The following is a 72,089-nucleotide window of genomic DNA, read 5'->3' as shown; positions in this document are numbered from 1 at the left end:
ATTTTTAAGGCCAGCATTACCATGATACCGAAGTCAGATAAGGACACTACATCCTTGATGAATATAGAAGCAAGAATTCTCAACCAAATACTAGCAAACCAATCAAATCACATTAAAGTGATTATACACAATGGTTACTGAGATTTATCCTTGGTATGCAAGGATGCTTCAACATATGCAAATCAATAAATGTGATACACCACATTAATATAATGAAAGATTAAAATCATATGATCATTTCAGTAGATGCAGAAAGAGAAATTGGCAAAATACAACATTCTTTCATGATAAAAACTCTCAACAAAGTGGGTATAGAGAGAAAGTACCTTAAAATTATAAAGGCTATATATAACAAGTCCATAGCTAACATACTCCACAGTGATATGTTGAAAATTTTTCTTCTAAAATTGAGAATAAGATAAGGGTGCCCATTTTAACCACTCCTATCCAACATAGTACTGGAAGTCCTAGTCAGAGAAATTAGGCATGAAAAAGAAAGAAAATATGTCAAAGTTGGAAAGTAAGAAGTAAAATTGCTGTTTGAAGATGAATATATATAAAGCTCCACTAAAAAAAACTGTTAGAACTAATCAACAAATTCAAACTGCTGAACTCAAAATTAACATACAGAAATCAGTTGCATTTCTATACACTAACAACAAAATGTCTGAAAAAGAAATAAAAAGAACAATCCCATTTATAATAGCATCAAAACCAATAAAATACTTAGGAATAAATTTAACCAAGAAAGTGAAAGATATGCACAGTGAAAAGTATAATATTTTGATGAGAGAAATTGAAGAAGACAAAAATAAATAGAAAATTATCCCATGTTCATGTGTCAGAACAGTTAATGTTGTTAAAATATCTATACTACCCAGAGCCATCAATGTAATACCTATCAAAATTCCAAAGGCATTTTTCACAGAAATAGAAAAAATCCTAAAATGTGTATGGAATCACAAATCATCCCAGATAATCAAAGCAATCTTGAAGAAGAACAAAGCTGGAGGCGTCACACCTCCTGATTGCAAACCATATTAGAAAGCTATAGCAATGAAAACAGTATGATGCTGGCATAAAAACAGACACATAGACTAATGGAACATAATGGGGTGCCCAGAAATAAATCCTCGCATATACAATCATCTAATATTGGCAAAAAAGGCAAGAATACTCAATGGAGAAAAGATATTCTCTTCAAAAGAAAAAGACTCTTCAAAAAGAAAACTAGATAATCACATGTAAAATAATGAAACTGAAATTCTATTTTATACCACTCATAAAACTTAACTCAAAGTGCAATAAAGATGTAAACATGAGACCTGAAACCATAAAATTTCTAGAAGAAAACAGACGCTTTGACATTGGTCTTGGCAATGATTTTTTGGCTATTCACCAAAAGCACCAGCAACAAATGCAAGAATAAACAGGTGGGACTACATCATACTAAAAAGCTCTTCCCAGCAAAAGAAACAATTAACAAAATGAAAAGGCAAACAGTTGAATGGGAGAAAATATTTTCAAACCATCCATCTGATACGAGCTTAATATCCAAACTATAAAGGGAACTCATACAACTCAATAGCAAAGATACAATCTGATTTAAAAATGAGCGAAGGACCTGAATGGTCATTTTTCCAAAGAAGATATCTAAATGGCCAAGAAGTACATGAAAAGGTGCTCAAGATCACTAATCATCAGGGAAATGCAAATCAAAACAACAATGAGTACCATGCTTTTAAATTTTTATTTATTTATTTATTTTTCTACAGCAGGTTCTTATTAGTTATCTATTTTATGCATATTAGTATATATATGTCAATCCCAATCTCCCAATTCATCCCACCAACATCCCCCCTACTTTACCCGCTTGGTGTCCATATGCTTGTTCTCTACATCTGTGTCTCTATTTCTGCCTTGCAAACCAGTTAATCTGTACCATTTTTCTAGATTCCACATATATGCGTTAATATACGATATTTGTTTTTCTCTTTCTGACTTACTTCATAATGTATGACAGTTTCTAGGTCCATCCACGTCTCTACAAATGGCCCAATTTCATTCCTTTTTATGGCTGAGTAATATTCCATTGTATATATGTACCACATCTTCTTTTTTTTTTTTTTTTTTTTTTTTTTAATTTTATTTATTTATGGCTGTGTTGGGTCTTTGTTTCTGTGCGAGGGCTTTCTCTAGTTGTGGCAAGTGTGGGCCACTCCTCATCACAGTGCACGGGCCTCTCACTATCGCGGCCTCTCTTGTTGCGGAGCACAGGCTCCAGATGTGCAGGCTCAGCAATTGTGGCTCACGGGCCCAGTTGCTCTGTGGCATGTGGGATCTTCCCAGACCAGGGCTCGAACCCGTGTCCCCTGCACTGGCAGGCAGATTCTCAACCACTGCGCCACCAGGGAAGCCCCACATCTTCTTTATCCACTCGTCTGTCAATGGGCATTTAGGTTCATTCCATGACCTGGCTATTGTAAATAGTGCTGCAATGAACATTGGGGTGCATGTGTCTTTTTGAATTATGGATTTCTCTGGGTATATGCCCAATAGTGGGATTGCTGGGTTATATGGTAATTCTATTTTTCGTTTTTTAAGGAACTTCCATACTGTTCTCCATAGTGGCTGTATCAATTTACATTTCCACCAATAGTACAAGAGGGTTCCCTTTTCTCCACACCCTCTCCAGCATTTGTTATTTGTAGATTTTCTGATGATGCCCATTCTAACCAGTGTGAGTTGATACCTCATAGTTTTGATTTGCATTTCCCTAATAATTCGTGATGCTGAGCAGCTTTTTATGTGCCTCTTGGCCAACTGTATGTCTTCTTTGGAGAAATGTCTATTTAGGTCTTCTGCCCATTTTTTGATTGGGTTTTTTTTTTTTAATGTTGAGCTGCATGAGCTGTTTGTATGTTTTGGATACTTTGTCCATTGATTTGTTTGCAAATGTTTGCTCCCATTCTGAGGGTTGTCTTTTTGTCTTGATTATAGTTTCCTTTGCTGTGCAAAAGCTTTTACATTTCATTAGGTCCCATTTGTTTATTTTTGTTTTTACTTCTATTACTCTAGGAGATGGGTCAAAAAAGATCTTGCTGTGATTCATGTCAAAGAGTGTTCTTCCTATGTTTTCCTCTAAGAGTTTTATAGTGTCCAGTCTTACATTTAGGTCTTTAATCCATTTTGAGTTTATTTTTGTGTATGGTGTTAAGGAGTATTCTAATTTCATTCTTTTACATGTAGCTGTCCAGTTTTCCCAGCACCACTTATTGGAGAGACTGACTTTTCTCCATTTTTTTCTTTAGATTTCATATATATGTGTTAGCATATGGTATTTGTTATGGCACTGATGAACCTAGTGGCAGGGCAGGAATAACAATGCAGACATAGAGAATGGACTTGAGGACACGGTGGGGGAGGGGGAAGCTGGGGTGGAGTGAGAATAGCATCAACATATATACACTACCAAATGTAAAATAGTTAGCTAGTGGGAAGCAGCAGCATAGCACAAGGAGCTCAGCCCGGTGCTTTGTGACCAGCTAGAGGGGTGGTATAGGGAGGGCGGGAGGGAGGCTCCAGAGGGAGGGGATATGGGGATGTATGTATGCATATGGCTGATTCACTTTGTTGTACAACAGAAACTAACACAGTGTTGTAAAGCAATTATACTCCAATAAAGATCTATTAAAAACAAGGAAAACACAATGAGACAAATATCATGTGATATTGCTTATATGTGGAATCTAAAAAATGGTACAAATGAACATATTTACAAAACATAAACAGAGTCACAGATGTAGAAAACAAACTTATGGTTATCAAGGAGGAAAGGGTGGTGTGAGGGATAAATTGGGAGATTGAGATTGACATATATACACTACTATATATAAAATAGATAACTAATAAGAATCTACTGTATAGCACAGAGAACCCTACTCAATACACTGTAATGACCTATATGGGCATAGAATCTAAAAAAGAGTGAATGTATGTATATGTATAACTGATTCACTTTTCTGTACAGCAGAAACTAACAGAACATTGTAAATCAACTATACTCTAATAAAAAATAATTTTAAAAAACACAATGAGATATCACCTCACACCTGTCAGAATGGCTATCATAAAAAAGAGATAACAAGGGGCTTCCCTGGTGGCACAGTGGTTGAGAGTCCACCTGCTGATGCAGGGGACACGGTTTCGTGCCCCGGTCCGGGAAGATCCCACATGCCGTGGAGCAGCTGGGCCCGTGAGCCATGGCCGCTGAGCCTGCGTGTCCAGAGCCTGTGCTCTGCAACGGGAGAGGGCACAACAGTGAGAGGCCCGCGTACCGCAAAAAAAAAAAAAAAAAAAGAGATAACAAGTATTAGCCAGGATGTGAAGAAAAAGGAATTCTTGTGCACTTTTGGGGGGAATGTAAATTGGTGCGGTCACTATGGAAAACAGTGTGGCAGCTCCTCAAAAACTTAAATGGGGAGATGTTATTCAAAGGCTACAAACTTGCAGTTATAAGATAAATAATTTTGCAGATGTACAGCATGGTGACTATAGTTAAGGAGATTGTATCAGAGACTGGAAATGTGCTAAGAGAGTAGACCTTAAATGTTCTCACCACAAAAAATAAAATGGTAATTATATGAAGTGATGAAAGTGTTAACTAACCCTACTGTGGTAATCATTTCACAAGATATGTTTGTATTACATCATCCCATTGTACACCTTAAACTTAATGTTATATGTCAAGTGTGTCTCAATAAAGCTGGAAAAAAAGTACTATAAATTGTATGGCTTATAACAACAGAAATTTATTTCTCATAGTTCTAAGGGTTGAAAGTCCTAGATCAAGGCTCCTACACGTTCAGTGTCTGGTGAGAGCCCACTTCCTCGTTCATAGATGGCTGTCTTTTCACTGTAACCTCAGTTGGTTGGAAAGGTGAGAGAACTCTTTTAAAAGAGAAGTAGGCCTTTTATATAAGGACACTAATCCCATTTATGAGTGTTCCACTTCATGACCTAATCACCTCCCTAAGGACCCACCTCCAAATACCATCACATTGGCAGTTAACATTTCAACATATGAATTTGCGGGGGGTGGAGGTGGGGGTAGGATGTAAACGGTCTGTCCTTTGCAGGTTTGAAGTGTTATCTCTCTGTGGTTTTGATTTGCATTTCTTCATGTTCTTATTGGCCATTTGTGTACTTCTTTGGAGATATGTCTATTCAAGCCTTTTGTCCATTTTTAAGTTCAATTGCTTGTTTGATGTTGCTGAGGTGTAAGATTTTTGTTTTTATGTTCTGGGTATTAATCCCTTATCAAGTGTATGATTTGCAAACATTTTCTTCTATTTTTTGGTTAAATATTGATGAAGTCAAATTAATTTTTTTCTTTCTGCCCATGCTTTTGGTTTCATAGTCAAGAAACTCATTGTCATATCCAATGCCATGAATATTTTCCCCTATGTATTCTTCTTAGACTTTCCCAGTTTTAGCTTTGAAATGTAAGGCCTTTGCCCTTTTAAAATGAATAAAAGAAAGGGAAAATATGCTATTAGGTGTACAACCTGTATTTTAAAGCATAATCTTTAGGAATTGCTCAATTGCATTACACTTACTTCTCTATTGGTTTTCTTATTTATCTATTTACCAAAATTTCTATTTATTCATGTAATATTTTGTCTGTTCCCATGAGTAATTTGAAGTGACTATATTACTACTATTTTTATTTCCTAGCACTTATCAAATACTATTATAACTATCCTATAAGTGCTTATCCCCCTAGTTCCTGGGAAATTATCATTGTTGAATATTGCTTTTGCAGGCATATTCTGCTTCCTTCTCTCATCACTGCTGAGAATGCTCAAAATATGTCAGGACTTGCCAGAAGCACCCTTTTGCTAGCATGTTTACCACAAGTTTATCAGAAATATATAGAATTATTTTAAAACACATGTAATAAACAATGTCACTAAACAGCATATCAAGGCTGAAATTTTGTACGCAGTTCTTATTTTTTTTTTTTTTGCGGTACACGGGCCTCTCACTGTTGTGGCCTCTCCTGCCGCGGAGCACAGGCTCCAGACGCGCAGGCCCAGCGGCCATGGCTCCCGGGTCCAGCCGCTCCACGGCATGTGGGATCTTCCCAGACGGGGGCACGAACCCGTGTCCCCTGCATTGGTAGGCGGACTCTCAACCACTGTGCCACCAGGGAAGCCCTGTACACCGATTTTTGAAGGTTATTCATCTCTCTCGAAATAGCTAAGATGAAGTGTCATTTCTGCCTCTGCATCTGAGAACATTATAGTATTTTTAATAAGTAACACAAGCACAAAGTTAAATAACCAGATAGGGGCTTCCCTGGTGGCGCTGTGGTTGAGAGTCCGCCTGCCGATACAGGGGACACGGGTTCGTGTCCCGGTCTGGGAGGATCCCACATGCCGCGGAGCGGCTGGGCCCGTGAGCCATGGCCACTGAGCCTGCGCGTCTGGAGCCTATGCTCCGCAACGAGAGAGGCCACAACAGTAAGAGGTCCACGTACCACAAAAAAAAAAAAAAAAAAGAAAGAAAGAAAAACAACCAAATAGGAAAGGCTATAATGAAAATTAAGAGCTTCCAGATAGGCCCCTCCCACTTCTACTCTTGCTCCCCAGATGCCACAATACTTTTAACCATTTTGGTTTTTAGCTCTTTAGAATTTACCTCCATGGGTTTAAATTATATGCATTAACCTCTACATTGTGTTTCGTTTTGTTGACTTTCTCTTATTCTAGATGAGGCTATAAGCTTACTTGTACCATCCCAATATCTACCTTCCATCTAAATTCCCAGTACAATTATATTAATATTGTTAATTTGAATTGAGATAAAAAGCCTTTGTTCCTATGAAGACTTTAAAGGAGTTATGGAGTCTTGCATGTGTGAGAAAAGGAAAGTGGGAATGATCCTTTTCTGGTCTGACAAAAAATCTTATAAATATTTATACTTTTATGAATATGAAATCATAATTAAAATACTTTTACTATGACAAAAAATTATCAAGAAATACATTGACTGCTTCCAAGGAAAGTTTATTATTAGCAGCTTCCTATTTATTTTGAGCCTAGTCAGGTTCTGCTAATATTCCTTTAACTAAATTCCAAAACTTTTCTTGATGGATTTGTATTTTGCAGGACATAATAGTCATGTGTCTATATTCCACATAACAGTCCCCTCCCACTTTAGGAGTCTCATGTTGCCAAAGAATAGGATAAAAGTGAAATTGACTCTACTGTATAGTGCCCTACAACTCAGTAGGCTACTTTATAATAATGTATTGATTAAGCACAGGGGACCATGGAGTCAGACAGATCTGGCTTAGAACCCTAGATCCACCATGTACTAGCAAGTTAGGTAATTGACCTGTGGCCTCAGTTTCTTCAACTAGAAAATAGGAACAAGTGCCTATTTCATAGCATTGTTGTGTTACACAAAAGAAAGAGACAATTTATTATCGCATGATAATGTGTGGAAATGGCTAGGGTGCATAATTTATGTCCAGCTTGCCATTGCCACTCCCACAGAGTTATAATGTGCCGCCACTTGTTGTATTGGCAAAATAAAATGAGTTACTCAAACATCAAAATGCATTTAACTCAAAGCCAACTGTAATCTTTATGGCAGTGAGATACAGTAAAGTTACAAACAAACCAGAACTGGTTCTCTTAAACAGAGGTCACAAAACTGATGACCTAAATGAATAAAGAGGGTCTGGTGTGGACTACGGACAATTGGAGAGCACAGACTCTGTCTAAATTAAATATCACCTATTCAACGACTGCCACTTGTGGCAATATAGTTTTTCCCATGCAAGGAGGCAGAGTAACAGTTGATAAATCCTCTGAATTTGCAAGAGTAGTTAGAAATCTAAATTTTAATACAAAATCTCCTGATTAACTGTTGACAACTAATTCAGTTTAAAAAAACAAAACACTGTCTGGGCCAAGCACAACCCATCTCTGGGCTGGAGGTAGTTCATGGGCTTCCAGGATGCCACCTCTATAAAACAACTCCTTGCATATCAGAATATAATTATCTTTAGTAATCAGAGCTCATGAAAACATAGATCTTAGGTCAATTGACTAGGTCTCAAAATCAGTATCCTATTTCAGCTAAAAATGTAATATATTTTATTTCCCATCTATGTCAAAACTGCTTCTTACCTGAGTGCAACATGTCTATATGTAGATTTTTCCCAAAGCAGTTTTTGTTTTGTTTTGTTTTTTTCGTTATGCAGGCCTCTCACTGTTGTGGTCTCTTCCGCTGTGGAGTACAGGCTCCGGATGCGCAGGCTCAGGGGCCATGGCTCACGGGCCCAGCCGCTCCGCGGCATGTGGGATCCTCCCGGACCGGGGCACGAACCCGTGTCCCCTGCATCGGCAGGCGGACTCTCAACCACTGCGCCACCAGGGAAGCCCCCCAGAGCAGTTTTGTTGGATTTTATCAGATATATTTTAAAGAAGAAATTTTATGTTATACCTTTCTTTCTGTGTTCTCCTGCAAATTTAGTGATAATCTTACAATGTAATGATATTTAATCATAAAATGTAATGGAAATTTCAATGTAGCAAGCTGCTTATTGGTGAGGCGGGAAGAGTAGGAGGTAGATTTGGGGTAGAAACAAATCAATTCCATTTTTGTTGTGAACAGCTTTTCTATTAGGAAAAGTCTGAAATGTATACTTTTCTATGAATTTTTCAAATTAGTTTGAGCTTTGTAGATAATGTAAATAATATTCTAGTATGCATTTTGTATGTTATTTTTACAGACATTACTTTGAATATCTTTTATATTTTTGGATAAGTACGTAATAATTTGCCTTCCTGAAAAATACAAGTTTCTTCTTATCTTAATAGGAAATGATTCAGAATGTCATAAATCTGAATATTACCCAAAAAAGGAACTTGGAAATTCAGTCATCCATACTTATAGCAGTTTATGTCCATGTTTGATACATCACTGCCCGGATGTCATACTCTCTTTTGTGTAATTTGTTATGTTGCTCTCATAGTCTTTTCTTTAATGGAGAAGGGACCTGTTTGTCCCACTGATTCTTTTTTTCTGAATATACTTTTTATTTTATATTGGTGTATAGTTGATTTACAATGCTGTGTTAGTTTCAGGTGTATAGCAAAGTGATTCAGTTATATATATACACATATATCCATTCTTTTTCAGACTCTTTTCCCGTGTAGGTTATTACAGCATATTGAGTAGAGTTCCCTGTGCTATACAGTAGGTCCTTGTTGATTATCCATTTTATATATAGCAGTGTTTATATGTTAATCCCAAACCCCTAATTTATCCTTCCCCCCCATATTTCCCTTTTGGTAACCATAAGTTTGTTTTTGAAGTCTGTGAGTGTCTTTCTGTTTTGTAAATAAATTTATTGGTATCATTTTTTTTAGATTCCACATATAAGAGATAAATATATTTGTCTTTAAAAATTTTTTACTTTACATTGGAGCATAGTTGATTAACAATGTTGTGTTAGTTTCAGGTGTACAGCAAAGTGATTCAGTTATACATATACATGTATCTATTCTTTTTCAAATTCTTTTCCCATTTAGGTTATTACTGAATATTGAGCAGTGTTCCCTGTGCTATACAGTAGGTCCTTGTTGGTTATCTATTTTAAATATAGTAGTGCATACGTGTCAATTCCAAACTTCCAATCTATCCCTCCTCCCCACCCTTCCCCTCTGGTAACCATAAGTTTCTTCTCTAAGTCTGTGAGTCTGTTTCTATTTTATAAATAAGTTCATCTTTATCATGTTTTTAGATTCCACATATAAGGGATATCATACACTGTTTCTCTTTCTCTGTCTGACTTACTTCACTTAGTATGCTAATCTCTAGGTCCATCCATATTGCTGAAAATGGCATTATTTCATTCCTTTTTATGGCTGAGTAATATTCCATTGTATACATGTACCACATCTTCTTTATCAATTCCTCTGTCGTTTGACATTTAGGTTGCTTCCATGTCTTGGCTACTGTAAATAGTGCTGAAATGAACCCTGGGGTGCATGCATCCTTTCAAATTATGGTTTTCTCCAGATATATGTCCAGGAGTAGGATTGCTGGATCATATGGTAGTTGTATTTTTAGTTTTTTAAGGAACCTCCATACTGTTCTCCATAGTGGCTGAATCAATTTCCATTCCCACCAACAATGTAGGAAGGTACCCTTTTCTCAACACCCTCTCCAGCATATATTGTTTGTAGACTTTTTGATGATGACTATTCTGACCGTTGTGAGGTAACACCTCATTGTAGTTTTGATTTGCATTTCTCTAATAATTAGCGACATTGATCATCTTTTCATGTGCCTGTTGGCCATCTACATGTCTTCTTTGGAGAAATGTATATTTAGATCTTCTGCTCATTTTTTGATTGGGTTTCTTTGTTTTTTTTATTGAGCTGTGTAAGCTGTTTTTATATTTTGGAGATTAATCCCTTGTTGGTCGCTTCATTGGCAAATATTTTCTCCCATTCTGTGGGTTGTCTTTTCATTTTGTTTATGGTTTCCTTTGCTGTGCAAAAGCTTTTAAGTTTAATTATCTCCCATTTATTTTTGTTTTTATTTTCATTACTCTAGGAGGTGAATCCAAAAAGATATTGCTGCGATATATATCAGAGTGTTCTGCCTATGTTTTCCTCTAAGAGTTTTACAGTATCTGGCCTTACATTTAGGTCTTTAATCCATTTTGCATTTATTTTTGTGTATGGTGTTAGAGAATGTTCTAGTTTCATTCTTTTACATGTAGCTGTCCTGTTTTCCCAGCATCATTTATTGAAGATACTGTCTTTCCTCCATTGTATATTCTTGCCTCCTTTGTCATAGATTAATTGACCATAGGTTTGCGAATTTATTTCTGGACATTGTATCCTGTTCCATTAATCTATATTTCTGTTTTTGTGCCAGTAACATACTATTTTGATTACTGTAGCTTTGTAATATAGCCTGAAGACAGGGAGCCTGCTTCCTCCAGCACCATTTTTCTTTCTCAGGATTGCTTTGGCTATTCGGGGTCTTTTGTGTTTCCATACAAAGTTTAAAATTTTTTGTTCTAGTTCTGTGAAAAATGGCATTGGTAATTTGATAGGGATTGCACTGAATCTATAGATTGCCTTGGGTAGTATATTCATTTTGACAATATTGATTCTTCCAATCCAAGAACATGGTATATCATTCTATCTGTTCGTGTCATCTTCAATTTCTTTCATCAGCATCTTATAGTTTTCAGAGTACAGGTCTTTTGCCTCCTCAGGTAGGTTTTTTCCTAGGTCTTTTATTATTTTTGATGAGATGGTGGATGGGATTGTTTCCTTAATTTCTCTTTCTGATCTCTCATTGTTAATGTATAGCAATGCAGGAGATTTCTCTGTATTAATTTTGTATCCTGCAACTTTACTGAATTTATTGATGAGCTCTAGTAGTGTTACAGTAGCATCTTTAGGATTTTCTATGTATAGTATCATGTCATCTGCAAGCAGTGATGGTTTTGTTTCTTCTTTTTCAACTTGGATTCTTTTTATTTCTTTTTCTTCTCTGATTACTATGGCTAGGACTTCCAAAATGATGTTGAATAAAAGTGATGAGAGTGGACATCCTTGTCTTGTCCCTGATCTTAGATTAAATGCTTTCAGGTTTTCACCATTGAGTATGATGTTAGCTGTGGGTTTGTCATATGTGGTCTTTATTATGTTGAGGTATGTTTCCTCTATGCCCACTTTCTGGAGAGTTTTTATCATAAATGGGTGTTGAATTTTATCAAAAGCTTTTTCTGCATCTAATGAGATAATCATATGATTTTTATTCTTCAGTTTTTTAATGTGGTGTATCACGTTGATCGATTTGTGTATCTTGAAGAATCCTTGCATCCCTGGGATAAATCTCACTTGATCATGGTGTATGATCCTTTTAATGTATTGTGGATTCAGTTTGCTAGTATTTTGTTGAGGATTCTTGCATCTCTGTTCATCAGTGATATTGGCCTGTGATTTTCTTTCTTTGTGGTATCTTCATCTGGTTTTGGTATCGGGGTGATGGTGGCCTCATAGAATGAGTTTGGGAGTGTTCCTTCCTCTGCAATTTTTTGGAATAGTTTGAGAAGGATAGGTGTTAACTCTTCTCTAAATGTTTGATAGAATTCACCTGTGAAGTCATCTGGTCCTGAACTTTTGTTTGTTGGAAGTTTTTAAATCACAGTTTCAATTTCAATACTTGTGATTGGTCTGTTCGTATTTTCTCTTTCTTCCTGGTTCATTCTTGGAACATTGTACCTTTCTAAGAATTTGTCCATTTCTTCTAGGGCATCCACTTTATTGGCATATAGTTGCTTGTAGTAATCTCTCATGATCCTTTGTGTTTCTGCAGTGTCAGTTGTTACTTCTCCTTTTTCAATTCTGAGGCATCATAGCAGTGGAGTCTGCAGACTGTTGTGTGGGGCCAAGTCTTGGTGCCAAAATGGCAACCTCTGGGAGAGTTGACACCAACAAATATTCCCTGGGGTCTTTGACACCCATGTCTTTGCCCCCATAGTGAGCCGTATCTTATCCCCGCTTCCCCAGGAGACCCTCCAAGATCTGCAGGTAGGTCTGGTCCAGGATCCTATGAAGCCTCTGCTTTTCCCTGGGTCCCAGTGCACATGAAACCTGGTGTGCACCCTCCAATATCTGCAGGTAGGTCTGGTCCAGGATCCTATGAAGCCTCTGCTTTTCCCTGGGTCCCAGTGCACATGAAACCTGGTGTGCACCCTCCAAGATCTGCAGGTAGGTCTGGTCCAGGATCCTATGAAGCCTCTGCTTTTCCCTGGGTCCCAGTGCACATGAAACCTGGTGTGCACCCTCCAATATCTGCAGGTAGGTCTGGTCCAGGATCCTATGAAGCCTCTGCTTTTCCCTGGGTCCCAGTGCACATGAAACCTGGTGTGCACCCTCTAAGAGTGGAGTCTCCGTTTCCAGCAGTCCTGTGGAGCTTCTGCACTCAAGTCCCACTGATCTTCAAAGCCAAAAGCTCTGATGCTCCCAATGCCAGACCATCAGGCTGGGGAGCCTGATGCGGGACTCAGCCCTCTCACTTCTGTGGGAAAACCTCTGCGATATATTTATTTTCCAGTTTGGGGCTTGCCCACCCAGTGGGTATAAGATTTGATTTTATCATGAAAGTGTCCCTCCTACCGCAGGAGGAGGCTTTTTCTTTGCCTTTTGATGTAGAATATCTTTTTTGGTAGGTTCCAAACTTCTTTTGTTGATGGTTGTTCAGCAGTTAGTTGTGATTTTGATGTTTTCATGAAAGGAGTTGAACGCAAGTTCTTCTACTCCACCATCCTGTCTCCTTCTCCCACTGATTTTTCACAGGTGCATTACTTGCTTCACTGAGTTTAAAATTACTATATGGTAAATATGTATTTATCTTTATCCTAAAATACATTTAATACACTTTAAAACTATATTTTCTTTTAAAATAAATAATTATTATTTTTTAAGACTTTTTTTTGGTTTGGACAATTTATAAAATCTTTTATTGAATTTGTTACAATATTGCTTCTGTTTTATGTTTTTTTTTGGTTTTTTGGCTGTGAGGCATGTGGGATCTTAGCTCTCCAACCAGGGATCGAACCCTATACCCCTTGCACTGGAAAGCAAAGTCTTAACCACTGGACCTCCAGGGAAGTCCCTTAAATAAGTCATTATTAATACTTATTAGCATCTAATTATAGATCTTGGGAGCAATTTTTCACAGAGTAAACCTGGAGAAGCAGAGAGGTGGCCATAACTCAAAATAAATACCACTCACAGTATTGCAATTTGGCTTATTCTACATGATAGATAACTGAAATTATAGTAATTTTTATCACAATCCTTCTTTTCATATTCTTAATTGTGTGACTGTTGATCTTATTTTAATGATCTGAACTGTGTCTTTGTCATTTGTAAGCAAGCCCAGTGTTCTTTGGAAGCATGAAAGAGCATCTTAAGCCCAGACTTTCCACTTTTTGTCACAGTCATTTCAGAAAGTTCCCTTCAGTGCATATGACATGATCTTAACTCTAGAGTTTTCCATTGAACTTCAACCCACAATATCTGAAAGTGTACCATGTTTATTAGCTTGATAGATTTTTCAAGATCTACAAGTAATTCAATGTTTCTCTGAGCTCTCTTCACCACCATTTTTAGACGTTCAAGGCTACTAACCTAGCAAGGTAGGGGCATCAATTCTCACTTTCATCCCTTCCTTATTTCTCACTTTATGATATTGATTCTACAAACTAAACTCTTAACTTTTCTTTCAGTGTTCCCTTTTCAATAGAGGTACTTTTTGTTCATCATCGACCACTTCTTTTTCTTCTTAGAAGTTGTGTACCTCCAATATTTAGAGAAAGGAGTTTTTTACCACCTCATTTAGTTTCCTACTGCTGGACAGTTCTGTCATTTTGACATTTGTGATGAGGTTTTTAAACAATGGGCAGTTTTCATTCTAGTATTGTTTTGGAATTATATGACATACAAACAACAAACACACATCTGCCTTAAAGAAGCAAGGATGTGACTGTGGAAATTTACATCTTTCATTGTTTTTTCCAAACAAATAAATCAATATAAAGGTTGCTCTCCCATTCCTAACCAACCAACAGCTGCTCCAACAGTAGTTGTCACGGATTGGCATCTTTGCTGACATTTTTAGAGGCATAGGCAAAGGGTAAATGAACCTACAATTTAGCCTAGACTATTTCCACGACAGGTGTGCCTACAAAAGATGTTCATGATCCATTTTAAAGGGCTTGCATAGGAAATACAACACAGCAGCTGAGACCTGTTTGTCCTGCAAAAAAGGTTCTTCTCTTTCCAAGACAGTTAATTTGATCATTTTCTTGAGAGTCACAATCAACATTGCATGAGCAATAGGCTCTTTCTGAGAGAAATTAAAGTAAAATTCAATTAAAACGCTAGTGTTGCTACTACAAAATAGAAAATCTCTTTCTTTGCAGTAAGGTGAATTACCATGCTATTCCTGTACCAAGCATATTAATGGAGCAATTCATGTATAAAGATAGCTTTAAAACATGAGGCTGTCCTGTGAAAGGAATATCATTTTTAAAGTATAAGCAGGAAGGATTTTTCAACAATTAGTCTTTTTCTCAGAGTAATGTTGCATACAGACTGAAGATTGCCTCTTCTATTGAATTGTATAATGAAAAATCAATCAGTTTAATGGTTGACAAACTTTGACATTCAAATAAAAATGTTGCTAGTATTTTCATAAAGACCTGTAGGCAAAACGAAATTCCATAACTTTAATTTATGCAACAGTAAATGTCTGCCAAAACATTGTACAGATGACTGTATAATGAGGCAATAATAACTGAAGGAATCAAAGTAAAGGAAACAGAAGCCAAACTTCCCCACTTTTGCAGATAAAAGAAATGCATTCACAAAACTGAGCAAGATTCTTTTTCTTTCTTTTTTTTTTTAAGTCCCTTTGCGCTCTCATTACACCGATAGGTTTTGTTAGGGGAGAAAGGCTTCTAAATCATTTGCTATGTTGCCTTGACATTCCTGCCCCTTTCTTTTCCTCTTCCTCCAAAAAGAAAATTTAAGGCTTCCTCCCTTTTTAAAAATCCTGTATCTTAGATGAGTTCATATATGATCTTTATAAACCAAGCTTCAAGGCAACAAAATACAACATAAAAAGCCCTAATTAATAACGTTAATTGTCTGAGATAAAACCATTTGCTCTGTTACAGTATGAACAATCTCAGTATATGATTTATGGGTAGTCTGAATGAGATCTTTCCTATTCTACCCAGGTGCTACATGGGAGTTGTTAAGAATGTTTACAAAGGGGAGACTATAGAGGTAGCAGTGAATGTAAGTAAGATGGGTGAGTAGGGATGAATGAAAGAATGGTAAGATACATAGACAAGAGGACTCGATGAGGTTGAAGAATTAGTGATCTAAAGGTACTTGAGTAATTGAGTTGGAAAGAGACGAATAAATGGGTTACAGTAGGATGCTTGAATTCAAGATTTTGGAGGGAATGCAATGATTGGTGATGAGTGGAGTATAACCATGGGAATGAAAGGATGAAGTGGAATAGAGGAAGAAATCTTCAAATCTGAGAATACAGTGGTATTGAAAAGCAAGTGTTTTGTATCGGTTATCTAAATAGATGTTTTAATCATAAGTATTGCTAACAGTATTCATGATAGAGAGAGGGCAAGACAATGATCAGACGCTAAAGATTGAAATGAATGAGGCAAAGTGAACAACATTTTAGTAGTTAACAATAACAAGAAAGTGTAGCAAATGGCATGGCAGTTGGCATAGGATCTTGGGATATGAAGGAATAGGAGAAATTGTTCTGAAGTAGCAACATGGAGCAAAGAAGATGTCTATTTCAATTCCAGCCTCTAGGTTATATAGGATGTGAAACTGAAAATTTTCACCACTTGAAAGAACTGCAGGGAAAGTAGTATCTTCATTGGACATCTAGGTTTCAGTTAGGAAAAGAAAGGGAAAGGAATTTTTTAAAAAGGAAATTAAAAGTATTTTGGGAGGAGCAACGTCAGCAAAATGGCAGACTTGGAAGCTCTAGGCCATTTTTCTCTCATGGGAACATTAAAAAAAAATGAGAGACTAGCTAAAATGAACTTATACACGCCTTGGAAAACAGTCAAAGAGCAATAGCAACCAAGTGAACACCCACTGAAGAAAAAGCCACACTCAAAATGGTAGGAAAATTTGTAGAATTTTTGCACAGTCCCTCCCCTCACCCCCAGCATGGCACAGTCTTGGTCTGGAGGAGGAGACATCTCAGTTCCAAATTCCATTTCTTGTCTGAAGGGAGCATTTCAGACCTTATACACAAACTTCTAACCAGTCCTGTGGCTGCATGAAGGATTGGTCTCTATTTCATCTTACTTGGATCTCAAGCTGGAGAAGCAGCAGGCACTGTTGGGATAGATACAAGGGGACTACAGACCCACAGACAAGTGAGGTCATTGAATATGGGTAGAGACATACAATGGAACAATTAAAGCCCTGAGGAGAAGCTTGGGTAAGACTCTTTGGGAGATTAAGACACTGAAAAGCAGCCATGTACATGCGGGAAGTAAAAAAACCACACACAAGCCCAGGTCAGATGCACACTTAGAAAAGAACTGAGAAGAACTTAAGCTTTAACCTCAAGCTGATTGCAAGGTTTATAACACACCCAGCTAATTAGTGAAAGATTGCCTTGGCACAGAACCTGGCTGTAAAAAATGGGAGACGTGACTTTTTCCAAATGTCCAACTTTCAACAACAACAAAAATCACAAGGCATACAAAGAAACAGGAAAACATGGCCCATTCAAAAAAAGAAAATAAAATATCAGAAACCATCCCTGAAGAAGCAGTATACAGACATTAAAAACCTGTTTTAAATGTGCTCAAAGAGCTAAAGGAAAACAGAGAAAAATAAAGGAAATCAGGAAAATGATACATGAACAAAATTAGGATCTCAAAGAGATAGTAATTACAAAAAGGAACAAAACAGAAATTCTGGATCTAAAACTACAATAATGGAGTTGAAAATTTTACTTAAAGGAGTTCAGCACCACACTTGAGGAGGCAAAAGAAAGAATAAGTAAAGTCAAAGGTAACATATTTGAAAATTGAGAGTCTGAAGAACAGAAAATAATGAAAAAAGTGAACTGAGCCTAAGGGACTAATGGGATAACATTAAACAGACAAACATATGCATTATGGTTTCAAAAGGAGAAGAGAGAGAAATAGGAAGAGGGATCACTTGAAGAAATAATGGCTGAAAACTTCCAAAATTTTATGAAAGATATGAATACAATAATCAAAGAAATTCAACAACAAAAAATCAATAAGGAAGTATAGGATTTGGACACCATAAACCAATTGGACCTAATCAAGATATATAGACCACTTTTCTTCAAGAACATCAACAAAATTGACAAACCTTTAGCTAGGTTAATTAAGAAAAAAATGAGAGAAATAAATTACTAAAATCAGAAAAGAAAATGGGGATATAACTATCAATTTTACAGAAATAAAAAGGATTATGAGAGTACTAAAACAGTTGTACACTAATGAATTGAATAGGCTTTATGAAATGGACAAAATTCTAGAAACACACAACTTACCAAAACTGAATCATGATAAGCAAAAAATCTGAATAGACTTATACATAGTAAGGAGATTAAAATCAGCAAACCACCCTACTAAGGAAAGCCCTGGACCAGATGGCTTCAGAAGTGAACTCTACCAAAAATGTAAAGAATTAACACCAATTGTTCTCAAACTCTTTCAAAATATTGAAGAAGTGGGAACACTTCCCAACTCATTCTATGAGACCAGTATTATCCTGTTACAAAAGCCAGACCAAGAAACTACAAGAAAAGAAAGCTATAGAACAATATCCCTTATGAATATCAATGTAAAAATTCTCAAAAATACTAGCAAATCAAGTTATACAAAATATATATATATATATATATATGATTATACATGATTATCAAGTGAGATTTATTCCCGTAATGCTAGCATGACTCATCATATGAAAATCAGTGTAATACAACACATTCACAGAATGAAGGGAAAAAAACACACGTGATTATCTCAATTGATGCAAAAAAGGACTTGATGAAATTCTACATCATTTCATGATAAAAACATTCAACAAATTAGGACTGAAATAATATAACTTCCTCAATATAATAAAGGTCATATATAAAAGACACAATTAACATTATACTTGTGGCAAAAGACTTAAAGCTTTTCCAGCATGATCATAAGCAGGACAAGGATGCATTCTTCCACCACTTCTATTCAATGTAATATTTGAAGATCTAGCCAGAGCAATTAGACAAGATTAAGAAAAGAGCATATTAATTGGAAAGGTAGAAGTAAAATGATCTCCATTCACAGATGATATGTTATAAGTAGCAAACTCTAGAGATTACACACACATACACAAAACTGTTAGAGCTAGTAAATGAATTCAGCAAAGTTTCAGGATACAAAATCAGCAAACAAAAATCAGTTGCATTTCTATGAGCTAACAATGAATAATCCAAAAATGAAATTAGAAAATAATTCCATTTACAATACCAATAAAAGACTGTAATACTTAGGAATAATATTAAACAAGGGAATGTATGATGGTTAATTTTATGTGTCAACTTGGAGGTTGTTTTTCTGGATGAGATTAACATTAAAATCGGTAAACTCTGAGTAAGCAGATTGCTATCCATAACGTGGGTGGGCCCCATTCAATCAGTTGAATGTCTGAATTAAAAAAAAAAAAAAACAGCCTCCTTAAGTATGAGAGAATTTTCCCTTAGACTGCCTTCAGACTTCTGCATCAGTGGCTCTCTTTCACCTGTTTGCCTTGGGACTGGAACTACACTACTGGTTCTCCTGGGTTTCCAGCTTGCCAACCCATGTTACAGATTTTGGACTCTCTAGCCTCCATAATTGCATGAGCCAATTTCTTATATTAAATCTATCTATCTATCTATCTATCCATCCATCCATCTGTCTATCTATCCATCTACATCCAATTGGTTCTGTTTCTCTGGAAAACTCTGATTAATATAGGGTGAAAGACTTGTGTACTGAAAACTATGAAATGTTGCCAAAAGAAAATAAAGAAGAGACAAATAAGTGAAAAGACATCTTGTATTCATGGATAGGAAGACTTAGTATTGTTAGGATGACAACGGTACCCAAAACAATCCAGAGATTCAATGCAATCCCTATCAAAATCCCAACAGTTTTGTTTTTCAGAAATAGGAAAATAATCCTAAAATTCATATGAAATTTCAAGGGACTTTGGCCTTTGAAGCCAAAACAATCTTGGAAAAGAAAAACAAAGTTGGAAGACTCACACTTCCTGATTTTAGAACTTATTACAAAATTACATTAATCAAAATAGTACAGTACTGGCATAACGACAGACAAGTAGATAAAAGGAATAAAGATCAAAAACTAAACCTTTGCATATATATTTAAATAATTTTCAACAAGGGTGCCAATATCATTCAATAAAGGAAAGAATAATGTTTTCAGCAAATTGTTCTGGGAAAACTGATATCTGAATGCAAAGAATAAGTTTGGACACTTAACTTATAGCATATATAAAAATTAACTCAAAATTGATGGGATATCTAAATGTTATTGCTATAAAACTCAGAAGAAAGCATAGGGGAAAATATTCATGACATTGGATTTGGCAATGGTTTCTTGAATATATAAAAAGCACATGTAACAAAAGAAAAATTAAATTGACTTCATCAAAATTAAAACTTTTGTGCATCAAAGGACACTATCAAGAAAGTGAAAGGGCAACTCACAGAAGTGGAGAAAATATTTGCAAATCTTATATCTGATAAGGGATTAATATCCAAAATATATAAATAATGCTTACAAATCAACAACAAAATATCAAATGACCTATTTAAAAATGGATACATGTATTTGTATGGCTGAGTCACTTTGCTGTTCACATGAAACTATCACAACATTGTTAATCAGCTATACTCCAATATAAAATAAAAAGTTAAAAATAAATACATACATAAATAAAAATGGATAGAATACTTTAATAGACATTTTTCTAAAGAAGATATACAAATAGCCAATAAGCACATGAAAAGATGTTCAATATCACTAATCATTAGGGCAATACAAATCAAAACCGTATTGAGATACCACTTCACATCCATTAGGATGACTACTACAAAAACAAAAGCCAGAAGATAATAAGTGTTTTTAAGGATGTGTAGAAGTTGGAACACTGTGCATTGCTAGGGGAATGTAAAAATGGTACAGCCATTGTTGAAAACAGTACAGGGTTTCCTTAAAAAAGTTAAATTTAGGATTAGCATATGATCCAGCAATTGCACTTCTAGGTATATAGTCAAAAGATTTGAAAACAAAAAAGAGAAGACATTTGTATACCATAGTTCATAGCAGCATTAGTCACAGTAGCCAAAATGTATGTCACAGATGAATGGATAAATAAAGTGTGGTATATATATAAAATGGAAGGAAATTCCTATAGCTGTTATAATAAGGATAAATCTTGAAAACATTATAGGTGAAATAACCTCAACACGGTCAAATATTGTATGTGTCCAGTCATATGGGGTATTTAGAATAATCAAATTCACACAGACACAACATAGATTACAGGTTACCAGGGGCTAGGGAAGGGTGAAAGGGGACTTACTGTTTAATGGTACAGAATCTTAGTTGGGAAGATGAAAAAGTTATGGAGACGGATAATGGTGATGGTTATACAACAGTATGAATGCACTTAGTGCCACTGAATTATACTATTAAAATTATTAAAATGGTATCTTTTATGTTATGTATATTTTACCACAATAAAAAGCAAGAAGTAAAATTTTGAGGGCAAAAATATTTTTATTTTAAAAATTTAAATGATAGCTTGTGAGTTGCCAGAAGATATGGTGAATTGATTCAGTTTGGGAAGTGGTATAAGACTGGTACAAACTAGGAGATGTAGAGAGCAGGATGGAGGCAAGAGGCAAATGAGAGATGACCTAGGAACCTAGCCCTCCTATGGTGATTGAAGTACAGAAAGATGTAGGCAGCTCTAAGTAGTGAGGTGATCTGGGGGAGGGGTGATCTCCTTGCAAAGGCCTTACGATGTCTGCTTTTTATTGAATCATGATAGTCCAATAAAGGCAATATAGAAAAAAATTTTATCATCATGGAATTTCGCTTCTCACAAAACTAGATTTGAATCATGTTTCTGCTACTTACCATCTGTGTAGTACCTCGGGTAAAGTTTTGAAACTCAGTTTTTTCAACTATAAAATAGCAATGATAAGACCTACCTGAAAGAATTGTATGGGTCCAAAAACAACTATGTAGCTAAAGTGCTTAATACATTATCAGCACTAGATAAAATTGTAATTTTGCTTTGATTGTTATTGTAACTATTGTTGCATTCATCAACATTATCATGATCATCATACTTCTCTTTTACAGAAGAAATACAACACAATAGTGTAGAAGACCTCGGAATCTTGAAGGGAAGGAAAAGGGCATAGGAAAAATGTTGCTGGAGGTTAAACTAAATCCACTTCCCCATTTAGATTTCAGCTGGCTTAGCTCATGTAATTGATGGAGAAAGCATGTTCAGGAGAAGGTTTAGAGATATTAATGGAAGAAATATGAAAGTTGAAGGTTTGTGGTGCCATGCAATTGAAGACTCGTGTGAAAATAATTTTAAAAGTGTTTTTGTTTATTAATATAAATTTTAATGCATCTGAGTATTCTAAAATTTTTGATTGTATCATAAGAACTGAATTTTCACTATTGAAATCTATACATTTCAAGAAAGCAGAAAGACAAAAAATAATAAAGACACATAATCCTAAAACCCAGAGATAACCACTATTTACATTTTGATGCATAGCCTTCTGGGTTTTTTCAACTCATATGTAAACCTTTTAATAAAAATAATATCCAACTTCATATTCTGATTTAAACTTGAATTTTTCACTTAATGCAAAATTTTGAACATTTTCTCATGTCAATAAATATAGGATTACATTATTACTTTTAAGGTATATAGTACTCCATTATATGAAAGTACCATAATTCATTTAACCTTCTCATTGTTGTACATTTAGTATATTTTCATTAACAAAGACAACTCTGTGCTGAACATCTTCTTAAGTAAATCTTTCTATCCATCCTGTTAGTACCTTTATATAAATTGTTAGAGAAAGACTCCTGAATCAAAAGCTGTGCAGTATGTTATGGTCTATACATATGTTGAAATATATATTAAATATTTTAAATGTATATATTCTTAGGTATAAACTACTATACATACTACAATGCAAGTGGTCTTAGAAGTATCAGTGAGTCCCGTTCACAATTGTAAATTACACTAATAAAGGCAACACACAATGAATGAGCTCAGTTATATGCAAAAATCACAAAAGAAGGAGTCTCTTTCAGGCCAAAAGGTAGAAGTGAGTACTAGATTGCAGCCTAATCAATGATACTGACTAGCCTAAAGATTCCGATGATAGAAGGGGAGTGGTCAATTCTGAAATAGCATTATTGGGAAAGATTATTATAGAGACACAATGCGGGAGAAAAAGTCCTGGCGAACTGACATCAATGTTTGCTCAACAGGTTGACCCCTCTTGTGACGATGGATGCATTACTCTCCCAGATGGATGACAGTAGCCATGAAAATCATCCAGCTCACTCCCCAGGTTTATTTAATCACCGTCTGATTATAATCTGATTACCATCCCATGTAAACTTTCCAATAGAGAAGAGAATGCACTGACTGAATCTGAGTATTCCAGCCCATGAAACAGTTATATTTTAAAAATAAATACTTAAATTGGTATTATGTTTTATATCTCAGATTTGGGGTATTTTTGTGAATTTGGGGAATATCAGCTATTCCCCAAGATCCTAATTATCTTCAAGACAGAATCACTACTGAGCTTCTGGCCTTGCAAACCTGGACTGACTAAAATCAACAAGTTACATATAAATACAGGCATCGTTTTTCCACCCCTTTACCCAAAATCATTTCTAAATCTTGGAAAGCCGAGGCAGACTGGGAGGAAATATGGCTTGGATTATCACCTATCTACTCTCCATCCACTGAGACGTATATTATTTTCTCTCATCCTTGGTTGTCAGTCTTCACTGGTCATGCTGCTCTTTCCCTTGCTTCTTATGACAACATCTCTTTAGGTCTGGCTTTCCCTCAGATAACTTCTGCAGCCCTCTGGAATGTGCCAGGATTTGCTTTCTGCTTCTGTGTCACAGTAGGGTACAGATCAGGCTGTGAGACTCTCTACAGGTCTCTCTGACAAAATACATCACAGGCCATTTCCACTCTACTGCTTCTGTATCGTGTTAGGTGCAGGATAACTCTGCCAGTACATTATCTCATCTGTGCCAAGATGGGCTAAGTAGTTAGTTCTGCTCTACGCCTCCCATGTCATGCCTGAGGGAATTTTCCCTTGGAAAATGGCATGGGGCTTAAATCACTCAAACCTATGTGGACATCTTATTATCCCTATTCCTTGGGACTTGGACCAGGGTTCAGGACAGAGGTCTTCTTCTCAGAAACCTACCAGTTTCTAACTCCCCTCTTCCCCTCTCTGAATCTCCTCTTCTGCCAGTCAACGGACACCTTAACTCCTCTAAAATAGGACAAAATGGCTCTAACTTATCATGCAGTCTTCTGAAATTATTGTGTATGACATAAAATCCTATGCCCTTAGTTCTAGGCTTATAAAACCTCAAACCTTTTTATTTCAAACTATTTGTACCTGCTCTGAGTTTCAAAAGTCTATATTAAAACATAAAAGCCGATGGTTGCCTTTTTTTCCCTCTGGTTCTTTTGTAATAACACTTTCTTGTTAGATCTATAATTCCAGAATTTTTCCAAACAAAGGACCTTGTATCCTGGAAAATGGCATTGGGTAGCATCTGAGAAGCGGAGTGTAGCACAGCTAAGAATAGAGGGAAATACTCTCTGTTTACCTCCAATATCGCCCCAGATCACTGAAAGCATTCAGTTTTTCATACAATACATGATGGCTTTGGTGACCTTTGTAGGACACCCTGATAATTCATTCACCTTGCACAATACTTTTTGTCCTCCCTTGTGTTTTATGTTGACCTCTCATTGATTGCACATTCCATAAGTGCCTTTCTATTGAGATAAAGATGGATAAACACCAGCCTCTTCCTATGGACCATGTGGACTTATTTGAAAGTTCTAGCACAGGAACACAACGATTTTGATACCTTTGATAGTTATCCTCTCTGGAAAAATCATACTCTTTGACTGAAAGCAACTTTGGGATCAGACAGGGCTGAGGGAGATAGGATTGATCTTACTGATCAATGGGATGATGAATGTAATAACAAACTTAACCTTCTATTCAAGCACAACGTCGCTAATAGAAAAAAATAGCTGAGATACAAACCCATTCACAGAGAGTCAATAATATCTTCTTCCTACTCAAAACAACAGGGCCCATCCTGGTATACATTTTTTCAGCTTTACTGAGGTATAAATGACAAATAAATTTGTAGTATATTTAAAGTGTACAATGTGATGATATATGTATAAATTGCAAAAGGATTCCCACAATGAAGTTAATTAACACAGTCATCATCTCACATAGTTATTATGGCTATTGTAAATAATGATGCAGTGAACATAGGGGTGCACATACCTTTGGAGTTAGTGTTTTCATTTTCTTTGCATAAATACCCAGAAGTAGAATTGCTGGATCATGTCATAATTCTATTCTTAATTTTTTGAGGAATCTCCATATTGTTTTCCATAATGACTGCACCAATTTACAGTTTCACCAACAGTGCACTATGGTTCCCTTTTCTCCACATCCAAAATTTGTTATTTATTGTCTTTTTGAGAATAGCCTTTCTTTTTTTTTTTTTTTTTTTGAGAATAGCCTTTCTAACATGTGTGAAATGATATCTCACTCTGTTCTTTTTTTTTTGTTTTTTGGGTTTTTTTTTTTTGCGGTACGCGAGCCTCTCACTGTTGTGGCCTCTCCCGTTGTGGAGCACAGGCTCCGGACGTGCAGGCTCAGCTGCCATGGCTCACGGGCCCAGCCGCTCCGCGGCATGCGGGATTCTCCCGGACCAGGGCACGAACCCGTGTCCCCTGCATCGGCAGGCAGACTCCCAACCACTGCACCACCAGGGGAGCCCTCATTATGGTTTTGAATTGCATTTCCTTGATGAATAGTGAAGTTGAGAATCTTTTCATGTGTCTGTTGGCCATCTGTACATCTTCTTTGGAAAAAAATGTCTATTCAGGTCCTCTCCCCTTTTTTAAATCAAGTTGTTCATTTCTTTGATGTTGAGTTGTATGAGTTCTTTGTGTACTTTGGATATTAACCAATATTGGACATATAATTTGCAAATATCTTCTCCCATAGCGTAGGTTGTCTTTTCATTTTGTGGATGGTTTCCTTTGCTGTGCAGAAGCTTTTTAGTTTGATGTAGTCCCTCTTGTTTATTTTTGCTCTTGTTTCTCTTGCTTGAAGAGACAGCCCAGGAAGATACTGCCAAGACCAATGTCAAAGAGAATATTGCCTATGTTTTCTTCTAGGAGTTTTATGGTTTCAGGTCTTACATTCAAGTATTTATCTATTTTGAGTTGATTTTTATATCTGGTGTGAGATAGTGCTCTAGTTTCAGCCATTTTGCATGTGGCTGTCCAGTTGTCCCAACATCGCTTATTGAAAAGACTATCCTTTCTCCATTGTATGTTCATTGCTCCTTTGTCATAAATTAATTTTTCATATATGTGTAGTTTTATTTCTGGGCTCTCTATTTTATTCCACTGATCTGTGTGTTTGTTTTTCTGCCAATGCCATACTTTTTTGATTACTATAACTTTGTAATATAATTTGAAATCAGGGAGCGTGATACCTCCAAGTTTGTTCTTTTTCTCAGAATTGCTTTAGTTATTCAGGGTCTTTTGTGGTTCAATATAAATTTTAGGATCCTCTGTTCTATTTCTCTGAAAAATGTCATTGGGATTTTGATAGGGATTGACTGCATTGAATCTGTAGGTTCCTTTAGGTAATATGGACATTTTAACAATGTTAATTCCTCCAATCAATGAGCACAGAATATCTTTCCATTTCTTTGTGCCTTCTTCAATTTCTCTCATCAGTGTCATAGAGTTTTCAGAGTACAAGTCTTTCACCTCCTTAGTTAAATTTATTTCCAAGTATTATTTTCTTTTTGCTGTGATTATAAATGGGATTGTTTTCTTAATTTCTCTTTCTGCTTGTTTGTTTTTAGTGTATAGAAATGCAATAGATTTTTGTATATTGATTTTTTACCCTAAAGATTTACTGTATTTTAAAATTTTTCTAATGGTTTTTTGATGACGTCTTTAAAGTTTTTCCTATATAAAATCATGTCATCTGCAAATAGTGACAGTTTTACTTCTTTCTTTCCAATTTGGATTCCTTTTATTACTTTTTCTTGCCTAATTGCTCTGGCTAAGACTTCCAATCCTATGTTAAATAAGAGTGGTAAGAGTGGTCATCCTTGTTTTGTTCCTGATCTTAGATGGATAGCTTTCAGTTTTTCACCATTTTATATGTTAGCTGTGGGTTTGGCATATATGGCCTTTAGTATGTTGAGGCATGTTCCTTCTATATTCATTTTGTTGAGAGTTTTTTATCATAAATGAGTATTGAACCTTGTAAAATGTTTTTTCTGTGTCTATTGAGATGATCATATGATTTTTATCTTTCATTTTGTTAATGTGGTGTATCAAATTGATTGATTTGTGAATACTGAACCATCCTAATCTCTTTGCTAGTGATTGTTATATTCAGATTTTCTATTTCTTCATAATTCAGTCTTGCAAGGTTGTATGATTCTAAAATTTCCCAGTTTTTCTAGGTTGTCCAATTTGTTGGCATATAGCTGCTCATAATATTCTCTTATAATCCTTTGTGTTTCCATGGTATCCACTGTTATTTCTCCTCTTTTGTTTCTATGAGCAACTTCTCTCTTTTCTTTCTGAGTCTAGCTAAAAGTTTGACAATTTTGTTTATCTTTTCAAAGAAGCAGCTCTTACTTTCATTGATCTTTTCTATTGCTTTTAGGTCTCTATTTCACTTACTTCTGCTCTGTTCTTTATTATAATTTCCTTCCTTTTACTGACTTTGGGCCTCATTTATTCTTCTTTTACTAGTTCTGTTAGGTGTAAGGCTAGGTTGTTTACTTGAGATTTTTCTTGTTTCTTGAGGTAGGCCTGTATTTCTATAAACTTCCCTCTTAGTATCACTTTTGCTGCAACCCATAGATTTTGGTACGTTATACTTTATTTTTATTTGTCTTCAGGTATTTTTAAATTTCTCTCTTGATTGACCCAATCATTGTTCAGGAGCATGTTGTTTAGTTTCCACATATTTGTGATTTTTTTCTACCTTTCTTCTTGTAGTTAATTTCTAGTTTCATACTATTGTGATCAGAAGAGATACTTGATATAATTTCAATCTTCTTAAATTCTAGACTTGTTTTGTGTCCCAACAGATGGTCTATCCCTGAGAACGTTCTATGTGCTCTTGAGAAGAATGTGTATTCTGCTGCATTTGAATGGAACGTTTTGTATAAACCTACCAAAGTCCATCTAATTTAATGTTACATCGAAAGCTGCTGTTTCCTTGTTGACTTTCTATCTAGATGATCTATCCTTTGATGTAATTGTGGTGTTAAAGTCTCCTACTATCATTGTGTTGCTTTCGATTTCCCTCTTTAGCTCTGTTATTAATTGCTTTATGTATGTTTGTGCTCCTATGTTAGGTGCATATGTATTAATAACTGTTATGTCTTCTCAATGAATTGTCCCCTTTACCATTGTATAATGTCCATCTTTGTCTCTTGTTACCTTTTTGGTTTGAAATCTATTTCGTCTGATATGAGTATGGCTATACCAACTTTATTTTCACTGCCATTTTCTTAGAGTATCATTTTCTAATCCTTCACTTTGAGCCAGTGTTTTGTCTTTAGAGCTGAGTTTCCTGGAGGTAGCATATAGTTGGGTCTTGTTTTTTTAATAAATCCAGCCACTCTGTGTTTTTTAATTGGTGAATTCAATCCATTTACATTTAGGGTGATAAATGAGGACTTAGTTCTGCCATTTTATCTTTTGTTTTCTGGTTGCTCTATATCTTCTTTATTCCTTTTTACTTGCATTTCTTTCTGCCATTTTAGTTTGGTGGTTTTCTATGATGTTTTTCTGTTTCCTCTTTTTTAATGTTTTTTTGTCTCTGCTTTAGATTTATGCTATGTGGTTCCCATGAGGTTTATATAAAATGTCTCATAAATAAAATAGTCCTTTTCCTGTTGATAGGAAAAGGACTTATCTTAATTTCCTATACGAGTTCGGTCCTTTCTTCTTTGGTTGTGAGTTTCTTACCAAATTGAAGTAGCTATAGTTATTTTTACTGCTTTTTTTCTCTTTAACCTTTATACTATAATTGTTTAAGAACCTACTCTGATATAGAATTGCAATTTTCTGATTCTTTCTATCTATTTCTGTCTATTTGTAATCTTACTCAAAATTTTGTGTACTTTTGCCTTTTGATTCAGGTAAAAGAGCTCCTTTCAAGATTTACTGTGAAGTAGGTCTAGTTTTGATGAACTCCCTCAGCTTTTGTTTGTCTGTAAAATCCTTTGTTTGTCTTTCATATCTGAATGATAACTTTGCTGGATATAATTTCTGCTGAGAAATCTGTTAATAGCCTAGTAGGGGGTCCTTTGTAGGTTACCATTATTTTTCTCCCTGGCTGCCTTTAAAATTCTTTCTTTGTCATTGACTTTTTTTTTAAACATCTTTATTGGAGTATAATTGCTTTACAATGGTGTGTTAGTTTCTGCTTTATAGCAAAGTGAATCAGTTATACATATACATATATCCCCATATCTCTTCCCTCTTGCATCTCCTCCATCCCACCCACCCTATCCCACCCCTCTAGGTAGTCACAAAGCACCGAGCTGATCTCCCTGTGCTATGTGGCTGCTTCCCACGAGCTATGTATTTTACATTTGGTAGTGTATATATGTCCATGCCACTCTCTCACTTTGTCCCAGCTTACCCTTCCCTCTCCCCGTATTCTCAAGTCCATTCTCTAGTCAGTCTGAGTCTTGCCCCTAGGTTCTTCAAGACCTTTTTTTTTTTTTTAGATTCCATATATATGTGTTAGCATACAGTATTTGTTTTTCTCTTTCTGACTTACTTCACTCTGTATGTCATTGAATTTTGACAATGTTTTAATATGTGTCTTGCAGAAGGTCCTTTTGCATTGATGCAACTAGGTGTTTTCTTAGCTTCATGGACTTATATATTCAGTTTCTTCCCCAGGCTTGGGAAGTTCTCAGCTATTATTTCTGTCTTTAAATTTTTATTGGAGTATAGTTGCTTTACAATGTTGTGTTAGTTTCTACTGTACAGCAAAGTGAATAAGATATATCTATATATCTATATATCTATATATATATCCTCTCTTTTCTGAATTCCTTCTCATTTAGGTCACCACAGAGCACTGAGTAGAGCTCCCTGTACTATACAGTAGGTTCTCATTAGTTATCTATGTTATACATAGTATCAATAGTGAATATACGTCTATGTCAATCTCCCAGTTCATCCCACCTCCCTTTCCCCCTTGGTATCTATATGTTTGTTCTCTACATCTGTGTTTCTATTTCTGCTTTGAAAGAAGATCATCTATACCATTTTTCTAAATTCCACATATATGCGTTAATATACGATATTTGTTTTTCTCTTTCTGACTTACTTCATTCTGTATGACAATCCCTAGGTCCATCCACGTCTCTACAAATGACCCAATTTCGTTCCTTTTTATGGCTGAGTAGTATTCCATTGTATATATGTACCACACCTTCTTATCCATTCTTCTGTTGATGGACATTTATGTTGCTTCCATGTCCTGGCTATTAAATAGTTTAGCTATTATTTCTTTAAATAAGCTCTCTTCTCCCTTCTCCCTCTCTTCTCCTTCTATGATAACAATTACCCTAATGTTGCCCTTCCTAAAAGAGTCAGATAGCTCTCATAGAATTTCCTTATTTTTAAGATATCTTATTCCTCTTTCCTCTTCTACTTGTATCCTGCCTAGATTTCTACCTTTGAGTTCACTAATTCTCTCTTCCATATGGTCTGCTCTATTTCCAGTGCTTTCTAATGCCTTCTTCATCTCATTTGTTGAGATCTTCAGCTCCCAAATTTCTGTTTGGTTCTTTTTTAGAGTTTCAATCTCTTTGGTAAAGTCCTTCAGTTCATTATTTTAATTCCTGAGTTCATTGAACTGCATTTCTGAATTTTCTTGTAGTTCATTGAGCTTCTTCATAACAACTATTTTGAATTCTCTATCATTTAGATTACAATATTCTGTGACTTTAAGTTTGGTTTCTGGAGAATTGTCATTTTCTTTTTGTGATACCATGTTACCATGGTTCTTCATGGTACTTGATGAGTTGTTCGTCTGCCAGTGCATTTGAAGTAGCAAGCACCTTTCTTTTTCAGGGAAAGCTTTTTTTTTTTTTAAATTTCATTCTAACAATTGAACAGATTCGTAATTAGAGATTTTTTCTTTTATATTCCAGTAGGTGGCACTATAGCACAAGTTTGGATTCTCTTACTTGAGCAGCCTTTGGTTATATTTGAGAATGGGCACTTTCCACCCTCCACCTCCTCTATTAGAGGTGTTGCCTTGTGCCCTTGATGTCACTGCTTGTGCCTCTGGGGTTGGTGTCTTTCTGTAGTTGGTGTTGCTGTCATCACTGCTTGGGGCATCAGAATGGTGGGACGACATCTGGGGTCTCCTGGCTCTACTGCTGCAAGAGTAGGGAGTGGGGGAGGAGCCAGGTCACAGTGTCTCTTCTGCAACCAGTGTTGTCAGGTTCGTAGGTGCCACTATGGCAGGCAGTGGTGGGGGTGGTGCTGGCTGGAGTTATGAGTACCTCTGTGGTTGGAGGGGCAAGATTGCAGACCCTGCTGCTGTCTGGTTCCCTGTCTGGTTCCAGAGCCACAGGCTCTGCTACAGCCAGGAAGCCAGAGTCATGTGCACTACCTCTCCTGATGCTACAGTGTTCTCTGGGGCTGTGGGCTCAGCCACCATGGCTGAGGGTGCAGGGCTGCTGGCACCACCTCCTTTGTTCCCCCGGTTCTGGCTCCTCTTTGTGTTCCAGTCCACCTGCCTTTGGATGAAGAGATGAGTGGAATTCTTCAGTGCCCTGGTGTGTTGGGCTGAGGCACCTTTGTTGAGTTATAGATGTTTTACTGGTTGTAGATTGAAGGAGAGAAACAAAGGGAGACTCTCATACCACTATGATGCTGATGTCACTCTGAAGCTTGCCTGATTTATTCTTGATATGCCCCTGTTGTTGAGGATGTGCCAAGACCAGTGTTCCAAGAGAAGGAATCTCATTTAGCACTTAGTTTCAGACTGATTGGATGCCAGATATTCAGGCAGCAGCTCTTCAAGTACACAGATACATATAGTCCTGTGGGCCCTCAATTGTATCCCTGTTGGCCTCCAGACCAGAAGATCTGGAGGTGTCCCCTGGGTGATGGTTGCAAAACACTGGGGGCTACAAATGAGTGTAAAAGCCCTTTCTGGGGAGTTTTGTTGAGCTGAAGTGAGGGCAAGGGGGTGTGCAAGGATGGTGTCTCCTTGCTTGCCCCCTTAGCCTCTAGATGTGTGGGAAACCTGGTCTGTCCCCGAAGATGCAGCTCCCGAATAGGTAAATAGGCCTTTTTCACTAGAAGACAGGGGCTATATTTCAGTCTGCTGTTTGTGCAGTACCCTGGTGGGGCTGCGTGTGACCTGCCAAGAACTGACTTTCATTTATTACAGTCCCGTGGAGTTCTGGATGATACTGGTCTATCTGGATGATAGACCCCTGGCCACCAGTGACAGACAATCAAGGGATGTCCTCTGTGTGGACTGCATACCCCCACTGTCTTTAGGTAGGCAGCTGGAGAGGGTAGAAATGGGGCTTGTTCTCTTGTTTCAGGAAGACAGCAGGAAAATGACTTGACTGTGTGTGCCTCTGGGCTTCAGCAATGCAGCATGAGAGTGCCTTGTCTGTGCACGTGCATCAGCTTTAGGTCTGGAGTGGGAGACTGCTGAGACTGCTCTTGCTCTCCAATCCCAGTCAAGGAGAACGGGAGAGGTGAGTTGGCTTTAGGCTGAGAGAAGGATAAGACTGCTCATACTTGCCAGGCCCAGCCAGGGACTGAGGGAGTGCTGCATTCGCTGAAGCTCTTCAGCTTCAGCACTGCGGTGGGATGGTGCCACAATTGCTCATCTCCAGTGAGCTCACACACCTATGCCAGCAGGTTATGTGGAGAGCACAACAATGGAATCTGCCAGCACCTCCATCTCTGGGGAGCATTTCAACCATCAATCACCAGTCCAGCTGATGCTTTCAGATCCATAAATGACTCTCCCTCACGAAAAGTCTCTTCACATAAAGCATTTTCCAAAATGCTATCATTTCACTGGATCTATTTTTAGTTTTTTAAGGAACCTCCATATTGTTCTCCATAGTGGCTCTATCACATTACATTCCCACCAACAGTGCAAGAGGGTACCCTTTTCTCCACACCCTCTCCAGCATTTATTTTTTGTAGATATTTTGATGATGGCCATTCTGACTGGTGTGAGGGGATACCTCATTGTAGTTTTGATTTGCAATACTCTAATGATTAGTGATGTTGAGCATCCTTTCATGTGTTTGTTGGCAATCTGTATATCCTCTTTGGAGAAATGTCTATTTAGCTCTTCTGTTCATTTTTATATTAGGGTTTTTTTTTTTTATGTTGAGCTGCATGAACTGCTTGTATATTTTGGAGATTAATCCTTTGTCAGTTGCTTCGTTTGCAAATATTTTCTCCCATTCAGAGGGTTGTCTTTTGGTCTTGTTTATGGTTTCCTTTGCTGTGCAAAAGCTTTTATGTTTCATTAGGTCCCATTTGTTTGGTTTTGGTTTTATTTCCATTTCTCTGGGAGGTGGGTCAAAAAAGGACCTTGCTGTGATTTATGTCACAGAGTGTTCTGTCTATGTTTTCCTCTGAGAGTTTTATAGTGCCTGGTCTTATATTTAGGTATTTAAACCATTTTGAGTTTATTTTTGTGTATGGTGTTAGGGAGTGTTCTAATTTCATTCTTTTACAAGAAGCTTTCCAGTTTTCCCAACACCAGTTATCGAATAGGCTGTCTTTTCTCAATTGTATATCCTTGCCTCGTTTGTCATACATTAGTTGACCATAGGTGAGTGGGCTTATCTCTGAACTTTCTATCCTGTTCCATTGATCTATATTTCTGTTTGGGGGGCCAGTACCATACTGTCTTGATAACTGTAGCTCTGTAGTATAGTGTGAAGTCAGAGGTCTTATTCCTGAGCTCTTATTTTCTTTCTCAAGATTGCTTTGGCTATTCAGGGTCTTTTGTGTTACCATACAAATTGTGAAATTTTTTGTTCTAGTTCTGTGAAAAATGCCATTGGTAGTTTGATAGGGATTGCACTGAATCTGTAGATTGCTTTGGGTACTGTAGTCATTTTCACAATGTTGATTCTTCCAATCCAAGAGCATGGTTTATCTCTCCATCTGTTTGTATCATCTTTAATTTCCTTCATCAGTGTCTTATAATTTTCTGCATACAGGTCTTTTGTCTCCTTAGGTAAGTTATTCCTAGGTATTTTATTCATTTTGTTGCAATTGTAAATGGGAGTGTTTCCTTGATTTCTCTTTCAGAGTTTTCATCATTAGTCTATAGGAATGCAAGAGACTTCTGTGCATTAATTTTGTATCCTGCTACTTTATCAAATTCACTGATTAGCTCTAGTAGTTTTCTGGTAGAGTCTTTAGTATTCTCTATGTATAGTATCATGTCACATGCAAAGAGTGACAGTTTTGCTTTTTCTTTTCCCATGTGGATTCCTTTCATTTATTTTTCTTCTCTGATTGCTGTGGCTAAAACTTCCAAAACTATGTTGAATAACAGACAGAGTGGGCAACCTTGTCTTGTTGCTGATCTTAGTGCAAAGGCTTTCAGATTTTCACCATTGAGGACCATGTTGGCTGTGGGTTTGTCATACATGGCCTTTATTATGTTGAGGTACATTCACTCTACGCCTACGTTCTGGAGAGTTTTTATCATAAATGGGTGTTGAATTTTATCAGAAGCTTTTTCTGCATCTAATGAGATGATCATACGGTTTTTATCCTTCAGTTTGTTAATGTGGTGTATCACATTGACTGATTTGCGTATATTGAAGAATGCTTGCATTCCTGGGGTAAACTCCATTTGATCATGGTGTACGATCCTTTTAATGTGCTGTTGGATTCTGTTTGTTAGCATTTTGTTAAGGATTTTGGCATCTATGTTCATCAGTGTTATTGGCCTGTAGTTTTCATTATTTGTGAGATCTTTGGTTTTGGTATCAGGGTGATGATGGCCTCGTGGAATGAGTTTGGGTGTGTTCCTCCCTCTGCTATAGTTTGGAAGAGTTTGAGAAGGATAGGTATTAGCTCTTCACTAAATGTTTGATAGAATTCGCCTGTGAAGCCATCTGGTCCTGGGCTTTTGTTTGTTGGACGATTTCTAATCACAGTCTCAATTTCACTGCCTGTGACTGGTCAGATTATATTTTGTGTTTCTTCCTGGTTCAGTCTCAGAAGGTTGTGCCTTTCTAAGCATTAGTCCATTTCTTCCAGGTTGTCCATTTTATTGGCATATAGTTGCTTGTAGTAATCTCTCATGATCCTTTGTATTTCTGCAATGTCAGTTTTTACTTCTTTTTCTTTCTTTCTTTCTTTCTTCCTTCCTTTCTTTCATTCTTTCTTTCTTATTCTTTCTTTCTTTCTTATTCTTTCTTTCTTTCTTCCTTCCTTCCTTCCTTCCTTCCTTTCTTTCTTTCTTTCTTTCTTTCTTTCTTTCTTTCTTTCTTTCTTTCTTTCTTTCTTTCTTTCTTTCTTTCTTTCTTTCTTTCTTTCTTTTTGGTTGCTTTGGGTCTTTGGTGCCACGCGGGGGCTATCTGTCATTGCAGTGAGCAGGGGCTACTCTTCATTGCAGTGCACGGGCTTCTCACTGAAGTGGCTTCTCTTATTGCAGAGCACGGGCTCTATGCTTGCAGGCTACAGAAGTTGTGGCGCATGGGTTCAGCAGTGGTGGCTCACGGGCTTAGTTGCTCCGAGGCATGTGGGATATTCCGAGAGCAGGGAGCAAACCCGTGTCCCCAGCATTGGCAGACAGATTCTTGTTTTGTTTTTTTGTTTTTTGTTTTCTAATATATTTATTGGAGTATAATTGCTTTACAATGGTATGTTAGTTTCTGCTTTATAACAAAGTGAATCAGTTATACATACACATATGTTGCCATATCTCTTCCCTCTTGCATCTCCCTCCCCCCCCACCCTCCCTATCCCACCCATCTAGGTGATCACAAAGAACCGAGCTGATTTCCCTGTGCTAAGCGGCTGCTTTCCACTAGCTATCTATTTTACGATTGGTAGTGTATATATGTCCATGCCACTCTCTCACTTTGTCCTAGCTTACCCTCCCCCTCCCCATAGGCTCAAGTCCATTCTCTAGTAGGTCTGTGTCTTTATTCCTGTCTTACCCCTAGGTTCTGCATGACATTATTTTTTTTATTCCATATATATGTGTTAGCATATGGTATTTGTCTTTCTCTTTCTGACTTACTTCACTCTGCATGACAGACTCTAGGTTTATCCACCTCATTACAAATAGCTCAATTTCATTTCTTTTTATGGCTGAGTAATATTCCATTATATATATGTGCCACATCTTCTTTATCCATTCATCTGATGGTGGACACTTAGGTTGTTTCCATATCCGGGCTATTGTAACTAGAGCCGCAATGAACATTTTGGTACATGACTCTTTTTGAATTATGGTTTTCTCAGGGTATAAGCCCAGTAGTGGGATTGCTGGGTCATATGGTAGTTCTATTTATAGTTTTTTAAGGAACCTCCATACTGTTCTCCATAGTGGCTGTAACAATTCACATTCCCACCAGCAGTGCAAGAGTGTTCCCTTTTCTCCAAACCCTCTCCAGCATTTATTGGTTCTAGATTTTTTGATGATGGCCATTCTACTGGTGTGATATGATATCTTATTGTAGTTTTGATTTGCATTTCTCTAATGATTAATGATGTTGAGCATTCTTTCATGTGTTTGTTGGCACCCTGTATATCTTCTTTGGAGAAATGTCTGTTTAGATCTTCTGCACATTTTCGGATTGGGTTGTTTGTTTTTTTGTTATTGAGCTGCATGAGCTGCTTATAAATTTTGGAGATTAATCCTTTGTCAGTTGCTTCATTTGCAAATATTTTCTCCCATTCTGAGGGTTGTCTTTTGGTCTTGATTATGGTTTCCTTTGCTGGCAAAAGCTTTGAAGTTTCATTAGGTCCCATTTGTTTATTTTTGTTTTTATTTCCGTTTCTCTAGGAAGTGGGTCAAAAAGGATCTTGCTGCGATTTATGTCATAGAGTGTTTTGCCTATGCTTTCCTCTAAGAGTTTTATAGTTTCTGGCCTTACATTTAGGTCTTTAATCCACTTTGAACTTATTTTTGTGTATGGTGTTAGGGAGTGATCTAATCTCATACTTTTACATGTACCTGTCCAGTTTTCCCAGCACCACTTATTGAAGATTCTGTCCTTCCTCCACTGCACATTCCTGTCTCTGTTATCAAAAATAAGGTGACCATATGTGCGTGGGTTTATCTCTGGGCTTTCTATCCTGTTCCATTGATCTATCTTTCTGTTTTTGTGCCAGTACCATACTGTCTTGATTAGTGTAGATTTGTAGTATTGTCTGATGTCATGGAGCCCGATACCTCCAGCTCCATTTTTCTTTCTCAAGATTGCTTTCGCTGTTTGGGGTCTTTTGTGTTTCCATACAAATTGTGAATTTTTTTGTTCCAGTTCTGTGAAAAATGCCAGTGGTAGTTTCATAGGGATTGCATTGAATCTGTAGATTGCTTTGGGTAGTAGAGTCATTTTCACAATGCTGATTTTGCCAATCCAAGAACATGATATATCTCTCCATCTATTTGTATCATCTTTAATTTTTTTCATCAGTGTCTTATAATTTTCTGCATACAGGTCTTTTGTCTCCTTAGGTAGGTTTATTCTAGATATTTTATTCTTTTTGTTGCAATGGTAAATGGGAGTGTTTTCTTGATTTCACTTTCAGATTTTTCATCATTAGTGTATAGGAATGCCAGAGATTTCTGTGCATTAATTTTGTATCCTGCTACTTTACCAAATTAATTGATTAGTTCTCGTAGTTTCCTAGTAGCATATTTAGGATTCTCTATGTATAGTATCATGTCATCTTCAAACAGTGACAGCTTTACTTCTTCTTTTCCGATTTGGATTCCTTTTATTTCCTTTTCTTCTCTGATTGCTGTGGATAAAACTTCCAAAACTATGTTGAAAAAGAGTGGTCAGAGTGGGCAACCTTGTCTTGTTCCTGATTTTAGTGGAAATGTTTTCAGTTTTTCACCATTGAGGACAATGTTGGCTGTAGGTTTGTCATATGTGGCCTTTATTATTTTGAGGAAAGTTCCATCTATGCCTACGTTCTGCAGGATTTTTCTCATAAATGGGTGTTGAATTTTGTCGAAAGCTTTCTCTACATCTATTGAGATGACCATATGGTTTTTCTTCTTCAATTTGTTAATATGGTACATCACGTTGATTGATTTGCATATATTGAAGAAACTTTACATTTCTGGAATAAACCCCACTGGATCATGTTGTATTTTAATGTGCTGTTGGATTCTGTTTGCTAGTATTTTGTTGAGGATTTTTGCATCTATATTCATCAGTGATATTGGCCTGTAGTTTTCTTTCTTTGTGACATCCTTGTCTGGTTTTGGTATCAGGCTGATGGTGGCCTCGTAGAATGAGTTTGGGGGTGTTCCTCTCTCTGCTATATTTTGGAAGAGTTTGAGGATAGGTGTTAGCTCTTCTCTAAGTGTTTGATAGAATTCGCCTGTGAAGTCATCTGGTCCTCTGCTTTTGTTTGCTGGGAGATATTTAATCACAGTTTCAATTTCAGTGCTTGTGATTGGTCTGTTCATATTTTCTATTTCTTCCTGATTCAGGCTTGGCAGCTGTGCACTTCTAAGAATTTGTCCACTTCTTACAGGTTGTCCATTTTATTTGCATAGACTTGCTTGTAGTAATCGCTCATGATCTTTTGTATTTCTGCAGTGTCAGTTGTTACTTCTCCTTTTTCATTTCTAATGCTATTGATTTGAGTTTTCTCCCTTTTTTTCTTGATGAGTCTGGCTAATGGTTTATCAATTTTCTTTATCTTCTCAAAGAACCAGCTTTTATTTTTATTTATCTTTGCTATCGTTTCCTTCATTTCTTTTTCATTTACTTCTGATCTGATTTTTATGATTTCTTTCCTTCTGCTAACTTTGGGTTTTTTTTTTTTTTGTTCTTCTTTCTCTAATTGCTTTAGGTGCAAGGTTAGGTTGTTTATTCGAGATATTTCCAGTCTCTTAAGGTAGGATTGTGTTGCTATAAGCTTCCCTCTTAGAAAAGCTTTTGCTGCATCCCATAGCTTTTGAGTTGTCATGTCTCCATTGTCATTTGTTTTTAGGTACATTTTATTTCCTCTTTGATTTCTTCAGTGATCACTTCGTTATTAAGTAGTGTATTGTTTAGCCTCCATGTGTTTGTATTTTTTATAGATCTTTTCCTGTAATTGATATCTAATCTCATAGAATTGTAGTCAGAAAATATCCTTGATACAATTTCAATTCTCTTAAATTTACCAGGCTTGATTTGTGACCCAAGATATGATCTATCCTGGAGAATGTACCATAAGCACGTGAGAAATATGTGTATTCTGTTGTTTTTGGATGGAATGTCCTATAAATATCAATTAAATATATTTTGTTTAATGTATCATTTAAAGGTTGTGTTTCCTTACTTATTTTCATTTTGGATGGTCTATCCATTTGTGAAAGTGGGATATTAAAGTCCCCTACTATGTTTGTGTTACTGCTGATTTCCCCTTTTATGGCTGTTCGTATTTCCCTTATGTATTGAGGTGCTCCTGTGTTGGGTACATAAATAATTACAATTGTTATATCTTCTTCTTGGATTGATCCCTTGATCATTATGTACTGCCCTTCTTTGTCCCTCCTAAGAGTCTTTATTTTAAAATCTATTTTGCTTGATATGAGAATTGCTACTCCAGCTTTCTTTTGGTATCCATTTGCGTTGAATATCTTTTTCCATCCCCTTAATTTCAGTCTCTATGTGTCTCTAGATCTGAAGTGGTTCTCTTGTAGACAGCATATATATGGGTCTTGTTTTTGTGTCCATTCAGCCAATCTGTGTCTTTTGGTGGGAGCATTTAGTCCATTTACATTTAAGGTAACTATCGTTATGTATGTTCCTATTCCCATTTTCTTAAGTGTTTTGGGTTTGTTATTGTAGGTCTTCTCCTTCTCTTGTGTTTCTTGCTTAGAGAAGTTCCTTTAGCATTTGTTGTAAAGCTCGTCTGGTGGTGCTGAACTCTTTCAGCTTTCGCTTGTCTGTAAAGGTTTTAATTTCTCCATTAGATCTGAATGAGGTCCTTGCAGGGTAGAGCAGTCTTGGTTGCAGGATTTTCTCCTTCATTACTTTAAATATGTCCTGCCAGTCCCTTCTGGCTTGCAGAGATTCTGCTGAAAGATCAGGTGTTAACCTTATGGCGATTCCCTTGTGTGTTATTTGTTTTTTTTCCCTTGCTGCTTTTAATATGTTTTCTTTGTATTTAATTTTTGACAGTTTGATTTATATATGTCTTGTCGTATTTCTCCTTGGATTTATCCTATATGGGACTCTCTGTGCTTCCTGGACTTGATTAACTATTTCCTTTCCCATATTATGGAAGTTTTCAGCTATAATCTCTTCAAATATTTTCTCAGTCCCTTTCTTTTTCTCTTCTTCTTCTGGGATCCCTATAATTCGAAAGTTGGTACATTTAACATTGTCCCAGAAGTCTCTGAGACTGTCCTCAGTTCTTTTCATTCGTTTTTCTTTATTCTGCTCTTCAGTAGTTATTTCCAGTATTTTATCTTCCAGGTCACTTATCCATTATTCTGCCTCAGTTATTCTGCTATTGTTCCCATCTAGAGTATGTTTGATTTAATTTATTGTGTTGTTCATCATTGCTTGTTTCATCTTTAGTCCTTCTAGGTCCTTGTTAAATATTTCTTGCATTTTGTCTATTCTATTTCCAAGATTTTGGATCATCTTTACTGTCATTATTCTGAATTCTTTTTCAGGTAGACTGTCTATTTCCTCTTCATTTGTTAGGTCTGGTGGGTTTTTATCTTGCTCCTTCATCTGCTGTGTGTTTTTCTGTCTTCTCATTTTGCTTATCTTACTGTGTTTGAGGTCTCCTTTGTGCAGACTGCAGGTTCGTAGTTCCCATTGTTTTGGTGTCTGTCCCCAGTGGCTAAAGTTGGTTCAGTGGGTTGTGTAGGCTTCCTGGTGGAGGGGACTAGTACATGTGTTCTGGTGGATGAGGCTGGATCTTGCCTTTCCTTTGGGAAGGACGATGTCTTGTGGTGTGTTTTGGAATGTCTGTGAACTTATGATTTTAGGCAGCTTCTCTGCTAATGGGTGAAGGTTGTTTTCCTGTCTTGCTAGTTGTTTGGCCTAGGGTGTCCAGCACTGTAGCTTGCTGGTCGTTGAGTGACACTTATTGCTGTTTTTGAAATGGAGACCTCTGTGATATTTTCACCGTTTGATATTATGTGGGGCTGGGAGGTCTCTTGTTGACCAGTGTCCTGAAGTTGGCTCTCCCACCTCAGAGGCACGGCACTGACTCCTGGCTGCAGCACAAATAGCCTTTCATCCACACAGCTCAGATTAAAAGGGAGGAAAAGAAGAAAGAAAGAAAGAAAGAAAGAAAGAAAGAAAGAAAGAAAGAAAGAAAGAAAGAAAGAAAGAGAAAGAAAGAAGAAAGGAAGGAAGGAAGGAAGAAGGGAGGGAGGGAGAGCGGGAGGGAGGAAGGAAGGAAGGAAGAAAGGAGGGAAGGAAGGAAAGAAAGAAAGAAAGAAAGAAGATAAAATAAAAAATTAAAATAAAAAATAATTATTAAGAAAAAAAATCTTTTAAAGAAAAAAAAAAAAACGGACTGATAGAACCCTAGTACAAATGGTGGAAGCAAAGCTATACAGACAAAATCTCACACAGAATCATACACATACACACTCACCAAAAGAGGAAAAGGGGCAAAAATAGTAAATCTTGCTCTCAAATTCCACCTCCTCAATTGGGATGATTCTTTGTCTATTCATGTATTCCACAGATGCAGGGTACATCAAGTTGATTGTGAAGCTTTAATCCGCTGCTTCTGAGGCTGCTGGGAGAGATTTCCCTTTCTCTTCTTTGTTTGCACAGCTCCCGGGGCTCAGCTTTGCATTTGGCCCCGCCTCTGCGTGTAGGTCACCGGAGGGCGTCTCTTCTTTGCTCAAACAGGACAGGGTTAAAGGAGCAGCTGCTTTAGGGACTCTGGTTCACTCAGGCCAGGGGGAGGGAGGGGTACGGAGTTCAGGGCAAGCCTGCGGCTGCAGAGACTAGTGTGACGTTTACCAGTCTGAGGCGCACTGTGCTGTATTCTTCCAGGGAAGTTGTCCCTGGATCCCGGGATCCTGGCAGTGGCAGGCTGCACAGGCTCCCCGGAAGGGGGGTGTGGATAGTGACCTGTGCTCGGACACAGACTTCTTGGTGGTGGCGGCAGCAGCCTTAGCATCTCATGCCCGTCTCTGCAGTCCGCCCTTTTAGCCGTGGCTGGCGACCATCTCTAAAGCTCCTTTAAGCAGTGCTCTTAGTCTCCTCTCCTCGCTCACCAGGAAACAAATAGGGAAGAAAAAGTCTCTTGCCTCTTTGGCAGGTCCAGACTTTTCACTGGACTCCCTCCCGGCTAGCCATGGTGCACTAACCCCCTGCAGGCTGTGTTCACGCCACCAACTCCAGTCCTCTCCCTGCGCTGCGACCGAAGCCCAAGCCTCAGCTCCCAGCCCCGCCGCCCCGGCGGGTGAGCAGACAAGCCTATTGGGCTGGTGAGTGCTGGTCAGCACCGACCCTCTGTGTGGGAATCTTTCTGCTTTTCCCTCCACACCCCTGTGGCTGCGTTCTCCTCTGCGGCTCCGAAGCTTTCCCCCTCCGCCACCCACATTCTCCGCCCATGAAGGGGCTTCCTAGTGTGTGGAAATCTTTCCTCCTTCACAGCTCCCTCCCACTATTGCAGGTCCCATCCCTATCCTTTTGTCTCTGTTTATTCTTTTTTCTTTTGCCTTACCCAAGTACTTGGGGACTTTCTTGCCTTTTGGGAGGTCTGACGTCTTCTGCCAGTGTTCAGTAGGTGTTCTTTAGGAGTTGCTCCACGTGCAGTTGTATTTCTGGTGTATCTGTGGGGAGGAAGGTGATCTCCACGTCTTACTCTTCCGCCATCTTCCCCTCGTCTGTTACCTCTCCTTTTTCATTTCTAATTCTATTGATATGAGTCTGCTCCCTTTTTTTCTTGATGAGTCTGGCTAATGGTTTATCAATTTTGTTCATCTTCTAAAAGGACCAGCTTTTTGTTTTATTTATCTTTGCTCTCATTTCCCTCATTTCTTTTTCTTTATTTCTGAGTTGATGTTTATGATTTCTTTCCTTCTGCTAACTTTGGGGTTTCTTTGTTCTTCTTTCTCTAATTGCTTTAGGTTGAAGGTTAGGTTGCTTATTTGTGATGTTTCTTGTTTCTTGAGGTAGGCTGTATTGTTATAAACTTCCCTCTTAGAACTGCTTTTCCTGCATCCCATAGGTTTTGTGTCATCGTGTTTTCATTGTCATTTGTTTCTAGGTATTTTTTTTATTTCTTCAGTGATCTCTTGGTTAGTTAGTAGTGTATTGTTTTGCCTCCATGTGTTTGTATTTTTTACAGGTTTTTTCCCCTATAATTGATATCTAGTCTCATAGCATTGTGGTTGGAAAAGATACTTGATATTATTTCAATTTTCTTAAGTTTACAAAGGCTTGATTTTTGACCCAAGATATGATTTATCCTGGGGAATTTTCCTTGAGCACTTGAGAAAAAAGTGTATTCTGTTTTATTTTTGATGGAATATCCTATAAATATCAATTAAGTCCATCTTGTTTAATTTGTCATTTGAAGCTTGTTATTCCTTATTTATTTTCATTTTGATTGATCTGTTCATTGGTGAAAGTGGGTTGTTTATGTCCCATAGTATGATTGTATTACTGTTGATTTTCCCTTTTATGGCTGTTAGAATTTGCCTTATGTATTGAGGTGCTCCTATTTTAGGTGCATATATACTTACTATTGTTATATCTTCTTCTTGGATTGATCCCTTGATCATTATGTAGTGTCCTTCTTTGTCTCTTGTAATAGTGTTTATTTTAAAGTCTATTTTTTCTAATATGAGAATTACTATTCCAGCTTTGTTTTGATTTTCCTTTGCATCAAATAGCTTTTTCCATCCCCTCACGTTCAGTATGTATGTGTCCCTAGGTCTGAAATGGGTCTCTTGTAGAGAGCATATATATGGGTCTTTTTTGGTATCCATTCAGCCAGTCTGTGTCTTGATTGGGGCATTTAATCCATTTGCATTTAAAGTAATTATTGATATGTATGTTCCTATTACCATTTTCTTAATTGTTTTGGGTTTGTTATTGTAGTTCTTTTCCTTCTCTTGTGTTTCCTGCTTAGAGAATTCCTTTAGTGTTTGTTGTAAAGCTGGTTTGGTGGTGCTGAATTCTCTTAGTTTTTGCTTGTCTTTAAAGGTTTTAATTTCTCTGTTGCATCTGAATGAGATCCTTGCTGGGTAGAGTAATCGTGGTTGTAAGATTTTCCCTTTCATCACTTTCAATATGTCCTGCCACTCCCTTCTGGCTTGCAGAGCTTCTGATGAATGATCAGCTGTTAACCTTATGGGGATTCCCTTGTATGTTATTTGTTGCTTTTCCCTTGCTGCTTTCAATATTTTTTATTTGTATTTAATTTTTGATAATTCGATCAATATATGTCTTAGTGTGTTTCTCCTTGGACTTATCCTGTATGGAACTCTTTTGCACTTCCTGGACTTGATTGACTATTTCCTTTCCCATATTAGGGAAGTTCTCAACTATAATCTCTCAAATATTTTCTCAGTCCCTTTGTTTTTCTCTTCTTCTTCTGGGACCCCTGTAATTCGATTGTTGGTGTGTTTAATGTTGTCCCAGAGGTCTCTGAGACTGTCCTCAATTCTTTTCATTGTTTTCTCTTTATTCTGCTCTGCAGTAGTTATTTCCACTCTTTTATCTTCCAGGTCACTTATCTGTTCTTCTGCCTCAGCTATTCTGCTATTGATTCCTTCTAGAGAATATTTAATGTCATGTATTGTGTTGTTCATCACTGTTTGTTTTCTCTGTAGTTCTTCTAGGTCCTTATTAAACTTTTCTTGTATTTCCTCCATTCCATTTCCAAGATTCTCGGTTATCTTTACTATCATTACTCTGAATTCTTTTCCAGGTAGACTGCTTATTTCCTCTTCATTTGTTTGGTCTGGTGGGTTTTTACATTGCTCCTTCATTGCTGTGTATTTATCTGTCTTCTCATTTCCTTAACTTACTGTGTTTGAGGTCTCCTTTTCTCAGGCTGCATGTTCGTAGTTCTTGTTGTTTTTGGTGTCTGCCCTCAGTGGGTAAGGTTGGTTCAGTGAGTTGTGTAGGCTTCCTGGTGGAGGGGACTGGTATCTGTGTTCTGGTGGATATGGCTGGATCTTGTCTTTCTGGTGGGCAAGACCATGTCTGGTGGTGTGTTTTGGAATGTCTGTGAACTTATGATTTTAGGCAGCCTCTCTGCTAGTGGGTGAAGGTTGTGTTCCTTTTTTGCTAGTTGCTTGGCATGGGGTGTCCAGCACTGGAGCTTGCTGGTTGTTACATGGAGCTGGGTCTTAGTGTTGAGATGGAAGTCTCTGGGAGAACTCTCACTGATTGATATTATCTGGGGCCAGGAAGTCTCTGCTGGTCCAATGTCCTGAACTCGACTCTCCCTCCTCAGAGGCTCAGGCCCAACCACTCGCCTGAGCACCAAGACCCCAGGTACGTGAGGAGTTTCTTACCTTTTGGGAAGCCTGAGTTCTTCCAGCATGCGGTAGGTGTTCTGAAGGAGGTGTTCCACATGTAGGTGCATTTTTGATGTGTTTGTGGTGAAGAAGTTAATCTTCATGTTTCAGTCCTCCACCATCTTGAAGGTCCATCCTGCATATACATTTTTGTTATAACTTTTTCTTTTCTTAACAGCTCTATTGAAATATAATTCATATGCCATAAAATTCACCCATGTAAAGTGCTCAATTCAATGACTTTCAGTGTGTCTACAGTGTTGTGTTACTAACCATCACCACATTTGATTTTACACTTTTCATCACGCTCCAAAAACCTCATAGCCATCAGCAGTCATTACCCGTCCCCTCCCGAAGTCCTTGACAACCATTACAGTCTCTTATAGATTTGTTTATTCTACATATTTAATGTATGATATCATATCATATCTGGCCTCTGTGACTGGTTATTTTAATCTAGTGTGATGTTTCCATCATTTGTTCCTTTTGTAGAATGTATCAGTGCTTCATTTGTTTTTATGGCTGAAAAATATTCCTTTGTATGGAATATATGTATGTATTTTGTTTACCCATTCATTAGTTGATGGGCATTTAGGTTCTTTTCACCTTTTGCCTATTATGAAAAAAACTGCAATGAACATTCACATGCCAGTCTGTGTGTGGATTTGTGTTTTTATTTCTCCTGGATATATACCTCAGTGTGAAATTTCTTGGTCATATGTGAACTCTATGTTTAACATTTGAGTAACTGCTAAACTGTTTTCCAAAGCAGCTGTACCATTTTACATTCCCATCAGCATTGTATGAATGTTGCAGTTTCTTCTCATCCTCTCTAACAAACACCTATTATTGTCTGTCTTCTAGTTGATGTAAAGTGTTATCTCATTGTGATATTTATTTCCCCACTGACTAATGATGTTGAGCATCGTTTTATTTGTGTATTGGTTTTCCTTGTATCTTTGGAGAAATGTCTTTTTAGACCTTTGCCCATTTTTAAATTGGGTTATCTTTTTATTATTGACTTGTAAGATTTCTTTATATATTCCAGATAAAAGTCCCATATCAGGTATATTATTTACAAATATGTTCTCCCATTCTGTGGGCTGTTTACGTGTTCTTAGTAGTATCATTTGCAGTATAAAAATTTATATTTATATGAAGTCCAATTCATCTAGTTTTTCTTTATTAACTTGTGCTTTTGGTGTCCTATATAAGAAACATTTGCTTAACCCGAGGTCATGAAGGTGCACTCCTATGTTTTCTTCTAATGTTATTTTAGTTTTAACTTTTATATTTAGTTTTATAATCTATTTTGAGTTATTGTGTTTGCCTATGGAGTGACATAGGGGTCCAACTTAAGTATTTTGCACATGGATATCCACTTTTCCTAGCATGATTCTTTGAAACGTATGTTATTTCCCTATTGTATAGTCTTGACACCTTTGTTGAAAATCAATTGACAATTGATATGTGAGTTTATTTCTGGACTCTCGGTTATATTCCATTGGTGTATACATATATTCTTATTCCAATACCACACTTTCTTGGTGATTGTTTCTTTGTAGTAAGTTTTGAAACCAGGAAACATGAGTCCTCCAACTTTGTTCTTCTTTTACAAGATTCTTTTGCCTATTCTAGCATATTCTTTAGTATCCATATAAATTTTAAGATCAACTTGTCAATTCCTACAAAGAAGACAGATAAGATTCTGATTGAGTTTGCACTGACTCTGTTGATGAATTTGGAGAGTATGATCATAAAATTATTAAGTCTATTGACTCATGAACATGGGATGTGTTCAATTTATTTAGATCCTCTTTAATTTTTCTTGACAATACTTTATAGTTTTCATTGTGCAAATTGTGTACTTCTTTTTCTAAATGTATTCCTAAGTATCTTACTCTTTTTGATGATATTGTGTGTTTCCTTAATTTCATTTTTAGACTGTTTATTGCAAGTATATGAAAATACAATTGATTTTTGTATATCGATCTTGTATCCTGCAAACTTTCTGAATTAATTCTTAGTTATATTATTATAATATTTTTGTATTGTAGATTTTTCAGTGGATGACTTAGGATTATCTGTGTACAAGATAATGTAGTCTGTGAAAAGAGATAGTTTTATTTCTTCCTTCCCAATCTATATTTCTTTTGCTTGCCTAGTACAATGTGGAATAGAAATGACAAGAGTGTTCATTCTTCTCTTATTGCTGACATATTCCCTTTTAAACCACTTTATTTCTGTAAGGTCAATAGTGGTGTCCTCCCTTTCATTCCTAATATTAGTCAGTTGATTCTTCTCTTTATTTCCTAGTCAGTCTAGCTATTGGCTCATCAGTAATTGTGATCTCTTTAAAAGAAACAAGTTTTGCATTTGTTGATTTTTATCTATTGTTTTTCTAATTCCTATTTATTTTATTTACCCTCTAATCTTTTTATTTTCCTTTCTTACACTTGCTTTGGATTTAGTTCTTTTCATAGTTTAATAAAGTGGAAGATGATTTGAGATATTTCTTCTTTCATTCAGGCAATTGTAGCCATATATATTTCCTCTAAGCTTTCCTTCAGCTGTATCATATAGGTTTAGTATATTGTATTTTGTTTTCATTAATGCTAAAGTATTTTCTAATTTACCTTGTGATTTCTTCCTTGACCAATTGATTATTTAGGAGTGTGTTGGTTACTTTTCACTTATTTTTCAATTCCCCAAATTTCCATGTTATTGATTTCTAATATGATTTATTTGTAGTCAGAGAACATAATTTTTGAATTCAATACTTTTAAATTTTATGGCCCAGAATATGGTCTATCCTGGAGAATGTTCCATGTGTACTTCAGAAAAGATGTGTATTCTGCTGTTGTTGGGTGGAGTGTTCTATAAATATGTTAGGTCAAGTTTGTTAGTAGTGTTGCATAAGTCTTCTATATCCTTGTTGATCTTCTGCTTAGCTTTTCTATCCATTATTGAAAATGGTTGTACTGAGTTGAAGAGTGTTCCTCCAAAATTCATATCCATCCAAAACCTGTGAATATGTCTTTATTTGGAAATAACATCTTTGTAAATATAATCAAGTTAAGATGAGATCATACTGGATTAGTGTGGGTTCTAAATCCAATATGACTGATGTCCTTATAAGACAGACATTTGGACACAGAGACACAGGCACACAGAGGAGAAGATCATGTGAAGATGGAGGCAGAATTGGACAGATGCATCTACAAGCCCAAGAATGTCAAGGATTGCTGGCAATCACCAGAAGCAAGGACAGAATCAAGGAAGAGGTTCTCTCTCAAAGACTCCAGAAGGACCCAAACCTATAAACAACTTGATTTCTAATTTCTAGTCTCCAAAACTGTGAGAGAATACATTTTCATTGTTCTAAGACACCAAGTTTGCGATATTTTATTACAGCACTACAGCAGCTTTAGGAAACTAATACAATGGGTGCTGAAATCCCAAGTATTATTGTTGATTTATCCATTTCTCTCTTCAAGTCTGTCAGTTTTTGTTTCATGCATTTTGGAGCTCTATTATTACATGCATATGCTTATGATAGTAACAGCTGTTGCTTTAACATCTATTTGGTTTGATATTATTATAGCCACATCAGCTCTCTTATGGTTGCTGTTTTCGTGGTATATACTTTTCTATCTTTTTGCTTTCAATCTATTTATGTCTTTGAATATACAGTGTGTTTCCTGTAGACAACATATAGTAGGATCTTGGTGTTTTTTATCCTTGACAATCAATGCACTTTATTTGGAATGTTTAATCCATCCACATTTAAGGTTATTATTGATATGGTTGGATTCATTTCTACCATTTTACTTTTTGTTGTTTATATGTCTTGTGTCTTTGCACTTTAAATACGTCTTACTCTTTCTGGTCTCTATTGTTTCTGTTAAGGAGTCAGCTGTTAATCTTATTGGAGGTCCCTTGTGTGAAATGAGTTATTTTCCTCTTGTTCTTTTCAAGCTTTTTACTTTGTCTTTGTTTTAAAAAAATTCACGACTATGTCTCTGGTTGAAGGTCTTCTTGAATTTATCTTACTTCGGTTCATAAAAGTTTTAAGGTATGTAGAATAATGTTTTCATCAATTTAGGAAGTTTTCCACCATTATTTCTTTAAAAAAATATAGGTACTTAATGGTATCCCACATATCTCTGTGTCCCTCTTCATTTTTCATTCCTTTTACTCTCTGTTCTTCAGATTTCATAATCTCTATTGATCTATCTTCAAGGCCACTGATTCTTTTGCCAGCTCAAGTCTACTCTCAAGTGCCTTTAGTGAATTTTTCATCTTGATTATTTTATGTTTCAAATTTCCATTTTATTCCATTTTATAATTTTTAAATGATGTTCTCTATCCGATATTCTCTATCATTGTCATCATCCTTTCCTTTAATTATTTAAGCCTGGTTTCCTTTTTTATTTTACTGTTTTTATTTTTTATTGAAATATATTTGATTTACAATGTTGTGTTAGTTTCAGGTGCACAGCAAAGTGAAAAAGAATATATATATATATATATATATATATATATATATATATATATATATATATATAATGGACATTAGGTTTTTTTCCACATCTTAGCTATTGTGAATATATATATATATATATATATATATATATATATATATATATATATTCTTTTTAGATTCTTTTCCATTATAGGTTACCACAGGATATTGAGTAGAGTTCCCTGTGCTGTACAGAAGGTCCTTATTGGTTATCTATTTTATATATAGTAGTTTGTATCTGTTAATCCCAAACTCCTAATTTATCCCTCCCCCATTTCCCCTTGGTAACCATAAGTTTGTTTTCTATATCTATGAATATATTTGTTTTGAAAATAAGTTCATTTGTATCAATTTCTTAGATTCCACATATAAGCGATATCATGTGATATTTGTTTTTCTCTGACTTACTTCACTTAGCATGATAATCCCTAGGTCCACCCATGTTGCTGCAAATGGCATTATTTCATTCTTTTTTACAGCTGAGTAGTATTCCATTGTATATATGTAACACATCTTTTTTATCCATTCATATGTCAGTGGACATTTAGGTTTTTTCCATGTCTTGGCTATTGTGAATAGTGCTGCTATGAACATTGGGGTTTGTGTATCTTTCCAAATTATGGTTTTCTCTAGATATATGCCCAGGAATGGGATTGCAGGATTATATGATAATTCTATTTTTAGATTTTTTAAGAAACTTCCATACCTTTCTCCATAGTGACTGCACCAATTTACATTCCCACCAACAGTTTAGGAGAGTTGGTTTTTTCTCCACACCATCTCAAGCATTATTATTTGTAGATTTTCTGATGGTGGCCATTCTGGCTGGGGTGAGGTGATACCTCATTGTGGTTTTGATTTACATCTCTCTAATAATTAGTAATTATTAGACCATGTGTATGTCTGTTGACCATGTGTATGTCTTCTTTGGAGAACTGTCTATGTCATGCCCATTTTTCAGTTGGGTTGTTTGTTTGTTTGATATTGAACTGTATGAGTTGTTTGTGTACTTTAAAATAATCCTTTGTCAGTCACATCATTGGCAAATATTTTCTCCCATTCTGTAGGTTGTCTTTTTATTTTGTTTATGGTTTCCTTTTCTGTGTAATAGCTTTTAGATTTAATTATGTCCCATTTGTTTATTTTTGTTTTTATTTCTATGACTCTAGGAGATGGATCCAAAAAAATATTGCTGCAACTTGTGTCAAAGAGGGTTCTACCTATGTTTTCCTCTAGGAGTTTCATGGTTTCTGGTCTTATCTACAGGTCTTGAATCTATTTTGGGTTTATTTTTGTATATGGTATTAGAGAATGTTCTAATTTCATTCTTTTACATGTAGCTGTCCAGTTTTCCCAGAACCACTTGTTGAAGAGATTGTCTTTTCTCCATTGTATATTCTTGCCTCCTCTGTTGTAGATTAATTGACCATAAGTATATGGCTTTATTTTTGGACTCTATTCTGTTCCATTGATGTGTATTTCTGTTTATGTGCCAGTACCATATGGTCTTGATTACTGTAGCTTTGTAGTTTAGTCTGAAGTCATGGAGCCTGATTCCTCCAGCACCATTTTTCTTTCTCAAGATTACTTTAGTTATTCAGGGTCTTTTGTGTTCCCATATAAATGTAAAAATTTTTGTTCTAGTTCTGTGAAAAATGCCATTGGTAATTTGATAGGGATTGCATTGAATTTATATGTGTCCTTGGGTAGTACAGTCATTGTAACAATACTGATTCTTTCAATCCAAAAACATTGTATATCTTTCCATCTGTTTGTGTCATCTTCAATTTCTTTCATCAGTGTCATTTGCCTCCTTAGGTAGGTTTTTCCTAGTTCTTTTATTCTTTTTTGATGTGATGGTGAATGGGATTGTTCCATTAATTTCTCCTTCTCCTATTTTGTAGAAATGCAGCAGACTTCTCTATATTAATTTTGAATCCTGCAACTTTACTGAATTCGTAGATGAGGTCTAGTAGTTTTCTGGTAGTGTCTTTAGGATTTTCTATGTATAGTATCATGTCCTCTGCAAACAGTGATAGTTTTACTTCTTCTTTTACAATTTGGATTTTAAAATTTCTTTTTATTCTCTGATTGCTGTGGTTAGGACTTCCAAAACTATGTTGAATAAAAGTGGTGAGAGCGGTCATCCTTGCCTTGTTCTTGATCTGAGAGGAAATGCTTTCAGTTTTTCACCATTGAGTATGATGTTAGCTGTGAGTTTGTCATATATGGCCTTTATTTTGTTGAGGTGTATCCCCTCTATGCCCACTTTTTGGAGAGTTTATTTTTTTATCATAAATGGATGTTGAATTTTTTCAAAAGCTTTCTCTGCATCTACTGAGATGAGCATATGATTTTTATTCTTCAATTTGTTAATGTGGTGTATCACATTAATTCATTTGCAGATATTGAAAAATCTATGCATTCCTGGGATAAATCCCACTTGATCATGGTGTATGATCCTTTCACTGCATTACTGGATTCAGTTTGCTAGTATTTTGTTGAGGATTTTTGCATCTATGTTCATTGGTGATATTGGACTGTGATATCTTTTTTCTGGTTTTGATATCAGGGTGATGGTGGTCTCATAGAATGAGTATAGAAATGTTCCTTCCTCTGCAATTTTTTGAATAATTTCAGAAGGATAAGTATTAGCTCTTCTCTAAACGTTTGGTACAATACACCTGTGAAGCTATCTGGTCCTGGACTTTTGTTTGTTGGGAATTTTTAAATTACTGATTTAATTTCAGTCCTGGTAATTGGTCTGTTAATATCTTCTATTTCTTTCTGTTTCAGTCTGGAACCAGGCAGTTAATATTGAGTGCTTTTGTGTATGTTTAGATGAACATTTCCTATTTCTTTGCATGTCTAATAATTTTTTGTTGAAAACTGAACCTTTTAGATAATATATTGTATTGATTCTGTATACTGATCTCTCCCACAAGGGTTGTTGGTGTTGACTTGGCTGTTTGCTTATTTGTTTAGTGACTTGGCTGAACTAACTCTGAAAAGTCTGGGGGAGATAGCAGCTGCTACTCACCTGACATGCCCACTGTAGCAGCTCTCCTATGACACAAAACTATGTGGGAAAGGGGGACTCATTCTTCACCAGGTGACCCACTGGGATCCTCCCTACATGGTGGAAGTTGAAGGTGGGAGGATAGGCACTGTGAGGATGCCACCACCTGCTGGATGTTGACCTTCTGTACCACAGAGCTGTGGAAAATGGAATCTTCTATTGTTCACCAGCTGTGAAAACTACCCAGAATATCTCTTACATCCCAGGAATCTGGGGGAGGTAGGAAGTTCTATTCTGTTGCCAAGCTCTCTTAAATAGCTTTTCTACAAGGTAGAACTGTGGAGGGACAGGTGAAGTCCCTAGCTCAAATGCCACTGCCTCCAACTCTTCCTGCAGTGTTCCATAGATTTTGTTGATTTTGTGCTCCTCAATTTTTTGTAAGACTTTGGTCATTCTTCAGAGATTATAAATGATTGTCTTTACTAATTTTGACTGATTTAAGATACATCTCTTCAGGATATAGTTTTCCCCAAGCTTCTCATGCCACCATTCTTGAAGTCCCATCTCTGCATATATTTTTCAAAAGTAGAACATTATTGAAAACCTTCAGTGGATAAAATAGGTCATTACCAGAGGAGTTAAAGGTAAGCTACATTACTCTTGGGTATATGAAAAGTGAATATAATCTGAGTTAAAGGGAGAAGATATGTCTGTTTGACTTATTTTCCCACCTCAAGTTTTGAACAGAAGTCCATGTCATATATTGAATAAATAACATGTTAGCAGAATGCCTCTAAACTTTCCAACATTTGGGATGTTGCTATATCTTTTAGCAAACATCAGACTCTTAGATGCAAGAATTCTTCATCATTTATGAGATTCTATCTACAAATTCCAAATATTTATCTTTTTTAAAAATTAAAATTTTATATATGTAAGGTGTACAATATAATGATTTGATATACATAGTGAAATAATTACTACAGTGAAGCTAGCTAACAAGGGTAGAAAAGTAGGGGAAATGGGGAGATGTTGGTCAAAGGTTAAAAAATAGTTACATTTATGTAGGATGAATAAATCTAGATACCTAATGTACAGCATGATGATTATAGTTAATACTGTATTGAATACTGGAAATTTGCTAAGAGAGTAGATTTAAGATGCTCTCACCACATAAATCTGTCAATAGTTACTTATCATATATTGCTTCAGGTGGCTGCTTCAGGTTTATTTATTGATAAACACTTGTTCACTAAGATGATGCTCAGGCTGATTTTTTTCACTTCAAATGTAGACCATCCCTTAATTTCCAACAAATACAAGGCTTTAGCTTTAACTAAAGGTTACTAGAAACTTGGAGGTAACAGAAGGATAATACTATATAGAAAAAGAGAACATAAAACTGAATGTCAAATATCAATAAACCCTTTCACAGAAGGCCTGCAGTCGGCCATCTGTTTTCTAGCTCTTTGTCAGCTGTCATGTGCCCTTTCACTAACAAGAGTTCCTTTTGACCAGTCTTCTCTCTTATGTCTTGAAGCCCAAATTTCCCTAATTACAGAAAAAGATGGAGTTGTCTTTACAGTCCAAGGTCTATCTCATCTCCTTCCACAGGATGATTGAGAGTGGTAATATACATTTTCTTCAATGGTCCTCCCCTCTTTATCCAAGCAAATCTATAAAAAGAGTCAATTCTTAAATAAAACTATGTACAAGATACAGACAGGTTAGATCTGACTGTGCAACACCAAACAGCCCAGTGCCTTTATAGAATTTTCTTCAACATCAGGTGAAAATAATAGATCTTTCACACTCCTTATGCCAGGATCAGGTCTGGTATTTCTATTTCTTATTAGCAAATAAATGGGGAAAATATATCCCACTTCCAAAGGAAAAAAATACGTGGGATAAAAGATATCCCACTTCCTAAGGAAAAAATAACTCAAATATGCAGCCCTAGCTAAATATATATTTAGAAAAGAAAATATAAACTCTCCAAGGAGAACAGTCTCCTAAAAATAAAACCAATTTACAATACTAAATAGAATAGCCATCTGAGTGTCTGGATTTGGTTTCATTTCATAGTCCAGGGTTCCTCAAGAAAAATGAAAAGGCATTTGTCTTACATCTGTCTGACTAAAAATATTCAATAAAGGAATCCCCTTCCCAGAAGAAAGGATAATTCCAATTTCCCCCAAAAGTTCCAATTTCCCCCCAAATGCAGAAAACTTTTTTTTTTTTTTTTGTGGTATGCAGGCCTCTCACTATTGTGGCCTCTCCCGTTGTGGAGCACAGCCTCCAGACGTGCAGGCTCAGCGACCTTGGCTCACAGGCCCAGCCATTCCGCGGTATGTGGGATCCTCCCAGACCGGGACACGAACCGTGTCCCCTGCATCAGCAGGCGGACTCTCAGCCACTGTACCACCAGGGAAGCCGAGAAAACATTTTTATTCACCCAAATTGGATACAACTCAACCAAGTGTTTGTCAACAAACAAATAGATAAAGAAGATGTGATATATATAATGGAATAATACTCAACCATAAAAAATTCTGAAATTCTGCTGTTTGCAGTAATGTGCATAGACCTAGAGATTATGATGCTTAGTGAAATAAGTCAGACATAGAAAGACAAATACTGTACAATATCACTTATATGTGGAATCTAAAATATAATACAAATGAATGTATATATAAAACAGAAACAGACACACAGATATAGAAAACAAACTCGTGGTTACCAAAGGGGAGAAGAAAGGGTGAGGGACAAATTAGGGGTATAGGTTTAACAGATAAAACTTCTATGTATAAAATAGATAAACATCAAGGATATACTGTATACCATAGGAAATTAGAGCCATTATCTTGTAATAAGTTATGATGGAGTATAGTCTGCAAAAAATACTGAATCACTATGCTGTACACCTGAACCCAACATAACATTGTAAATCAACTATACTTCAATAAAAAAGAAACAAAATAAACCAAAAAACTTAAGAAACATATATGAGATGAATGACTTTATTTTGTCCAGTGGGAGGAAGGAACTTTAACTGGAGGAAGGAATTAAAGAGGAGGAAGTCATTCAGGTGATCTGATTCTTGCCAGTTCTGTATTTCTGGTCAACTTTGGATACCTTTGAAAAAAAAAAAAAACAGAAACTGGGTATCTTACACTCTAGAAATTTATAAACAAAAATTATATTTGTCTCATTACTACTCTTTAATTATGTTACAAAGGCTCCTTAAATTGCCTTCCCCTGCTTCCTGACTTTTTAAATAGTTTTGTGCTTTTAATCAAGAGTGAATCTTACTATAAGTATTTAACTAACACTGATAAATATGTGTACTTTGTTCACATATTTCTCTACCTACATTTTTACGTTATATCATAAATTTGGGAATTAAAACAAGTAAAAACTATTCTCAATATGATTTTATCTTCACCTAGTTTTTCTTGCTTTCTAAGAGTCCCTAGTATAGTGTGTGCTTTTTGAATAGAAACAAATTAATAGAATTTATATTTGCTGTTGAAACAATAACCAAGACTTTCAAAAGATACTTCAGGCTAGGAGTTCCAGTGCTATTAAATAGGAGTGGTGAGAGTGGGCACTCTTGTCTTGTTCCTGATCTTAGAGGAAAAGCTTTCTATTTTTGACCACTGAGTATGATGTTATCTGTGCCTTTGTTATATATGGCCTTTATTGTATTGAGTTTGGTTCCTTCCACATTCAATTTGTTGAGAGTTTTTATTATGAAAAGATGTTGTATTTTGTTAAATGCTTTCCCCCCATCTATTGAAGTAATCATATTTTTGATTGTTTCATTCTATTAATATGGTATAACACATTTATTGATTTACATATGTTGAACCATCCTTGCATCTCAGAGATAAATCCCACTTGGCCATGCCCTATGATCCTTTTATTGTCCTGTTCAATTCAGTTTGCTCGTGTTATGTTGAGAATTTTTCCATCTATATTCATTAGGGGTATTGGCCTGTTGTTTTCTTTTCTTGTAGTGTCCTTATGTGGCTTTGGTATCAGGGTAATACTTGCCTTGTAAAATGTGTTTGGGAGTACTCCCTCCTCTTTTATTTTGTGGAAGAGTTTGAGAAGTATTGACATTAATTAAAGAATTCTTCATTATATGTTTGTTAGAATTCACCAGTGAAACCGTCTTGTCCTGGGCTTTTCTGTGGTGGGAATTTTGATAACTGATTCAGTCTCCTTACTTGTTACTGATCTGTTCAGATTTTCTATTTCTTCATGGTTTACTCTTGGTAAGTTGTATGTTTCTAGGGATTTGTACATTTCTTCTAAGTCATCCAACTTGTTGGTGTATAATTGTTCATAGAAGTCTCTTATGATCTTTTATATTTCCAGAGTATCAGTTGTAATGTCTCATTCTTCATTCTGATTTTATTTACTTGAGTCTTCTCTCTTTGTTTCTTAATTAGCCTAGCTAAATGTTTGTCGATTTTATTTATCTTTTCAACAATCAACTTTTAGTTTCATTTGTCTTTTCTAATGCTTTCTGGTCTCTATTTCATTTTGTTCTGCTTTACTTTCTACTGCTAACTTTGGGTTTAGTTTTTTCTTTTTTTTCCTAGTTTCTTGAAGTGTAAAGTTATGTTGTTTTTTTGAGACCTTTCTCTTTCTTTAATGTAGACATTCATCACTATTAACATCCCTCTTAGAACTCCTTTTGCTGCATTCCATAAGTTTTAATATGTTGTGTTATTAATTTTCATTTGTTTCAATATAATTTTTATTTGCTTTTTTTTTATTTGCTTTTTGACTTCTTTGACCCACTAGTTGTTCAGGAGTGTGTAGTTAACTTTCTGCATATTTGTGAATTTACTAGCTTTCCACCTATTATTGATTTCTAGTTTCCTACCATTGTGGTTAGAAAAGATATTTGATATGATTTTAATCTTCTTCAATTTGTTAAGACTTGTTTTGTGGATAATGCTCCGTGTGCACTTGAGGTGAATGTATATTCTGCTGCTGTTGGATCAAATATTCTGTGTATGTCTGTTAGATCCATTTGGTAAAGTATAGTTCAAGTCCAATGTTCCCTAACTGATTTTCTGTCTAGATGATCTATTCATTGTTGAAAGTGGGTATTGATGTCTCCTATTATTCTTGTACTGTTATCTATTTCTCCCTTCAAATCTCTTAGTATTTGCTTAATATATTTAGCTGCTCTACTGTTTGGGGTACATATACTTACAATTGTCATATCCTCTTGATGAATTGACCTCTTAATCATTATATAATGATTTTCTTTGTCTCTTATTACCATTTTTGGCTTAAAGTTTATTTTGTCTGGTATAATTATAGCTACTCCTGCTTTCTTTTGGTTTCCATTTGCATGAAATATCTTTTCCATCTCTTCACTTTGAGCTTTTATGTGTCCTTAATGCTGAAGTCTCTTATATTCAGCATATAGTTGGGTCCTGGTTTTTTTTGTTTTTGATTTTTATCTATTTAGTCACTCTGTGCCTTTTGGCTGGATAATTTAATCTATCTCATTTAGAGTAATTATTGATAGGAAAGGAGTTACTAATGCTGTCTTATTAATTGTTTTCTGGCTGTTTTGTTGTTTCCTTGCCTTTTCTTCCTCTCTTGCTGGCTTCCTCTGTGAATGATGATTTTCCATAGAAGTATGCTTTAATTCTCTTCTCTTCGTCTTTTGGGTATCTACCATAAGTTTTTGCTCTTTGTTTACCATGTGGCTTACATAAAGCATCTTTTCGGGATAACAATCTATTTTACATGTATTACAACTTTACTTCTATCACATATAAAATCTTTACCATTTTACTCCCTCTCCTTTTTATGTTTTTGATATCTCAGTATACCTCTTTGTATATTGTATAATCATTAACAAATTATTGTGGCTATAGTTAATTTTTAAAATTTATTTATTTTTGGTATGTTGGGTCTTCATTGTTGTGCAATGGCTTTTTCTAGTTTCAGTGAGGGGGCTCTACTCTGTGCTGCAGTGTGCAGGTTTCTCATTGCAGCGGCTTCTCTTGTTGCAGAGCATGGGCTCTGGGGGCGTGCAGGCTTCAGTAGTTGTGGCACACGGGCTTAGTTGCTCTGTGGCACGTGGGATCTTCCTGGACCAGGGCTCGAACCCATGTCCCCTGCATTGACAGGTGGATTCTTAGTCACTGCACCACCAGGGAAGCCTATAGTTAATTTTTAATGCTTCAGTTCTTTAACCTTTATAGTCATGTTAAGTGGTTAACACACCACTATATTCTAGTATTAATGTATTCTGGATATGTCTATATACTTAATTTTACCAGTGTTATATATTTTAATATGTCTTCATGTTAATAAACAGAAAACCTTTGTTTCAACTTGAATAATTCCTTTCAACTTTTTTGCAATGTAGGTCAAGTGAGGTGAACTTCCTCAGCTTTTCTTTTTCTGGGAAAGTCTTTATCTTGCCTTTCCTCTCTGATGGACAACTTTGCTCAGTATAGTATTCTTGGCTGACCCTTTTTTTTCTTTCAGCACTTTTAATATATCATCCCACTTTCTCCTGGCCCACAAGTTTTCTGTTGAGAAATCTGCTCATAGCCTCATCAGGGTCCCCTTGTATGTGATTTATCTTTTCTTTTTTTAAAATTGTCTCTTCATCTTTGATTTTAAGCAGTTTTAATAGAATGTGTCAGATAATTTTGGATTAAAATTTTGGCATGACTTGCCATCTTCATGAACTTGAATGTCCAAATTGCTCCCCAGATTTGGGAAGTTCTCAGACATTATTTCTTTAAATAAACTTTCTGCCTTCTGCACCCTCTCTCTCTTCTCCTTCTGAGAATCAATTAATTTGAAGATTGTTTCTTTTTATGGTATCCCATAATTCACATAGGCTTTCTTCACTCTTTTTCATTCTTTTCTCTTTGTTCTCTTCTGGGTAATTTCACAGGTCCTGTCTTCTATTTCATAGATTCTTTCTTCAGCTTGATCCATTCTCAATGTTGATGCTAGTTATTGTATTTTTCATATCATTCATTATATTCTTTATCTCCGGAATTTCAGATTTTTAATGATTTATATCTCTTTCTGAAACTTCTTATTTTCTTCATGTATAGTTATTCTGATTTTTTGAATTGCCTTTCTCTATTTCTTGTAGCTCATTGAGCTTGCTTAGGAGAGCTATTTTAATTTTTTCATTGAGTAAATCATAAATCTCTATATCCTTGTTTTTTGTTAATATCAAATTATTGTGTTCTTTTGGTGGTATCATGTTTACTTGATCTTTTAATCTTCCTTGAGTTCTTTCCCTGCTGTCTTTGCATTTGAAGTAGCAGTCACCTCCTCCAGTCTTTACTGACTGACTACAAGAGAGAAATACCTTTTATCAGCTCTGCTAGGGATTCTCAGGCTTTCTTAGACCTTTTCTATTTATACATTTGCTCCACACAATTTGCTCCCCCTTGCAGCAGAATTCTTAAGCTTGTATGTGTTCTTTCGATCCTACAAAGCCAGCCAAAGTGCTCACAGCCTCCTTTTAGCTGTACTGAGGATGGTGCTAAATGCTCAAGCTTGTGGTCTCCCCCAAGCTCAGAGATTTGGGCTGAATTTCTGCATGTACTCACTGCCCATCTACAAAAGCTCACTCTCACTGATGTGGGACCATGCACAGGGAGCTTGCCATGGTTGTAAAGTGTGTGGGTGAGACACATGTAACTCTCATGGTGTCAATGGGCCAGTTAGCAGGATCCACAAGTGAGGCATCCCCAAGTTGCTCATGGGATGACTCCCAAAGGAGTCCATGATGTGTTTAGTAAGAATCAGTGTCCCTTTGAAATGTTGCATTCTGAACCCTGACTGCTCTTCGCCCAACCACTCAATACCCCCAGTCATGCAGTCCATAACTTAGTATTTTGGATGGGGCATGAGAGGAATGGATTTTTTTGACAGGACTCCATATAGCTGGGGAAGCCAGGCACCCACTCACGTGCTCTCACATTTTCCTGCAGGAGAAATCATAGACTGAGAATGGCTCTCTTGGCACTGAGATGTATTGCCTTGGGGGAGAGGTAATATAAATAATATAACTGTTTCTCTTACCCTCTCCAATGCACCCTATCTCTGATTTTTTCATGCCTATGGTGTGTTTCAGCTTCTCTGCTAGATTCCTGGACTTCCACAAAAGCTACAAAGCTACATAATATTGGCATCTGAGTGGGGTTCAGATTACCACATTTTCTAGTGTAAATCTCCCATGGATAATGGGTCAGACTAAAGCAAATATTTGTTCCCCTTGGAAGAAATACTGGGCAGTGACTAAACAAATGAGCAACTTGATTCAAAACCCTAAGGACCAGGTTTCAAGCTATTCTATTAAAAATTTTTAAACTTTCAATTCCCTACTCATATGAAGTTTTTTCAAGTGACACATAGTCACTTCAAGTGACACACATAGCACTGGACACATAGTCCAGTGCTCTATATGGTCCACTTTAAATGACCAAAGGCATGAAGTTGTTACCACTTCTAACAAGAGGCTAGTAGATCTCCTGACTGGGGCATTATTCCTAATATCCATTCTAAATGTGTCTGACAGGAGAAAAAGACATGGTAAGTTTGAGTAAGTGTAGCTATTTCCTTTTTAAGTCATAATGAATTTGCTTTAAAAATGTTATATTAGAAAGGATGGAAGCTGGATAGCAGTGGTTAAGAGCTGTAAGCAGCTCTTAGAATCTCAGCTCTGCCACTTACCAGTTGTGAAAACTTGGGCAAGTACCTTAACTTCTCTAAGCATCATTTTTCTCAACTGTAAGTGGAAACAACAACTACAACAACAGTAACAAACATGTCACATAGTTTGAAGACGTTCATTGTGAGAATTAAACAAGAAAACAGAAGTAATTACCAGTATAGTGCCTGGCATAAGCATTAAATAAATGGTAGTTATTTTTTTGTAGCAGGATCAAATTCTGAGATAACTAAGGTTTTGCTTTCCTGAATTTTTCTGCTTCTATGAGACCCTCCACCTACTGAATTGTTGGTTTTCAAAGCATCTGGAGACATGTTTCACCAAAAAGAATGAGAATACAAAGGAACCCAAAGAGAAAAAGTCATCTCAGTTTCTAAATAGATTTTTTTTAACTCTTCAAAGAGATAATAGCTTTTAAAGTCAAGGCACTTTTGAATCGCAAAAGCTAAGCTTTCTGAGAAGGAAGAGTTATTTATTTTGTTTGTTTTAGTTTCAAAAGCTTGATTTTGAATCAAGAACCTAAGGGCTTTTGCAGCCTAAAGGACTGCTGTAAAACTTTTTTCTAAAGTATGTGTTTATACAATAATATACTAAAATATATAGCTATGGTTCTCACAGTGTGGTCCCTGGACCAGCAGTATCAGCATCACCTGGGGGCTTGTTAGAAGTACAAAACCTTGGGCCCCAACCCAGACCTACTGAATCAGAAACTCTGTGGTGAGACCCAGCACTGTGTTTTAAGAAGCCCTCCAAGTGATTCATATGCATGCTCGAGTTGGAGATACACTGGCATATAGTATTAACATAGATAAAGAAAGCTTACATGATGAATTTAGAACTAGCTTTCTCACTCAAAATGAACTAAAGCCAACTGGCAAGGAGTAAAGAGAGAACTGGACTGCTGTAATAAATTACCACACACTGTGTGGCTTAAACAATAGAAATTCCTTTCCTCACAGTTCTAGAAGCTGGAAAGTCTAAAATCAAGGTTCCCGTAAGGTTTGGTTTCTAGTGAGGACTCTCTTCCTGATTTGTAGACAGCTGTGCTGTTCTCACATGGTCTTCCTCTAATTGCAAGGGAGGGGAGAGAGTGAGCTCTCTGGTATCTCTTCTTATAGGGAAAATAATTCTATTGGATCAGGGCCTCAGCATTATGCCTTCATTTAACCTTAATTGTCTCCATAAAAGTCCTATGTATCTCCAAATAAAATCACATTAAGGGTTAGGGCTTCAACAGATGAATTGGGGGTGGGGACACAAACATTCAGTCCATAACAGGAGATTAACAAACTAATGATTAACAAGTTAATCTTTGGTCTGGACAATAGGTTATCTGCCCTATGTTGCCCTTCTGTGTTGAAACCTGGTTGTGGGTGTTGGTGGAGGTAATGAAGTAAAAAGGAAACCAAAATACATTTAGGGGATCAGAGGACTCAGATCAGAGAAGACCTGTGACTTTCTTCACAAGATGTAACCCAGGGGGACTTCAATTCTTGTAGAGAGGTCTCAGGTCTAGTGTAGCTTTGGATCATTAGAGTAATGGTGATTGTAAAGTATCTACATAGATGGGCCTAAAGACTATCAAATGACAAAAGTAAAACAATTTAGTAACGAGTTTGATATCCTTTATTCAAGGGAAAACAGTCCATGGATTGGAGGAGTACAGTGCCTCACAAACAGTGGAGTGCTGTTCCTGATGGATTGGGGGTAAGAGCAATTTTACAGAACAACAGGAGAGGAAACTTGGAAACAGGGCATGATTGGCTATGGGGCTGGCGATTTCCTTATAAGGCTAGCAGGTCCTAATATCTAGGGTAAGCTAGTTAAAGCTGAATTAGATGATTGTGATTGGTGTATGTTCCTTGACAAGTGTTTCCCATAGTGTAGGCTGACTAGGATTTATATTTGTGATGTGGGCCAGGCCACTGGGGAAGCCTCCAATTTGCAGGTCTCAATATACAAATCAACTTTATCAGGACAAAGTCCTTTTTCCTCCCGCAAGCAGAGAGAGAGAAATTGAGAGTTCATATGTCCTTTCCATCCAACACATATACACAAGGTATACATGAGACCCAAGAGGATGCCATTGAACTTGAAGGGGCCTCAAATTTGGGAAGAGAAGGAAGCAGAGTAAAGGGCCTGCCAGCAAGAGAAACTAAAGAGGACTAACCCCTTAAATTTCTCAATGGAAGCCAGAATTGCAGAGACATCTACAGAGAACCAGACACTCTCCCCCAAATGATATGTAAGTTCTACCACCTCTAGAACTTATAATATCTCAAGGAAAATTGGATAAGGAGGAGGGACAGAATCTTTAACTGACCACACTTAAATCGAAAGAGCTGGGTAATGACTAGGTTCATTTTATTTATTTATTTAGCTAATAAGAAGGGAGCTCAGAGTCATAAAAATGAGTTGTAGCAAACAAAAGAGGGTATACTTTTTACACACCTGAATTTATGGCTGAAAATCATCAACTGGTGGATTATTATTATTGTTACTAATAGTACTAGCAGCAGCAAGAGTAGTCCCCTCAACATAAAGGTGAAAATTACTGGGCTTCACCTGAAACTGAAATAGATGCCACATGAATATACAATGGCATATCATTGCTAAATTTTGTGAAGAGAATAACACAATTTGAACATGCAATTACAAAAATTTTCTCAGTTTTGCTTCCATCTAGGATGTTATCAGGAATTTCAGTTTTACACTTCATTTTTTAGGTTGTCAGATACTACCAGATGCATGTACCTGACATTACAAACACATTTATGATTAGCTATTCATATTTGTATATGTATACATACACATATAAACAAATTATGTAAGTTAATAAAAAAGTCATATAGTACAACAATTTCTAAGCAATGTCTTGTCACTAATAACAATAACTGAGTTTTCCAACAATATTATAAAATCCATCTACATTCTTTAGTCTTGTCCAGTCTCCTTCCAAGGCCTTCTGAAACTTACCAAGCCTTTGCAACTTTGGAAATGAAGTTATCTTGGACCTCACCTTAGGCCACAGTTCCAAGCCACTACAGACTCGATTGGCCTCTACCATCTATACCTTATTGGCAAACCAACCATCAAAATGGAAGGGGAAATTCTATTTGCGTACTGGACTTTCGTATTAGGAACCAATTCTTTTTTTTTTTTTTTTTTTTTTTTTTGCGGTACGCAGGCCTCTCACTGTTGTGGCTGCTCCCGTTGCGGAGCACAGGCTCCGGATGCGCAGGCTCAGTGGCCGTGGCTCACGGGCCCAGCCGCTCCGCGGCATGTGGGATCTTCCCGGACTGGGGCACGATCCCGCGTCCCCTGCATCGGCAGGTGGATTCTCAACCACTGCGCCACCAGGGAAGCCTTTGGAACCAATTCTTAATAATTTTTATTTGGGAATTAATTCATACTTAAAGGTAAGCAAAGAATAAAACAAAGAACACCTGGACACTCTTTACTCAGATGTATCTATTGTTAATATTTTACCCCTTTTGCTTTGTATTTGTGTTCTCTCTCAATAGACAGAGAGAGAGAGACAGAGACAGACAGAGAGAGAATAGATAGATATTGATATACATATAGATAATTTCATAATATTTTAAAAGCTATTCAGGGGTAAGTTATATTCATCATGGTTCTAAAAATATAATTACATACTTCTATCTAATGTATCTTTCATATTCCAATGTTGTCAATTGACCCAAAAGTATCCTTTATAGCATTGCTCTCCTCCAACTGAGGATCTAGTCTAGCATGTGGTATCACATACAGTTGTCATATCTTGTTAGGCTTCTTTAATCTGGAATGGTTCCACAGCCTTTCTTTGACCTTTGCTTATCGAGTTAAGTAAGGTGTTGCCTGATTTCTCCCTGGTATAATTACTGGGTTTTTTTCTCCTTTGCAACTAGTAAGCAGTCTGTGAGGAGTCACTTTAAGGTCATGCAAATATCCTACTCCTCATCGTAATTTCTGTCAAGCTCCAGCCTCCATTGATGATTCTTGCATAATCCAAACTTTACTATGATTGATGTAAAATGATTTTTCAACTGCAGTACTCCCTCTTACACTTACCAGCTAACCCTCAGAATTCTAGTTTAAGAAAGAGCCCTTATCCCATTTTAATTTATATATTTATCTATTTTTATCAGTGTAGACTCGTGAATTTTTATTTTTATTAATGGTTTACTTAATTATTTTGGTGCTCATATTGTCTCAGATTTGGCCAGTGGAAGCCTTTTCAAGCATCCTTGCAATGTACACCCAATAAAATAAAAATATCGATACTATATTTTTGATATAACAAGATGTTCCAGGTTTATCTTGTGTCTACCCTATCCTAGCCTTGGAATTAGGCATTTCTCCAAATATCTTTGAGAAACAGTTTTTTGTTGCTGTAGTTGTTGTATTACATGTTTTGAGAAAGTTAATGTCTCAGGATTTAGTGATTATATTGTCAATCTGTTTTTCTCCCATCTTTTCACATTTTAATGACATTCCAGTAAGAAAGAGTTGCTCCCACTGGGTGGGAAGACATTAACTTGGAAATTCCCCATTAAGAACTCTTCTTACTACATTACATAGACCTGAATTAGCGCCATCTCTAATTTGTGGGTGCAAGGTCGTGTGTCTCAAAAGAGACAAAGAGTATCTATTCCATTTTTAAGTTTGAGTACCTGTAAAGTTTTGAGTGTGAATGCCTACTGAATATATTTAAGCATATATATTCACCAACATATAATGCAAGAATACAGAAGCTACATTAAGCTGTTTCCTGTTTCCTCCAAATTGTGTGGCATGAGTTTTATTTAAATCTTTAGGAGGAAAGACAAGATGAAAGTAAGTGAGAGAGTGTAACTTTCAATGTTTAAAAATCTTTTTTGGTGCAATCTTACATAGAGAGAGAAATGAAAACCTGGATGTTTTGTTGTGTTGGCTGGGGCTCCAGGTGTGTTGTGCATCACCATACTGGAAGAGAAAGACTCATTACAAGCCAAAGTTCTAGACAAGTAAAGATTCTGTATGAAACAATTTAGTTATAGCAAATTCTTTTTCCTGAAGCAATCTAAGGAGGTAAGGATGGCTGCATATCACTTATGGGAAGGCAGAACAACTGTGATTTGGCTGATGAAGTGCCCTAACCATAGCATTTCTGGCTCCAGGAATAGTCTATGCTAGCAATAACTATCTCTTCTGAAGCTATGAGAGGCTAAGAAAATGCATATGAGCTCTTTGAGGCATAAAGATGAGGAAGCTCCATTTCCAGGGAATCATTTTTCTCTGTCTTGGAAGAGAATAGCCAGGCTATTCAGAAAGCAATGAAAAAGGGGAGGCTTGGAAGTTGCCTGCACACTGGCGTGCGCACTGGCTACAGCCAGCCCTCTCTAATCTTGGGGAGGAGTGCACTGTCATTCACAGGAAATTAAAATTTCAAAGGATGAATTTAGCTATGTAGTAGCAAATGTGCTTCAGTCAAAAGGCTATTGCCATGTGGCTGAGAATATTTTCATTATTAATTCTCCCCCCCCCCCGCCTTTTTTGTTGGTTCAGGACTTGTGTAAAACAATGCAGGATGAAATTCATAGGAAAAAAATGCAACATTTGATAGTGTTATTTCTCCTGGTCCCAGCAACTACCTTTGACCAATGAGAGACAGCAATGTGTCTCAAAACAACTTCAAGCCTAAGAAATTATACCTTATGCAAACCAAACCTAAGAAATAACTTCAGCATTAGCTAGGAGGTCACATTGTGGCATTTAACTTACTACAGTGCCCCCAGATAATCATGGAAATGTAGTAGCTCGTTCTCTGCAGTTCTGCATGAGAAATATGTTCAATGTTAATTTCCAGAATAAATATATATTTTTTTGAGGACAGCAAATCTTCGCCCTCATCAGTTTCTTCCTCGGAGCATTAATTAAGCAACCATATCCTATCTTGGATTAGCTCCCAAATGGCCAGCGTCTATGCCACCAGGGTGAGTTTCAATTGCCACCTGCCTGTCCAGGAGGCTCTCCAAAATCAGCAAGTGGGTCTGATCCAGGCACCTTTCAAATTACTGTTTCTGCCCTGGATCTCACAGTGTGTGAAATTTTGTGTGCACCCTTTAAGAATGGAGTCTTGAAAGATGGTGGTGTAGGAAGACGCTGTTAGCATCTCCCCACAACTAAGGTGCCTGCTGGACACTGGTGGGGAACCCTGACACCAAAGGATAAGGGAGGAACCACCAAGTAAACCATTAAGACATGGGGGGGCTAATAGGAGAGCAGAAGTGGAGGCCAGACTGGATTGGCACCCCTGAGGCCTGGGAGATCAGGAGAGGCAGGCATGAGAGGCCCTCTGGGAGGAGTGGGAGAAGAGCAGAGGGTGATTGCACCTCCCACTCGGGCCCAAGAAACCTGCTGAGTTCCCAAGCCAGCCCCCTGCCCTCCAAGGCCCCCCTCAACCCCTGGCCATATTGGTCCTGGGGGCATAGGATGGAGGCTGAGGGGAGAACAGGAGAGACAGGCAGAAGGGGCCTGCCAGACTTAAGGAGGAGCGGGAGAGGAGCAGAGGGCATTTTCCCTGTCCACTCTAGTCCAGGAAACCTGCTGGTTTCCCAGGTGAGGTCCCTCGTCCCCTGAGACCAAGGGTGGGGGGCACACCTGGGCACCTTCTGTTCCATTGAGCCTAAGCACCACCCCCCACAGCCCCCAGGACCCTTTCCAGACATGTGGGTCCTAAGAATAAGCCCCTCCCACTGCCCAAAGCTCGCCCTTGATTCAGTCCTGCCCTCCACAGCCAAGGTCTTTTCCCCAATTTTTTTTCTTTTTCCTCCTCTTCATTTTTACTATTGTGATACTGTTGTATCTTCCAGTTGTTCATTCATCTATATTTTTATTTTTATATTCTTTCTAACATATCTGTTAGTTTCCTAGTCTAATTTTATTTTTTACTTCCTTATTGTTCTCTCTTTTTTATCCCACCGCACGTGGCTTGCAGATCTTGGTTCATGAACTGGGAGTCAGGCTGAAGCTCCTGGAATTGGAGCTCAGAGTCCAAACGACCGGATTAACAGAGAACCTCAGACCCCAGGGAATATTCATTGGAGTGAAGTCTCATGGAGGTCCTCATCTCAGCACCAAGATCCAGCTCTACCCAACAGCATACAAACTCCAGTGTTGGAAGGCTCAGGCCAAATAACCAGTAAGACAGGAACACAATCCCACTCATACAAAAAAAAATGAGAGCAAAAAATTATGTCACACATGAAGGAACAAGGTAAAAATCTATGAGACCAAATAAATGAAGAGGAAATAAGCAATCAACCTGAAAAAAAAATTCAGAGTAATGATAATAAAGATGATCCAGAATCTTGGAAATAGTAAGAAGGCACAGACTGAGAAAATACAAGAAATGTCTAACAAAGATCTAGACGAACTAAAGAACAAAAAAACAGAGATGGGGGAAGGATTCAAGATGGCAGAAGAGTAAGATGTGGAGATCACCTTCCTCCCCACAAATACATAAGAAATGCATCTACGTGTGGAACAACTCCTACAAAACACCTACTGAACGCTGGCAGAAGACCTCAGACTTCCCAAAAGGCAAGAAACTTCCCACGTACCTGGGTAGGGCAAAAGAAGAAGAAAAAACAGAGACAAAAGAATAGGAACGGGACCTGCACCAGTGGGAGGGAGCCGTGAAGGAGGAAAGGTTTCTACACACTAGGAAGGCCCTTCACGGACAAAGACTGTGGGTGGCGGAAGGGGGGAGCTTCGGAGCCATGGAGGAGAGTGCAGCCACAGGGGTGTGGAGGGCAAAGAGGAGGGATTCCCACACAGAGGATCGGTGCCGACCAGCACTGACCAGCCCGAGAGGCTTCTCTGCTCACCCGCCAGGGCGGGTGAGGGCTGGGAGCTGAGGCTCGGACTTCAGAGGTCAGACCTCAGGGAGAGGACTGGGGTTGGCTGTATGAACACAGCCTGAAGGGGGCTAGTGCACCACAGCTAGCCGGTAGGGACTCTGGAAAAAGTCGGGACCTGCAGAAGAGGCAAGAGACTTTTTCTTGCCTCTGTTTCCTGGTGCGCAAGGAGAGGGGATTAAGAGCACTGCTTCAAGGAGCTCCAGAGATGGGCGTTAGCCACGGGTATCAGTGTGGACCGCAGAGATGAGCATGAGATGCTAAGGCTGCTACTACTGCCACAAAGAAGCCTATGTGCAAGCACAGGTCACTATCCACACCTCCCCTCCCGGGAGCCTGTGCAGCCCGTCACTGCCAGGGTCCCATGATCCAGGGACAACTTCCCGGGGAGAACACACAGCATGCCTCAGGCTGGTGCAACATCACACCAGCCTCTGCCGCGGCAGGCTCACACTGCACTCCGTACTGCTCCGTCCCCCTGGCCTGAGTGAGCCAGAGCCCCCAAATCAGCTGCTCCTTTAACCCCATCCTATCTGAGCGAAGACCAAACGCCCTCAGGGGACCTACACACAGAGGTGGGTGCAAATCCAAAGCTGAAACCAGGAGCTGTGCAAACAAAGAAGTGAAAGGGAAATCTCTCTCAGCAGCCTCAGGAGCAGTGGATTAAATCTCCACAATCAACTTGATGTACCCTGCATCTGTGGAATACCTGAATAGACAAGAGTTATCCCAAATTCAGGAGGGATACACATATATACATACATATATTTCCCCCCTTTTTCTCTTTTTCTGAGTGTGTATGCTTCTGTGTGTGATTTTGTCTATATAGCTTTGCTTTTACCAATTGTCCTAGGGTTCTCTCTGTCCGTTTTTTGTTGTTGTTTTAGTTAAAAAATTTTATTCTTAATAATTATTTTTTATTTTAATAACTTTATTTTACATTATTTTATTTTATTTTTTCTTCTTCTTTCTTTCTTTCTTTCTTTTTTCCTCCCTTTTATTTTGAGCCAAGTGGAGGACAGGCTCTTGGTGCTCCAGCCAGGTGTCAGGGCTGTGCCACTGAGGTGGGAGAGCCAAGTTCAGGACACTGGTCAAAAAGAGTCATTCCAGCTCCACATAAAATCAAACGGTGAAAATCTCCCAGAGATCTCCAACTCAATGCCAAGACCTAGCTCCACTCAATGACAAGCAAGATACAGTGCTGCACATCCTATGCCAAACAACTAGCAAGACAGGAACAAAACCACATCCATTAGCACAAAGGTTGCCTAAAACCATAATAAGGCCACAAAAACCCCAAAACTCACCACCAGACATGGACCTGCCAACCAGAAAGACAAGCTGCAGCCTCATCCACCAGAACACAGGCACTAGTCCCCTCCACCAGGAAGCCTACACAACTCACTGAACCAACCTTAGCCACAGACATCAAAAAATGGAAACTATGAACCTGCAGCCTGCAAAAAGGAGACCCCAAACAGACTAAGTTAAGCAAAATGAGAAGACAGAGAAACACACAGCAGATGAAGGAGCAAGGCAAAAACCAAGCAGACCTAACAAATGAAGAGGAAATAGGCAGTCTACCTAAAAAAGAATTCAGAATAATGATAGTAAAGATGATCCAAAATCTTGGAAAAAGAATGGAGAAAATGCAAGAAACATTTAACAAGGGCCTAGAAGAACTAAAGATGAAACAAGCAACCATGAACAACACAATAAATGAAATTAAATATTCTTCAGAAGGGATCAATAGCAGAATAACTGAGGCAGAGGAACGGATAAGTGACCTGGAAGATAAAATAGTGGAAATAACTATTGCAGAGCAGAATAAAGGAAAAAGAATGAAAAGAATTGAGGACAGTCTCAGAGACCTCTGGGACAACATTCAATGCACCAATATTCGAATTATAGGGGTCCCAGAAGAAGAAAAGAAAAAGAAAGGAACTGAGAAAATATTTGAAGAGATTATAGTTGAAAACTTCCCTAATATGGGAAAGGAAATAATTAATCAATTCCAGGAAGCACGGAGATTCCCATACAGGATAAATCCAAGGAGAAACACACTAAGACACATATTAA

Source organism: Phocoena phocoena, chromosome X (assembly GCF_963924675.1).
Source record: "Phocoena phocoena chromosome X, mPhoPho1.1, whole genome shotgun sequence".
NCBI lineage: Eukaryota > Metazoa > Chordata > Mammalia > Artiodactyla > Phocoenidae > Phocoena > Phocoena phocoena.
The sequence above is the reverse complement of the archived record's forward strand: the minus strand, read 5'-3'. Positions refer to the sequence as shown.